Source organism: Strongylocentrotus purpuratus, unplaced genomic scaffold, assembly GCF_000002235.5.
Source record: "Strongylocentrotus purpuratus isolate Spur 01 unplaced genomic scaffold, Spur_5.0 spur5_scaffold_14, whole genome shotgun sequence".
Lineage (NCBI taxonomy): Eukaryota > Metazoa > Echinodermata > Echinoidea > Camarodonta > Strongylocentrotidae > Strongylocentrotus > Strongylocentrotus purpuratus.
Window position 1 is genome coordinate 9840392 of NW_022145599.1, and position 72089 is coordinate 9912480.

A 72089-nucleotide genomic window follows, 5' to 3' on the forward strand; every position below is an offset into this window, starting at 1 on the left:
AATCATCCAATCGCTGCTACTGAAAACTTCCTTCCTTCTGACGATCAAAGAGGAAAAACGCTTATTAAAGACGTAAATCGTAGAAGGATCTTTTAATTAGTCTAGTGTACTTTTAATTATGCTCACTAGTTATAAATGGTTCATTAGTGCAAGGGCGGATCTAGCATTTTGCTAAGGGGGTGGGGGGTTTGACCCAGCAAAATTTAAAAATCGAGGCGACCAATATTTCGCTCAGAGGGGGGGGGGGGGGTAGACAGCACTACAAAAAATCAATTGGCCCCCGACACTTTTTTTACCAGCCTAAGGGGTGTGTTAAGCCCATAACCCCTCCCCTAGATCCGCTCCTGTAGTGAGTAATGAATGACTCATTAATCAGATGCTAATTAGGTGCTAATTAATTCTACCTGCCTGGATAGACTAGTATAACTACTAATATCAGATGCAGAATGATCTAAGTTGCATAGTCGATCCACCTCACCACTTCTCGGTGATATGTCATTTCCAAGAAACAATTCATTGTTAACTGCCCATTGTTATAATTTTGTGTTCTTCGTATTGTTATATTGCAAATTGCAATAGTAATTCTTTCTGCATTTTAGTAACGTGGTCATCAGTACATTTCTGTACTTGTGGTAATTATCAGCAAGATCCTGACAATGTGTGACGTGCCTGCGTGCGCTTGGAGACAAGACTAGTTAATAAAGGGTTCGTTATCGTAGACATCTTGACACTTAGACATTGGCCTCCTGACTGTTATGTTCTGGGAGTTATTGTGGCGGTTTCGGGATTTGTAATGCTTGTCTTTGGTGGCGAATCAGATTGTCGTGGTTTTGTGATGTTCATGATCCTTGACTAATTGGGGACTCGTTTTGTGATTCATTTTGGCACCTATGAGAAATAAAAATGGGCACTTATCTGAAAATCAAGGGGGCACTTTTCCTATGTAAAAAGGGGTACTTTGGGGGTAGTTCAAAAAGGGGCCCCCACCCCAGGAGCGCCCCCTCTGCTTACTATGTACATAGCATACACAATGGTGGGTTAGAAAAGCAAAACAAAGTTTGCAGCAGTGATTCATTTTGTCAATACTATATTCACAAAAATATGAAATTTCTGATTTAAAAAAAAAGAAGAAGAATTTCATCGCACTCAATCAATGCTCATTCCACTTATGCTTTCAACAACTGTATATCACCCTCATTATCCATATCTTCCTCATAATCACCATCGTCATCATCACCACCATCGTCATCATCACCGCCACCATCTGCATCATCGTCATCACCACCACCATCTTCCTCATAATCACCATCGTCATCATCGCACCACCACCATCATCATCATCATTATTATCAACATCATCAACTTTATAATTATTTAGTGTCATTCATTCGTTTTGTTTACGTCCTTTCTTCCTACGTTCCTTCAGCATGGGCTTTTCATTGTAAAGCTACACAAGATTTTTGATGAGTCCCCCCCCCCCTTTTTACCTTCACCAATCATACACAGTGAGCACCAAGATTTTAACAGCTGTTTTTTTTTTCTTATTCAAAAATTAGAAATTAAGAGACAATGAATTTGACAGGTCATTATCGTTCATATGTACAGAATACATTTATTCATCATCTATTCAAGAACTAATGATATGTATTGATACAAACAATGTTTGCAAGGTATACACGCTCCAATTGGGCACATACCTATGATATCCACAACAGTACTAATACTAAAAGACAAATCAAATATGTTTCGAAGGTTTTTACAGATTTTCTGATGGAAATGAAGGTTGAACATATTGAAAATTTGGGACAAGATATTAAACTTCTCGACAGTCTTCTTTGTAAATTCTATGCAGGAGCAAGAAATCGAAATGGAGATCTTTATTCAAAGAAGTCAATGCAAGCAATCAGATACGGCCTTCAGAGAAATTTCTTGTCATCACATGAACTCGACATTGTTAATCACAAAGCTTTCTCAAAGTCTGTAAGAGTATTCAAATCAGTTATTTCACAACTGAAATCTGAGGGTAAAGCAAATGTAAAACATCACACACCAGTTAGTACAGCTGACATGAAGTTGATCCAAGAAAGTCTCGACTCAGAAGCACCCAAATGACTGCAGCACAAAGTGTTTGTGGATATCATGGTATATTTTGCAAACCGGGGGATGTAGAATCTTCGTGATCTGACACCTAATGACTTTATTTCGAATGAAGTCGACGGCCTTCGTTATTTCAGCATTGTTGACAAACTCATAAAAAATCATCGCGATGATGACAGCACCAGCCAAGGTGGAAGGATGTTTGAAATACCTACGAATCCAAACTGTCCTGTGGAATCAATGCTGAAGTACAAAGCCAAGCTCAATCCCAAATGTAGCTGGTTCTGGCAGAAACCAAACAAAGCTCCAAAAACTAATGTTTGGTATGATAACTGTCCATTGGGCAAGAACACTTTGGGCAAAATGATGAAAATCATGAGCCAAAATGCCAACTGTTCAACACCCTACACCAACCACTGCTTGAGAGCAATGAGCGTCACTATCTTCTTAGATGAAGCTGGTTATCCCTCCCGGGACATAATGGCTGTGTCTGGACACAAGTCAGAGGGTAGCATTAAGCATAATGCTCGCACAAGTGTTGCACAAAAGTCCAGGATGTCGGATATTTTATCTTCTGCCTTGCTAGAAGTAGACCTAGATCTAGGCCTAGAAAATACCATGGTAAACAGGAGTCTAGATCCAGGCCCAGATCAGGAAGTTCAACAGCCAGTGCCAGTGGTGCCTGTTACTTGTGTTACTGCTAGTACTAGTACTACTAGTAGTAGAGGTGGTGACGTTGATCTACTTGAACTAGATGACAATATTCAAATTTTCTCCGCCGGATCCGAACCCAAGTCGAAAGGATACTGCACCAAATGTCTTCAACTATAAATGCCTAACCATCATCAACTTCAACTCAAACTCCCAGCAGTTTGCATCTAGGCCTACCGAGTTCTCTCTACACAAAATGTCAATATCAACCGAAACTTCAGCAGCCAAGCATCCTTCCAATTCCATGGATGTATTGTTAACATTTATAATTCAAATTAGCTCGTCATTCATCCATAGTGTACATAGACATGTTGTTATGTGTTGACAATTCAGTTCATCGTTCTCAGTTTCGGATTTTTACCAGTTTAATTTAGTTTTATTGACCAGACAGTATACAGACTAGGTGTCGACAAGTTCTACGTTCTCATCTTAGTTTCGGATTTTTACCAGTTTTGTTGGCCCATAGATGTAGACATTGGAACGATAACAAGTGAGGTAAGTTCATCTATAATATTAATTTCAATCAATTAATTGTAATACTATGCTGCTAAAGAGTCTAGACCTCTAGATCTAGACCTATTAATGCAGAGGGTCTAGATCTAGTCTAGACTACTACGATTACTAGTAGAAATACGCACCGCGAATAAAAACTAGGGGCGTAGACTACGATGGTACGAAAGCAATCGATAGAAACACTACCGATATCTGCTGAAGCTAAACTGTCTGCAGAATCAGTACACCGCGAACGAACACCTAGTTAAATGTTTTAATAATGTAAAATTCACTTTAAATAGACATTGCCGATGTGGGTTATAAAACAAATATTAACCTCCTTTACTCGGGCAATGGATACAAACTATCATCGCCTCGGTGATAATAGTTGTACCATTACCCCCGTAGTCTGTTAATATTTGCTTAATAGCACGTACTTCCTATCTGTGAATACCAGTGGCGGATCCAAGGGGGGGGGGGGGGGGAGGAAAAAACACGTTAATTTTACCTTTTTGGAGATGGGCCCCCACCCCTAGCTCAAGGGGGGGGGGAGGGGGGAGTTGCGATTTTTCGAATTTTCGAGAGCCAAAAAAAAAAATACCCCCCCCCCCCCCCTCCCTCGATGAAGATACTGTAAGGGGTTAGGAAATTACCCTGTCTTTAACCTGTAGAGGGCGGAGTGCGGAGACAAGCCGGCACGCACTCTTTGCTTGTACCTCTCACAGGAGAGTTGACTAAACTTGAAGTTTGAACCACTTTTATGTTTATTAAATATTAATATAATGTTATGCTAAATGTTTGTTATGTAAATTGAGTATTGTGTACGAACGATTTCAGTGATTATTTTGCTGTATCATGTGGGATTTAATGTTAAAATGTGCGATGCTTAACGTTACGATTTGTTATAGGGCCTACATTCATTTATATTGTAGTACATGGTCATGTACACTAATCAATTGAACGCGGTACCAAAATTGGGTGTAGTGCGTGCGCGCTTATGTTGTACCTGGCCCCAGGGCCAGGGCCAGGGCCAGGGCCAGGGTTACGCTCTAATTTATGAGATGAGTTAGTTCTTGGTTCAGGAACAAGGTCAGTGAGAAATATAGGGAACATAGAAAGAAATGCATGTTGTTTGCATTTTGGTTGCTAAGGGGATATTAATTATGGCACATCAGTGACGATTGAACTTTGTTTGACCATTTAGCCATTAATGGGTTTCTAGCGCCCTCTATCATTGTAAACCTTATTTCTCATTTTGCAGATCGCTTTAAAAGAATATTGTTACATGTAAAATTGATATGGAATAATAGGAGTAAGAGCAGTGGTGAAGGTAGGCCAGGAGATTGTCAGACTTTGTTTGGAAGTAAGAAAAGTATGGAAGATAAATATTTAGATTGGAGTGGTTGATGAAAGTTGTTTTTGATGCAGATATAAAGAGATTTATAGTTTCCAGGATTTATCAATATTTCTAGTCTTGGGATATTTTGACATTTAAAGCAGAGATATTTTGTCTTTGTTCCATTGTTATGATATTGTCAGTTTCATTATTCATTCTATAATATGTGCTTACTTGTGTGTTGGTTTATCCAAATTTGTGAATGTGTTGCTTTATATGAGTTTTATATTGACTGTTAAGTATTTTGGTCAGGTATTTACCTGTGTTAATGTTGACTGTTGAGAGTTTCAGCTTAATTGTACTGTACAGTGGCAGTTGGTCTTTAAGGGGCAAATTTACTCGTTTTATACTTGATAAAATGACGTTTTGGGGAATGCATGATAATGTGATATGTAATGTGTCAGTTACTGGTTACTACTAATAAAGTGACTCTTTGCTTGATCCTCTCACATGATCTGTATGTCTGTCATTGATCTCGAGATCTCGACCACCTCACAATACCGAAAGTTACTTTCCCCTGATCTACATGTATGTATTTCAATGTTGAATTCATCAAGTTAATAAATGACAATGTAGTACCATGTTTCTTCCGAAATCCATATTGATTGTAATATAATGTATCATTTGTTTATAAAAATGAACTAATCCGATATCTATCAATTTTTCTAAAACTTTTCCTATAACAGGTTGAACGTATAAAAAATTGGTCTATAGTTACCTGGATGTACTCTTGGCCCTTTTTTATGTAGGAAAGTAACGTTTGCAATTTTTATTTCATCTGGAACCTTGCCAGTTTCTTATGACAATTAATTTAAATATATATGCCAGTGGATGTGAAATTTAGGGAGCACTATCTTTCATCAATTGCTCTGGACTGTTATCGCGACGACATGTTTTTTTTGGTATCAAGTAGCAAAACTTGACTTCTAACTTCAACTGCAGTTATTGGTTTCGAATTCCAAAAATAAAGAAATTGCTCTATATATAGTCTGCCCCAAATAACCACCATATGCCATATTTTCATTCGGCAATTCATTTGCTAAATTTGGTCCAATATTTACCCCGAAAAAGTCATTAAATACATTATCAATATTAGACGAAGATATAATTTGCATATTTTCTCCATGAACCTATTTAATAAGTCTATCCACCTCATCACTTCTCGGTGATATTTATTTTCCAACTTACGATTCATTGATAATGGCCCATGTTTTATTTGTGTCGTGCATATTATTATGTACCAAATTGCAATAGTAATTCAATTTTCCCTTTTTGGGGAATATTTGTCAGTACATTTCCGTACTCTTTGTACTTATCAACAAGACCCTGACGATGATTTGAAATAATAACTTTTGAATACATCGTAGTTTTACATGAAAAGATGTTATGATCCCTCGAGAAATATCCATGTCATACAAAATTACTCGGTCTGTGCAAGTAGGCAAACAAAAAGAAAAGAAGGTCTACTCTTAAATATCAATTTCCACAGGCGCAATTGATTCTACGTCCATGTGCGCACGTGCGGGAGATCTGGGTATACCCACTTTTAAAGATGTAAACCAGCCTAACATCGAATTTATTTGAGCACATGCAGAAAAACACGGATTAGTAACTGAAATTAGAGAATATATTCATGAAAAGTGAAGTATACTAGCTCGTTTATTTTTAGAGATCCCTGCAAAAAAAATTCTTGGCCAACGGTTCTCTCAGTATTTTGTATGGATTTGTTTGTTATTTTTTCTTCTTCAAATTACTTCATCGAATTTTGATGAAGGTGTTTAAATCCAAATTAAAATAATATATTTTAAAAAGTCCTGAAATAAATGAATTATCATTAAAACATATGAAAACAAAAATAAAGAAAACAAAAATTGTTTAGCTTTATGAAAATACTGTACGTAAAATATGATTCAACAAAAAGCAGTAACAAAAGTATAAATATATATTTGGGTGATGATCGATGTAGCTACGTACTGAAAACTATCTGAGCATAGTTATTTGTTTTATACACCCCGGGCCAGGGGCGGCGCACAGTGGGCCAGGGTGGAACCAAAGTGCGCAAAAACTTATTTTTGGTGATTTGTGTTTTTCAATTTTTTTTTGCCCAGTTGATAGGTAATACATTTAGGAATACCTCAGAAAATGTTTAATTCCGGTATGCACAATAAGGGTATAAATTTACTCCTTCAAACAGCAAAATCCTACATATTCACAGCTTTAGTGCAAAAGTGACTTATTTTATAAATCTTTCAATTTAACATGAAGCTTTTAAGTTATTGATATGAAATTGCTCTCACATATTCCTGATAGTTCATTTCGTTGCATGATTAGGTTAAAATTAATAGAAACACAATCTTCAAGATGTATTATAGGGTAATTCACTGAAAAAAATTGACTAATTATCCATGTTTTTTTATAAATCCAGAGGAAATGTTTAGATTTCCGCAGAGTTCTGCTTAAAATTTAATACCACCATTTTCTCTGATGCCTAAGCGTTAGGTGATACCAAATTTGGCTGCCCGATCTTGCCCGTTGTTATGTTAGAGCCGATTTCCCCCTGCCACATTGCCCCGAGAAACGTGTTGTTTTTGGGGTCCGCGGCTGAATCATGAAGGATTTGCGGTACGTGGGGGCGCGTGACACTTGTTCTGACACCGCGGACCAAAATAAACACATTTTTCAGGGCAATGTTGCAAGGAAAACGGCTCTAACATAATAACGGGCAGAATCGGGCAGCCAAATCTGGTATCAACTTAAAGCTTAGACATCAGAGAAAATGTTAGTAATCAAATTTAAGCGGAAATCCCTGGAAATCCAAACATTTCCTCTGGGTTTATACAAAATAAATCCCCCAAAATGAGTTTTGGCGCACTTTGGTTCCTCCCTGGCCCACTGTGCGGCGGAGCGTCATCCAAAAATTGGGGGGGGGGGGTGCACCAACAAAATAGGGCACTTTCTGGAAAAGGGGGCACCTGCAATGAGAAACCTATAAGCGGAAATATACAACTTTTAGACATTGGAATATATTCCTACGTTGTGATTAAATTATGAGGGATTATTTCAACACTTTTTTCTCTCTTTACATAGTCCAAGATACTACTTCAGCATCATTCTTTGCAGGAGGGTGTGATGGTCTGAATATTCATTTGCGAGAAAGAGGTCGCATTGTGAACAATTACATCTTATTAAGAGGAAAAACAATAGTGGTGGGGCTTTTAGCACACTCTAATCATCAACGACTAAAATGAACATTTGATAAGAAACTTAATTATATAAACTCTAAATGCGGGAAAATAAAGAGAAACTTGCTCTAATAGTCGCTTTATGGACGAAAGCGTAGGCCTACTTCTTATAATCTCTCTCTCTCTCTCTCTTCCCTCCGATATCCCTATCCCATCTCTGTCGCTCTCGTTCTCTCTTTTTCTTTTCTCTCCTCCCCTTGCCCCTCTCTCTATTCATCTCTCTCTCTCTCTCTCTCAGCATAACTATATGTCCCTCATTGGTTCGCAAACACAGAAGACCGACCATAAGTGTACAATATCACCAGCAGCACTTTATCATTTAGCAAACTTTTATTCATCAAAATTGTTTTAAAACGACACTCAACGTTGACCTATGACTGCAAGTTTGAAAGCAGTGAATTTCTACTTTGACATTATGTATGACACTTTTAGTTTAATATGAAGGAAACATGTAAAACGACTGATAGAATTTATAAAGAGGACAACATAATTGCTTAAAAAATAAAAACACAGTTTCTTTTTGAAAGAAAAAGAAAGACAAAATACCGTATGGTAGGCAATTAACATTTCTAAAGTCACTAAAGTTTTCTTTGATTTAAATTTGTAACATAACACTATATTTCTTTCATTATCAGAATATCTATGAACTAAGAAAATAGTACAAAAATGACAGATCCTTGCCGTCACAAAATGTAGAATGTACACTGCCCTCATAATTAATTCATACATAATCATATTATCATCACGAAAATGATCGTTCGTAATCATTTCTCTCGCACATGATTACTAATCATAATTAATTGCAAGAAACTCTACAACACAACGTATCACCAATATACAAGCAGATAGTATCTCCGAAGTCGCTTACTAGCTGTAATACATAAACATGATACTCAAGAAAACGTATGTGTGAAAAATTCCAGACTGGATAGCATTGTACGGAAGCCTCAAGGAACGTCATACATACTTGAGACGAAGAACAAACTCTATAGAAAACTATATACAAAACTATATATAACACAATATAAAAAATCACTCTAAAAAATGTGAGGTTGCACAATTCTTGGATACAAACATCGAAATAGTATTATATGTATATATACGTAACATTTTCTTTCCATTTTAATTTTTAACTCGAAAATAAACAAACAAAACTCGTAAAAATTCGTCTTTTACATCACAAATTTCGACTAGGCTTATAAGTCTCAATATTTCCATACTCGTACAAAATATACATCAAAAATATCTGAATTCCAAAATAAGATGACAGTTATTTCACAATCTTTTTGTTGCTCAGTGTAGCGATATTTGACACATATTGTATGTGAAGCATTAGTGCCAGATGAATGCAATGAATATCATGTGAAACTCCTATTATTTACAAGTCTTGTAACATAATTATTACAACAAACTGCAACGTAACCTTGTTACAAACTGTCACTCATAGATTTGTTTTAAAACAACTACAACAGTTTCTGTTGGAATGATACTGTTTTAATCATTGACATACTATATTTAATGAACATTTCTACAAGTAAAAAGCAATGTCCGTGGTCGTTTCAAATATGAAACTTTGTTTTGACTTTTGTATGAAAATCTGGAAACATGTTTGCAAGGGTAACAACTAGTGTATTAATGGAACATTGAGAATTATAGTATATTCTCCAGGTAATTAGATTGATCAGTGTAGCGACAGTCAAGAAAACAAAGGAATCTTCAAAATATCACAAAGAATTCTCCATCATAATATATACATACTAATTAGTAGACGATACAGGTAAACATGTCAGTGTGACAACAATAACAACAACAACACTTTAAAAATCCATACATAAAGGCATACAAAACCATAAAATAAGGGGTTCTTCTGTGGAGAGGTTTGGCATGAATATTCTCAATAGTGTGTAAAAGCATTTTCAGTAGGCTATGTACAAAATAATTATTGTGATTTCTTAAAAGATAGCACTCATCTTCTGTACTAGCTCGAACTAGACCTTGAAATTTTAACTCTAAGATTTGATCCAACTCGACAACACGTTAAGCGACTTTCTTGACGTGGTAAATAACGTGAAAAAAAAAAGAAAAAAAGAAATTCTAAAAATAACTGTACAATATTTTGCACACAATCGTGCAAGTATCAACCCAATATAAATTTAAATATATACACAAATACAAACAATAAATAACGATCTTCTTAACAGTTACATCATGTTTGTAACATAATTCAATACAATTTCTTGAAAATCGTAAACGTCCTATACATTAGTATACTTAAAAAACAAAGGAGTCTTCGGAAAGTCTTGAATATCACAGGCTATTCTGTTCGAAACGGAACACAATTGCAATTTTTTTTTTAGATCGGGGCTCCATGCATTTATACTCTGTACAAACCAATATTTAAATATAATCAGTAGAAAAATTATCGTTATTTCTCCAATTATTATAATTTACACTCCATCATTTGCTGTACATCATAATCAATATATACATACACATTAAGATAATGAAGGAAACATACACCCCATAATAGCTCACAGGAGTGGTATGCTCTGTATAAAAATACTAACTGCGATATCATATTGTCAGTAAAATTACCAAAAGAGTCACTCAAGATTCTACAAAATCATGAAATACATTATTTGAGATAAAATGGAATGTGCCAATTTCATGAACGACACATAATTTTCGGTCATTAACTTGAGCACAAGTTCATGGGAAAATGCTCTTTTTGTATTAACAAGATAACACTGGTGCGAATGAATTTATAGAATGCTGTCTTTGAATCTCGTGTTGAACAAATTCAGTGAAATTCAATAACATTACATTATAGTTCCGTGTGCATAACTATATACATTGTACTTTGTATATAATTTCATTGTAATATCACAAAATGTTCTGTACATCCTAACTGTGAGCTAAAGACACATTATTTACAATCGATTTATTCCTCTCAGTACTGTTAAAGCAACAGTGTATGCGAATAGACGTTTGCAAAATATACAGAATAAAATCATACACTCTTTCATTCCGTAGCTGATTGGTATATTCTCTTTCCTACGTGTAATTAAATTACTGTAAATACTTCAAGTTCAAAAAGTGTCAGCAAACAATGTTATTTATGCAGTTGAGATTCAACTTCTGTACAAACGTGCGATATATATATATATGAATTTACCTTCTTAAATACATCCATAATTCAGTAGCTGAATTATATTCACTTTTCATTGTGCAATCAAAATAATGTAAATACTTCAAGTAAAAAAAGTGTCAGCAAACAATGTTATTTCTGCAGTTGATATTCAACTTCTGTACAAGCATATGATATATATGTATATATATGTATATATGAATTCACCTTCTAAATACATCGTTATAATTCAGTAGTTGATTTTCATTTAGTAGTTCATTGATAAATTAACTTTTCACAATGCAATACAAATAATGTAAATACTTCCAAGTTAAAAAAGTGGAAGCAAGCAATGTTATTTCTACACTTCTGTACAAACGTGCGATATATAAACGTGTATATATATATATATGAATTAACCTTCTAAAATGCATCATTATCAACGCGTCCATGAAATATCTTTGTCGGTATATTTTGAAGAATAAAACAACAACATCCCTAAGTCTTAAAAATAGTATTCAATATTATTTCAATGAGTTAAAGTCAAACATGAAGTTCATGTAACAGATATAATTCAGGAGAATAGAGTACATCCATTTATCTTGTTTAAACTCATCCAGATTACTAACATGATATGGTAAGTTCCGAAAGTGCGAATGGCCATGATAAAACTCTTGCATGAGTGAAGGCAAACAAACGACCTTTTTTCGCAATTCAGCTCAAATTCTTACAATTTAACAATTTAACGGGTGTATATTACAGATAGACTATTTACAGTTAATATTTTTGTCAATGTTGTTGTGTTGAAATAGTTCAACCTTTTATAAGTGTTTAATGAATAATGCAAAATTCTTCTATATAAAGATGCACGATGTGCTCTCTGTACATGAAAGAATCTGTGTCAACAAAGAATGATATATCAATAATATTACATTAGAGGCAATATTTACATACGTAAACAATAGCATGTAATATTTGTATGATATGAAATCTGGAAAATGCTACATTTAAATCAATACATTGTATTGCGGAGCCAATGGGTTCATTATATTATGTTGATAGAATATTTTGACGCAATCAGAACAGATATAAAATATTCCGGAGTCTCGCAGACTATTGATTATGTACAAAAGTAGGAAATTATTAAATGCTTATAGAATCATCCATCATATGATTCTTGAATCAAAAAGTCATTCATCATTACAACATTATAATATATCAATGCAACTTATGTATGTGAATAAGTCAGTGAGAATACAGTACATCAATTATGGTCTTCATATTAACCATATATTAGTATGTTCCTTAGTTGCTTTTAACATTATAAAACATATATTTACAAAGATTACGATGTATGCAAGTATCTGTAGATTATAACAGTAACAGTTGTGCAAACACACATCACAGAAAGTGTGTGCACAATAACTATTTCGGCAAAATATATTACAACACATCTATCAGTTTAATGATGAGTAATTCAGTATTGATTGTGTTTTCTGTTAATGCTGCAAATACATATATAAACATCTAAACTGAATAGCTATTTTTTAATGTATTCATTGTATCACAATTCAAGAAATGCCAAAATTTCCCATTACAACAGTAAAAGATGGACATTGAAAATGAATAACTATCATTGAATTTACTCAGTGCGGGCCTAATAGATACGGTGGTACTGATTTACGCATAAACTCAATAATGTATGGTACATATCAGTATATCTGACATAAAGGAAATAGTTTTTCTATCTTTTGCAACAAGTCGATTCTGTACGGATAACAGAAATATGGTATCCAAAATGCAATTTAATCAATTTACATAAAAATACTATTTTTAATGACATCCGCTGCGTCGATCAAAGCATCTAGCAGGTATCGGTAGTCTCTATTTGATGTAGTGCGGGATAACTTTCCAATTTGTTCCAACATACAAATTGACTAAAATTTCACCTTTTCAAAAAGGTATGGCTTAGATGGGTCTATTCTTGATAAGTTGCTATCCATAATATATTTTGAGTAGTGCCCCAAGGAAAAAGGCAATTAGGAGTTATCCGCAACTAGGTCACAATCACAATTATCACCGAGCAGTTTATTTGAGATCAGCATAGACTAAGTGATCTCATATTTCAAACATTCTTTACTTTCTTATTATTGGTCCTATAAATTTCAAACTTTAAATCAAATGTCAATGCACATGATTAAAAGTACTTCGTTCGAATGATACATAAGTTAAAGAAATATGATATCGACCAGTGTGAGAGGAAGAAAAGGGCCTAATGGCATCAGTAGTCAATTCATAAATCTACCAAATTTAAAATTATTCTATTGGTTTTTAGTCAAAAGTGATATTAATAAGTCGTTATATAGATAGATTCTGCGCATGTGCAGATAGAGATCAGACGAATATTGGATACGTACCTATGAAATTTATGTCATAATTATTCATGTATGCACCGCAGGTCTCAGGAACACAAGTGGAAGCATTCTTCTCAAGAAGGCTGAGAGATGTACATCCATGACTTTGGCAGGGACAATTCTAAAGTGCACAAAGTGGGAGAGCCCCATGTGTAAAAGATCTGTGGATATTGGGGGGTCAGGTGTATCATGGGCTAACTACAAACTGGTTTATTTAGCGCAATTACAAATACTGTTACCGCTTTCAAAAGTACATATCAACTCATTCAAATCTTCTCGCAAGAGTCACTAGAAGAATAGGTCACTCACGTCTTGCTTCAGTTCAACAATGCAGGTATGTCGTTTATGTGAAAGAAGTGGAAACGAAAGCGATATTTGTGTATACCTAGATACGTATCCTTCGAACCTAGCGTTCATGATCTGGACGGAAGCAATGATGTTTGAACCACTGCAAGAATTTTACTGGCGAGCTGGATCATTTCCTCACCTTTGGATTGGTCGCTAAAGAACTCGTGAGGAATCTGTGATAAGGCGCACCTATCCGGGTACCGAGCCTGTTGATCACCCACAAGAGAGCTGAGCTGGCATACGTCCTGAAGAAATTCTGAGGATTTTACGTGTTCACTGACGTCACAGGCTAGACCGTAAATGTTATGGGTACAACTGTAACATCCTCTGATAGCAAGTTGAGCAGCTTTGAGGGCCTTTTCTACACTCTGGTGGCACTTGTACGCCACCCACTCTAGTGACGGCTCATCATGTGGGTTAAGATCGTGTTGGGCAGCACGGAGATCTTCTTGTCCCTGGCGTAGCCAACGGCGTGCGTTGCGGATATCTGGTGATCTCAAAGCCTCAGTGAAGAAGATATTCCAGTCAGCTGATCCAGAACTCCCTCTAGCCCCTCCTCCTCCTCCTCCTCCAAAACCTGCTCCGGATTCAGTATACCGTCGTTGGTCGTCCCTTGCTCTCTGCTCTGTTGATTTGAAAAGGTCTTCATACGATGAACTTGTTTTTGAAAGACCCTTTCCTAGTCTTTGTAGCTCGCTCTGGAGATGTTGGGATGCTTTGACAAACATTTCCTTCGGACCTTCTGGATGCTTGTCTGGATGCCATTTTAGCATCAATCGGCGGAGAGCCTTCCTTTTCTGCTCCTCTGGAAGCTGCCAGATTTCCTCCGATTCCGCGGTCACCTGTCGCTTTGCTTCTTCAACACCAGTTGGAAGAGATGATTCCTGATGACCAGAAAGACACGGTCCACCATCATCTGAGTTTACTTTATCAGATGGAACAAGCGCTATACCTGATGTGGACTTCGGGATGTGAATCTTGTGCATGTCCAACACGTTGGCCTCTATGGGGCTGTCCTTTCCAATGTCGATGAGATAAACTGACTTGAGTGACTCGTTGCGTATCCTCTTGATCACTACTGCGTATATGTAGTAGTCACCGTCTTCATCGGCTTGTGCGTACCCTACGTAATCGCCTGTGCTGAAAGACATCCATGGATTCTGTTCTATGAGGTGGTAGAGTTGTTCTGAAATAGTAGTTCCAGGATTAGGCAACTTGAAACTTTCGTCTTCCATGTTTTCTACGGCAATGCCGAACTTCGCTAGTGCTTTCGGGATAGTAGTTGGAGATTCTTGAGATAGCAGGATAGAAATATATTGATCGTCAAACACATTTCCAAGGACTTGGTTGACATGGATTGCAACACTTAATAGTGTTTCCATTCTATTTTCTTCTTCACTATGTTGTACAAACAGCTCATTATCACTGTTGATGAAGGAAGGTACTTCGGTTTCACTACCTGCTATGTCTTGGCCATTGATTTGCAGAATCGAATGTAACTGCTGCATACATGTAATCTTAAGTCCAATAAGGCAATCTCTATACCGTTTCTCCTCGTCCACTTTTTGACTGTTGTGCTTCATGATGGACCAAACCGCCAAAAGAAACTCCTTGGACCGCAGGATTTGAAGTCTTCTTCCAAACTCACATGGTTCGTTTCCAGTCAAGAAACACTTTTGCGAATCGTTACCAGTCTTGCTCAATATTTCTTTCACTTCTGCGCTTACTGCTTTCGGTTTCATCCTTTCAGGAAGCCTGGCGATAGCTTCTCGCGCGATTCGTTCGTGACTTGGAAAGATCTTGACGAGTAGTAGATTAGATCTAAGAAGTCGGCTTGTGTAGTGTTCAATATCATTCACTAGAAGGCGATCTGATCGTTCCAAGCTTTGCTGACATGAAGGTAGATACAGGGAGTGTCCGGGAACAAATGCAGCAGCTATCTGTGAAGAATCGGTCTTCATTAACTCTTCATAAAGACCACACGTGGCCCTGTCTACCATTTTTGCTACATTCGGGTTTGATAATGCACTCTGTCCCCTTTCGTAGAGGCTTTCAAGAACAAAAGCATATTGGCGTATGGAAGGTTTCACTGTTCCACCAAGAATTTGAAATAACTTGAAGAAAGGAACCCACTTGTCTGGCAGCTGGTAGAGAAAAGGCTCTAGATTTCCTTCCACCGTACGTGATATCTGTTCTGCTTTGACTAAGCGATGCTCATCCTCGAGCTCCAAAAAGACGATAGGTACGTTTCGCAACTCATCTCTGATGATACGGCACCTTCCACAGGGGTGTTCCTGAGAGCAGTTTTGTCCTGCGCACTTGGAGGAAACGAATGTCAGTATTTCCTGTAGTACACTAGCTAGATATTTAGGGAAAGATATCTTCTTGTCATTCTTCTGTTGGAGTCTGTTACATATATTCCGTAAATGCTTGATGACGCTCATAAGTTCAGGGTCCTGTGCAACGCCTATTTTCTCATCAAACGTTTCTTTACAAGAGTAGCATTTCCCCGAGGCCGCATAATATGGCAGGATCCTGTTGGTGGACCATAACAGTCGTATGTGTTCGAAAGAACTTGATCCAGAATACCTTATGAGAGTTCCTTTATTCATGAAGGGTGGGTTGATAGATTTCATCTCTGTGTTGATCCCGTCACTCACAAGAAAGTCAACCATACCGACTCGCTGTAGGAAAGAAGAGTCTTTGTGAAGATCACATCTCCTTCTCAATTCCAACACAAGGGCAGTGGACTTCTTTTTCATCTCCTCGAGGTCAGAGTGTGATCCCTGCACCTGCTGGGCAAAGGAGAGGAATAAGTCTCTGGTAATAACAACTTGTAGTCCTATTTCTCGAAGGAAACGAAGGCCTAAAGAAACCATGACGCGCTTTGGTGGAAGCTGGACCTCGTTCCACATTAGAGAAAATATCTTGACTTCTGGGTCATAGAAGTCCTTGGCCTTCAGCAATTCCCCATTTGCACCGGTTATGAAACGCAGGTGACTTAATCTTAATCTCTGACTAGCTTCCTCCCTAGTTCCACTAAAGGACTTCTTTGGGTTATGAATGGGTAGCGGTTGTAGTAGTTGTTTGATCCGCACAAGATGTTCAAGACGACTGCCCTCGCTGAGTTGGTCAAAGACCGGCAGAATGTACTTTTCATATACGTCCATCTCCATTGTATCAGTCAATCCTAGCTTCTTGTATAGAGATTTAAGCGATATGTTGTACTGTAGGAATATAGTACGAGTGGTACTAACCCATTTATCTTGTTCCTGTTTCGGAATCATGCTTGGGAGGACAAGAACTGTGTCAAATTCTCTGATACTGACAAAGTCACCTGCAATCGATTTAAAGCAAGGCAGGCTCTTCAACCTCTTGAGATCAGCTTGGCTCTCACAGTTACTGAAGAATCTCAGGATTTCTTCATGCTGATCAGCTTTGAGGTTTCCAAATCTCTCGAGGTCTCTATCAGCCCAGTACATCAAAGCATCTAAGACCCTCGTGCTATCGCCCTTGTGCGTGACGAGATGATGTATCAATCTACAATTGTCTTTGTGAAGAATGGATATTTCGACCTTGTAGACGTTCAGTGATTTAAGTGCGGAGTAGATTAGCCAATATCTCTTTTCCGACTCTGTTGGTTGGACTATTATCGTAGAGGATAAACTGACAGGTGCCACAAGCTTAATTTCACGATGATATTGAGTTTTTGTTTCAGTGACAGGTAATATCGCCCAACGGCCAAGTTCAACTCTGATATCGTGAGCAAAATCAGTCCACTTGGTCGTCTCTGTGCAGAAGGATTCAAGAAGACTCCACAAACGTACAAACCATTTAGATGAAAGGTTGTTCTGGAGCGTTATTATTTCATCTGAAGCACACTCGAGATAAGGGTGGCAATCATCAAGAAGCGTAGATACTGCTCTCACACCAAGCTCACAAAAGACACTGGTATTTCGTGGTAGAGTGTCTAGAAAGTTTTTATGTAAAAACCTATGACTCTGAGGAATGAAAATATCGCAGAATTCTGATGCAAAGACTCGCTCATCACGTGATAACCTCCTCAAGTTTCCATCCTGAGTGAAGAGCAATGGTAGTCCGTGGAGACTGTCTTTGAACTTAGATTTTGTTCCCTTCTTGCAGTAATTAATGAGTCCCTTCAGTCTCTCCTCGTCCTGGATCCTTGACTTTGAAAGTGGCATTGGTAATTGCCTCTGAAGGGGATTGTCTCCGCCAAGGAACGACACCACATTTGAAGGTAAAACTTCAAGAACTTCATAGTTGCCTGATTCAGGGTTCATGGTTTCCTGATTGAGATGCTTGCATGCATTACGGAGACTGTGCATTACCCATATCGGAGACTCTAGTAATGGAAATGTGATTTCGATCAGTGTCTCCTTTAGTCTGTTCACATTTTCTGGCATCTCAGCCTTCAAGGAGCTACTTGTAGGGAATGCGTAGTGGTCACTCATTTGGCTTGGCAGTGTGTTGAAATATCCCACCTTTGATTCGTCTGGAGACTGCATGGGCATGACAGGGGTCTTCCATGTTAGGAAAAAGTCGTTGTTGCCATCATCTTTTCTGTATAGAGAAGGAAATAGCATCAGGGCTTTCGAGGCAACAATTTCGTAGACAGTGGCTTCAAGCTCTTTCCAGTACGACCCTTTCTCGCCGATGTTAGGAAAGAAAGTGTGGTATTTCTGAAGTACTTTCAAATTGTGAGCTTTCTGTTCACATGACATCGATCGTGACCATTCATATTTCTTGACAAAGAAATATTTTATCCACAACAGCAAATTCACATAAGCCGGTGCAATAACTTTCTGGGTGACATGAAAGTTCCACTTTGTTTGTTCATCTGTCTTGCTACCTTCCCACAAGTGTCTTCTACTCTCATGGTCTAAGGCGAAGTATCCGTGCACATGAACTGGTAGTCCCGTTGCAATGGGAAGGGGTAAGAAGCAGTAAGCCCTTCCTTTGAGTTCCCCTCTTTTATCTGTCAGACGGGCAGCAACAGCTCCCACTGGAAGTAGTTTACGTTTTCGCATTATGTTTTCTTCAACCGTGTCTGCACTTCCTACTTGCTGACATATCACCCAATCCTCATCTCTTCCTGTCTCTTTCAATTTCATCTGGTATATGACTCCTGCTGGTTCTGGTTGCCAGGTACTGTCATCCTTTGCTGCTCTACTGATATCTTGAACTTTGCGCAGGAAATCCATTTTCTTTTCACCTTCCACTTCGGTTATCTCTGCTGTGATAGTACGAGTAGAGCCAATAGCTCCTGATCTTGTTACCTCTGATATGCTGATTTTAGTGATGTTTTTCAGAAACAAAAGACTCTCTAATGCAGCATCCTCAAAATCTTGTAGTAGCTTCCGAATCTCTGTAGGTCGCCATACGTTTTTGTTGAGTGTCGAAGCTTCCTCCCGCAATGGAAAACGAAAAACAGTAAAGTCCTCTTCTCCATCTGCAAGTATGTCTTCCAAGTAACATTGAAAGATATCTGGGAACGAAGAACGCACACTACCATTAACTTTTATCTGAAGGCCCGGCTTAATCGGTGTTGCTCCCGGAATATATTTCAGCAGAGGGTCAAACATGCATAATCGTTCACCATTGGAGATGAAACTTGGGCAATCCGTGAGTTGATACACGGCATTAAAACCGACCCCATAACGGCCTATCTTTCCCATGTGATCAGCTTTGCTACCTTCTCCAAGATTCTGTATCCCACGAATATCGTCATCTGTAAAAGACTTGTTGTTGAAGACACAAAGAGCAGGACCCTGCAAAGCTTTCATGTTATCTCCTAGAAGTTTCTTTCCATTATGTAAGCGAGGATCGTAGACAAAGTGGATTTGAGTTGCCCCAGCATCATCTGCATTCTGAAGAAGTTCTTTTAGTATTGTTTCATCAGACGGGTATGAATCAAGAATTCTCTTGATACGGTTTGTAAGTTCCTCATGCTGGCCAAATTCTTCTGGGAAATCCATTTCATGTGGCCAGAGCATCTGTTGTCGAACATCCTTCACTTTAAGCTTTTTTGCAAGCATAAAACTGATTCTCATGTGACACTTATGGTGTTTGACTTCGTCGTGTTCTAACCAGTTAACGTCCCTATAGCAGAGATCTGATACAGGCCTCATGCACATGTGCTCATCTGGGAGAAATGTATCTTGAGTTGGTTTCCCATTATCATCATCTTTTAGGAAACTGGCAAGTCGATCGGCAGCTAGGATAGCAACCTCCAAGACCTCGTCGTCTAAAGGTTTCCCACTGCTATCATCGTGTATAGATTGGAGAACACCTCGATAGTCTCCGGCATCAAATTCCCTCTTCAATGATGCACGTTCCAGAAGAGTAGGATACTTTTTTAGGAACTGGGAAGCTTTATTTAGATACGGCGGAAGATCTCTACCTCCATCGGCAACCACAGAGGCCACTACAAACTTGCGATCTACAAGGAAGAATGATTGATTTTGAAGATCTACGTTGGAGATGTCTGGACTATTGTCTTTACATGCGATTTCAACACGCTCGTAGACCGCCTTGCATATCATTTGTAACTGATGACCAGAAATGCATCCAGTATTCATTTCGTAGTGACTACGAAAGTTCGAGAACTGCTCGAGTACATCTTGGACAGAGGGATATTTATCTGAAAGACCAAGAAAGTGCTCTACTTTCCAGGAGAGTTTCCACTGTTTTGATTCATCCACAACGTTTGATGTGCTGCTTACCAAATATGTTTTAGAATGAGAGTACACATCATTAGCAGGTGCATAAGCACAGTCCGTTTCCACCCATGGTAGAGCTGGATCTCTGTTTTCTTTACAGATGATAGGCAAGAATGGGATACTCGAAAGCCGTTCTTTGAGTGTTTTTTTCTCATTCCAATCACTCCCCAACATCTCCGACAGATACTTCAGTACAGCATGGCATCTCGTTTGAGCTCCTTCCATACAGCTTGAATGCAGAATGTGAACAGTCTCGCATCGCTCGACGAAAATATCCTCATCAAGATAGTCTTTCACCATGCCTAGCTCACTAAGTGACGCCAATGTGTCAGGGGCATTGAATTTTTCTCCCAGAGGGAAAACCTTTTCAGACTCCGAGTACAAAGGCGCAGCTTTGCCTTTGGGGTGAACTAGATCACAAGGTTTCCGCAGTTCAGTTCCCCTCTCTACTGGTATGCATTCCACATATTTTAGCATATGTTGTAGTGTGTCTTCGCTTTTATTGAGTGCAAACAAAACCAGTTGATTTCTGTTGTTGGCCGACACCTGACTGATTTGTGGTAGAAAAACTTCATTGAAGAACCTGTTGAAATCATAAGTTCTCTTGAGAACTTCATCTATCAGCTGTACTCTCTTTAGGGCTCTCCACGTTTTCTCGGTCAACGACATCACTTCCATTGAGGGGAGATGGTCGCGTAGTACCTTCGTTACCACATCACTGACTGATGTCTCTTTCTGAACTTCTTCACTAAGGAACACAACATTCGTGAACTGATGCGATTTGCCATCTTTCCAGAACAATGATGGTACACGGCCATCAAACCCATTTACCATTGCCTTGTAGAAAGCATCAAACAGTGCTGAACATTCAGAATTCTTTGGTACGTCATCAATATCCGGCCACAACTGTTCAGGAGACATATCTGATCCGTATGTGTCCTTCACTTGTTGAATAAACTCACTGTCAGACAAGAGAGAAACGTACGCTCTGCATATCACATCTGCCAAAAGTATGTGATTCCATTTCTCGGTAATCAACCTTCCATCGGGCACTGGCATGTGAAGACTCCGCCGATCCTCTTTTACAGCAAAAGATCCGTTGATATGTACTGGGAGCATACTGTTAATTGAGAGGGGAAGGAAGCAGTAGATCTTCTTCTCAAATCTAGACATTGGGAGTCTATGAAAAGGAAAGGCAACCGCACCTTCTGGTGAAAGTCCACACTCTTTGCCATCCGGAGATTTTGCAAGAGATGCTGCCTGTTCTGAAGTCTTGCATATCACTTTGACAATGTCCAGGTCTCCACTAACTTCTTGTTTCTGTGACATCACTTCATTTCCCTTTGCAGTCATTGTGCAGTGGAATGATTCAGTTGACACAACGATGCCGTCATCCTTCATCCTAGGAGATCGCATGTTTTTCTGTATGGTGAGTAACTCCTCAGCCCTGGTAGGATCGCTAGAATTCTCAGAAAGGTAGAACAGGGCAACCTTCTTTACCTTTTTGGTGAACATCAGGAGGTTTCGTGATGATTTCCACATTTTCTGCATCAGGTTGATCAGCTTCTCCCCATCGTAGCTCTCCTTGCAGATTTGGCTTTTCTGTGCAGCTTCTTTTGAACGGAGGGGCAGTCTAAAGAGTGTTCCGTTGTAGTTGAATGGCTCATTTCCTCCACCGAAATCGAGCCCAAACACTCCATTAAATGGCTTGAACTGATCTGGGAATCTCTGGAGTGCTTTGGTGCTACTCAATCTGAGACGTACACCCGGTTGACTCTTGTTCTGGAGAACGTTTCCAAGGTGTGTGGTATGAGGGTCGAAAAAGTGCATGTAGTTCCTACTAACTAAACTTGGAACATCAGTTAGGCGGTACACCGAGTTGAAACCAGTCCCAAACTTCCCAATCTTTTCAGCGTCCTTTTCTTTGGTACGCCCTCCAAGACGGAGAATATTTTCAAAGTCTTGGTCTGTGAATATGGCATCGTTGTATACCCAAAGGGCTGGTCCCTGACAAGACTTCATTTCAGGATCGAATAATTTCAGATTTGCATTTTCGTTTTTTCTCATATCAATGAGAAAGCGAACTTCCTGAGCTCCTGCATCTTCCGCATTCTGTATCATTTCACTAATGATAGCGGTGTCCACATAGTTGTTCTTGAGAATATTCCACAAGCGCATAGTCAAGGGTTCATGCTGCCCAGCTGGTGTGAAATCCAGCAATTCTTCTGTATCTAGGAGAAGTCGACTGACAGGTCGTACATGGAGGAATATTGCAAGGTCCATTGAGATATCTGAATGGATCAAAGTAAAGACCTCATTGTCGGTGCTTTGTCTCAACCAGTCTCTGTCCACGTATGCGCTCTCATCAACTGGAATGAGATGACATTTTCCTTTTTTCGATGGAACGAGTAAGCGCGCCCGAGGTTCTTCTGGGAGCTCTCCTGCGGCGTGTAGATGGTGAAGGATCTGCAGTACAAGTTGGCGCTGTCCTTGTTGGAAGGCATCAGTTTTTGAATCGTCACATCTCTTCTTGATCTCATGCAGTATGTCAACCAGAGCATTGGAATTTGCCGCCATGTTTTTTTCAACTCCGAGCGCTTCAAACAAGTCTACAAATGCAATAGTAGATTGCGGAATAGATGCCATGTAAGGAGCTAGATGAAATGGAAGTTTTACCGCACACATTTTGCTTGGTTCTGAAAAGCCACTTCCATTCCAGATACAAACTTTAGCTCGATTAAGGATGAGGTTCTTGGTGTTCTTGTCCTGGCGCCACGCTTCCATTAGAAATGAATAGATCTCCTTAAGCATTGGTACTATATCAGTAACATCTTCCCCAGTTCTGTCTTCTGCATACCTGACACAGTGATCTAACTGTGTCATGACATCCGAAAGTATTGGAGATGGGATATTCATTTCAATCTTTGTGTAGACTGTAGAGAAACGACTCTCGTCCTCCTGGGAAGTAAAGCATTTTGAGGCTCCACATATCAGTACAGCTAGGTTCTTTTCCCTCAGAATTTCATGGGGAGTTGACAGTCTCGTAGAACGTTTACCATACCACTCAATAGCTAAGGGGTAATACTCTGGAGGAGACTGTCTGCAAGGAATGCATTGCTTCTGTTTCATATGATCAATGACAGATTTTTCGAGAAGGCTTTGGTTACTTGTGAGGAGCTTTAGTAGCGTTCGAGCCTTTTCTGGGCTTTGAGATTCAGCAACCATCTCAACACATGTAATCAACTCGGATGAAGTAACTTCACTTGGTCCACGCATGCCAAGCTGTTGGAAAGCTTCTATGACCTGCGGTGAATCAAATGGTGCGCCTGGAAATACTCCTTGAGAGGCAAACAGTTCGTCAAGCAATGGATCCCTTGGATCAAGGAGTTCACAGGGAGACAATAAAGGATTAGCCTTGTTGGGGATGAATTTCATATGACGCAGAATGTCTACGCTGGACTTGCAGTTGGCTTTGATATCTTCCCAATGCTCCATTATCCACTGCAAGACAAGTTGTTTTTCTTGCTTGGAGTACAACTGCCCTTCATGAACTTCTTCCAAGACATTCATTATCACCGAATATTTTGATAATAGACAGACTTCTAACTTCTGTAGCAGACATTTAGATTTCGTTCTTCCATTGATCAAGAGCCTCTTGAGCTTCAATGGAGCAGGAATATCGTATTGGCAACATTCGATGTACCCTTCGCATTGTTCAATACTGACCAAAGGTTCGTTTGAATTTCCGGTTCCATCGACTCTTTCAAATAGTGGTAGGCAACTTAGAAGTTTCTTACCATCATGGGAGAGTTTTGCCTGTGCAAGATATTCCACAAGGACATCCCTATCACCGGTGGAGAAGGAATGTAATCTCTCGATCAGTAGTACATTATCTGAAAGCAGAAGGCATTTAACTACCCCTTCTGATGTTGGAATCTTGATATATTCGTCACGCATGACAGCTGGATGGCGGAGAACATAATCAGGACAGTTTGTGACTGTCACTCCAATCTGTTGTAGAATGTTTGCCAGATCATTTGTCAATGTGAGACTTTGGTGACTTCTCTGGATAATTCCCGACTTTGGGCACAGTGGTAGTAATCTTCTACCCTCACCATCGGCCTCAAACAACGGTACAAGATGGATACCTTCAAAGAGAAGTAACTTACTTGAACTCTCTCTGTACAGCATTGACCAGACCTTTTCAAGCCATGTATTTAGAGAAGGCCCTTGTGTGTCCAGTATCCAGGATCCTTGATCGTCTATCCGAGTCTTCATACTGATCTTCAAGAGCTCTGCTACTGCATCAAGGGTCAATGATTTCAGCTGATAACGCCCATCTGCATATGAAATAAAAAAAACAGTTACACTCATTAATTTATTTACACAAAATGTCAATATGCCTCTATTGTTGAAGAAACTCGATATAAAACTGTCACTAAAGGTAATGAAAACATTCCCATAAGGTCGTATTTTGCATCACTTTTAAATAGTATGAAAATATAAGAATCAAGTCATTTTCGACGATGCCCGGCTAAAGAATACAGGCTCTGCATAATCCGTTCAAATATTTTGCCCATTTTCAAAAGTTAATCTATCCAGTTCGCACCAATGAATGTACTTTTCTGATAAAAGCAACATAAATCTAGTGAATCAAACGAAAACAAATCAAAGAAATGTGCCTGCGGCAGTTCCTACAGGATACGTGGTTGACACTTCGCCCCCCCCCCCCCATATATCAGTGCACTAACTCATTCCATTTCAGGATTACAACCTGATTTTCAGATACCTAGCTGTATACTTTCTACTCGAAGGAAAGATGTTTACATAACATTGTGACGAAATTAATATAATTATTCCAGCTGTAATTAACAATCTCTAATTTTATCTCAACTGAATGAGTCCACTAGTTCAATCATATTCTATTTTGCTGTATTTCTCATCTTTACCTAAGGTAATTCGGTTGGTGGATAAAATAATGAAAACCAAAACACACCCATATTTGACAGGAGTTGATGAAGCGGGTTGTCCTCTGGTACCGTTCTGATGAATTGATGATTTCCTCCTGGTACAAGCTGTCGGTGGAACTTGGTGGTTGGTATGTACACTTTCTTGTCATCAGAACTCGAGAAGAAGTGGAAGCTTCCGTCATCGAGAGGAAGAAGACATAATCCTTCCAGATCTTGTCTGGCGTCCTCTCGCAAGATGAACTCAAGGATCAGAAGCTTCTCATCAGCATTGAGCTTGGTCAAAATTGCAGGATCTTCACGGAGGCAACGGCAAAGGCTGGAAGCAGAAACAGTGGATATCTGATCTTTGTAGAACTTCCTGATGGCCTGTCTGCACACACTGGGAACCCTTGCGTATGCAATGCCTTTGATGTTGAAGCACTTGAGGATGACCTTTTCCATATCTTTATCCACATTCAATTCGTTGAACTGGACGTCGGCGATGTTCATCCACCCATTGTTGTCGCTATGTATAATAGTTTCCTGGAAGAGAGCATTGTAGAATGGTTCCAAGAGAATGTCCCAGTTTCCACGAACCGCTTCATGATCTGGCCACGATCGATAGATGCAATCGACGGTCACGCTGTCGTGAGAGGTATGACTACTAATGGCGTATTTGATCGCGTCGACATATACAATGGGAATAAGTTCTCTCACAAGAAGTTGGTTCCAATGTGCTAGAGTGTCCGTTTGGTCAGGTCCGGGCCACTTGATCCCGCGGCGATCGCTATTGACAGCAAAGAATCCATGCACATGAACTGGTAAACCCGTCCGACTCTCCTCACCAGGTGGCAGGGGGAGAAAGCAGAACACTCTACCAATGTTGTTATTCTCTGCCTCACTTGCTACATTGCTTGGTTCTGAAGAACTCACGGGAATAGCAACAGCTGCCCAAGGGAGATGACTTTGTTTCTCGGCCAAATCTGAAAGCTCTTGAGACATGCTATCACCCGCGATATGATGACTAACAACCCAGCGTTGTGCATTGGATGCCTCCGGTGTTTCGGTAGTGAATGTCACACAATCAATCAGCTTGATTGGCCCTCGGCGCCCGCTCACATCAGAGCAGTAAGTTTCTAGACGTGAAGAAAATTCCTTTCCCGGTGGATGTGTTTCTGGATCGTGTTCCCTTCGAACTCGTACAACAAGTGATGGCTCTTGCAGATCGGATCGCCTCTTTAACACCTCGATGTTATTCAAAGAGCGCAAAAACAGCATAGCAACATCAGCATCGGCTCGAAAAGCCAGGAGGAGCTCGCTTAATGTGCCTTCATCGCTGTATATTTTGTCACTTAAACTATTTGCCGCATGCCGCAGAGGAAATCTAAACAACGTGCCGTCGAAATATCCCGTCGAAATCCCTCCTGTTACTCCGGGAAATATGTTGTGGTACGGTTGAAACTGGTCTTCGTTCTTCGAGAATATGTCGCTGTCGGATCCGAGACCAAATTGCCATCCAGTTTTGACTCTACCACGCTTGTCAAAAAAATGTTCCTCTAATGGATCAATGAATGCCAGCTTTTGGTCGCTCATGATGCTCGGTAAATCTGAAAAGTAATCGAAAGGGTGATAATTATTAAGTATAAAAGTAATAAAACAATAATGCTTGCAATGCTAAAAAAGTATATAAAAGTATATGAAACAATCCAGGTGCATACCCCCCCCTCAATTTTTTTTGTGTGTGTGTATGTTTTGGAGGAACCACCCCCGCCCCCTCACCCCTCATTTTTTTTTTTAATTAAAAAAAAGAAAGAAAACGAGAATTGTGCTAATGGGTGACCAAAAAAAGGTGACATTACCCACCCAGCCCCCCCCCCCCCAAAGGAACGAAATATCGATCGGCCAAATTTTCTAATTTCGGGACAATTTTTTTGCTGTTACCATCTTTTTTCAGCAGCTTTGTCTGAAAGGACCAAACTCTCCAGTAACTACTATTATCAACTACTACTATTTTGATTATGCTCTGACTTTTCAAACTCAGCAAATATTTACTTCACCCTACAAAGATAAACCACTTTCCATTTAAAAAACCCCGCACATTTCAATAGCCAATAGGCGCCGGAAAACAACTGCAGAGTATCAAGACATTTCCCTCAGGAGGGGCTAAACTACTCTGGTCTATAACGAAACGACTTTTAGGGGTCTTTATTTGCGGCACAGGCATGGGAAAGGGGTGGTATCACCAAAGTAAAACATTTTTAGAATATTAACAAGGTCATTATGGGAACGTGTCTATATGTTGTGTGCTTCCATTTTTTAATCTATGTATCTATTGTATCCAAGCGCTGGGATTTCATATTAGGGGGGGGCGGTAGTGAACACGCGAATAACTTAAAGAGCGCGCGTAGCGCGCTCCCTAGGGGGTGGGTGCAGAAGGTGCGGAAGCTTTGCAAGAAGACGATTCGTTGTACCTTTCTCGACTCATAATCCTTGTCTGAATTCAGTCCGCCCCTTCTGCGCATAGCGCGGAAGCTTTGACGTATTACTAGACAAAGAAAACGATTCGTTGTACCTTTCTCGACCCTTAATCTTTAACTGTATTCAGTCCTCCTCTTTCGAAGCGCGGAAGCTTTGACGTTTCATTAAATTATTATGGAAAAAGATGATTCTTTGTTCCGTTCTCGACTCTTAATCCTTAATTTGAACTCAATTTCCTCCCCTCCCGCGCAAAGCGCGGAAACTTTGAAGTTTCATCAAATTATTAGAGAAAGAAGACGACTTGAAGTACCGTTCTCGACTCTTAATCCTTGTCTGAATTCAGCCCCCCTCCTCCTGCGCATAGCGCGGAAGCTTTGACGTATTATTAGACAAAGAAGACGATTCGTTGTACCTTTCCCGACCCTTAATCCATATCTGTATTCAGTCCCCCTCTTTCGAAGCGCGGAATCTTTGACGTTTCATTAAATTATTAGAGAAAGAAGACGATTCTTTGTTCCGTTCTCGACTCTTAATCCTTCATTTGAACTCAATTTCCCCCGTTCCGCGCGAAACGCGGAAGCTTTTACGTTTCATTAAATTATTAGAGAAAGAAGACGATTCGTTGTACCGTTCTCGCCTCCTTTCCCTTTTTCTTCCTACGTCCTCTTACTTTTTTTCTTCTCTTTCTCTTTTTTTTTTTTTTTTTGCCCGGCATTTTGTTTTATGGGGGCGACCGCCCCCACCGCCCCACCTGGCTACGCGCCTGTTGGTATCGTTCTCACCTGTTATGTGGTACACGGAATTGAATCCAATGCCGAAACGTCCAACTTTCAGGCGATCCGTTTTCTTCTTGCTGCGGGCAGGTGTCTGAATCCCATTCCAGTCGGCTTTCTTGAACTTGGCGTTGTTGAAAGAGTAAAGAGCTGGTCCCTGGTAAGGTGCTAGAGAATCTAGGTACAGCGTCTCGGTCCCATGGTGCCGTACGTCATAAAGGAATTTGACAGTATTTGCGCCGGCATCCTCGGCGTTCTGGACAAGCTCCTGCAAAGGCAAAGTAGCGTCAATTTACCAGGGCATGACTTTGTGCTCTTACAAAAAAGAGTCTATGACAATGTACACTAAACTTGTTTTCTTCATGTATCGTACCTCAAATTAATTGTAATCCACCATTCCCAACCCCTCCCTCTCCGGGATCGGCCAATGTAAGAAGTTAAGAACATTACTGACTCGTAAATTTTTGTTATAATTTTTTTGTAGTAGGTCAAAGTCTATATAAAGCCGAGACAGTTGCACTTAGTACAGGGCCGATACATATTTGTCAATACACTTAACGAGGCTTAGATCTTGAAAAATATATTATTAATAACAAGCAGAAGCTCCCTACCTACATTATTCTCTACATCATGGGCGGCGCTCTGGGAAGGGGGGGGGGTGGGGGCGGGGCGGAACAAGGGGGTACAGTGCCCCTACACTTTTTAAAGTGCCCCAAAAGTGCACTTTTTTATTTTGGATACTTTTGCCCCTTCCCCATTTTCATAAGTGCTCCTTTTTAGCTCGGATAAATGCCCCTAATCGATTCTGACAGGTACTTTTCTCCTTCGTAATAAATGCCCCTTTCCCTTTCTTATAAGTGCTCCTTTTTACCTTTGATGAGTGCCCCTTTGCAGGTGCAAGATGTGCCTCTTTTTACCTCAAATAAGTGTCCCTTTTACGTTAAACATGCCCTTTCCCCTTTTTAATAGGTGCCCCTTTTACTCTCTGATGAGTGCCCCTTTTACTTTGACACGTGTCTCTGTCATTTCTTACAAGTGCCCTTTCACCTTTTGATAAGTGCCCCTTTTTACTTTCTAATAAGTGACCATTCCCCTTCTTCTAAAGGGGGTGGGTGCCCCAAATTTCATATCTGGAGTAATCTTGAGTAATTTAATGATCCTTCTGCGAATCACATTAACGTAGTGAATGGTTTACCTTTATGATCTGGCCGTCACTATATTCCCTTAAAATGGTCTTTAAGTAGTCTACTAAAGGTGGAACGGATATCCCGAAATCATCTGGAAAAAAAGAGAAGAGAAATTGTGTAATGTTTTGGAATATAATTTTCTAATATATCCAGTCACAAGTAAACAAAAGCAACAAAAAACACATAAGAAACACAAAAGTAAACTTTTTTGTATCCCTTATTCTAGAAAATAATGTTTCGTAGAATGTTTTCGAAATTTCGGCATATAACCTGAAGAAAAAGGAAAAATGCCTCACCACTTTTTACTTTTTTTTTTTGGGGGGGGGGGGGGCGATGGGGTACTAATTTTTGTTTTATGACAACAAACCGCAACCCCATCCCATATTCCTCATAAACCCTTTGTAGAAGAGCTGACTGGGATGAAGTTACATGTTTCTGAGTAACCTTATTCAATGCTTTTTTGGATACCTACTCGTAAGTAAAGAAAATGTATCTTTTGAATGCACTTACGCTTATTTAATTAAACCTTCCCAATATTCTTATCAAGTAATGGTCCGAAGTGCAGGTAAAATGGTCTATTGTGGTGCAATCGACGCCAATTTTTTCTGGGAATGATTTTATGCATGTGAACAGAATTCTACGTTGCAACTCTTATATTTTAATTGACATTAATAAATACATCTGTTATTATATATCATGATGACTCTCATTTGAATAATGCCCTAACAATAAAAGAAACAATAAAACAAAGTTCACCGAGATATTAGAGGTGATGTTTTGAATTCAAGAAAAACCTCTCCGCCTTTCGTTGACAATATGGACCTAACCAAGGTAGATATGTTTCATTTTACTAATCTAAAATTGATCATTTGATAAACATTTTGAAGGCGTAATTCTTGAATGTGTTGAAATAAATTGTACTCACGGTCATTGTCTTCTCTCTTTGCCTGTGCATGTGAATAAAACGAAAACAAAAAGGTGAAAAAAATACAGAATAAACCAAACCATTTTTTACAAAAAATAACATTTTCGAAACATATTTCAAAGAAGACTTGAACCACCGTTGTGTTATAGGAAAGAGAATTAAATCATTTACATTTTGATACTAATTTCAATAGAACATCGAAATTTGTTAGTGAAAAAGCATTTTGTTGATTTTTTTTCTCACAAAAAAGGAATTTTATCGACAAGATCCTTTTCCATATATCGAAATCAGATAAGTTTATTTTAATAACTTTCAAGGAATTCGCCCATCTATAAGGAAAGGTTCATCCCTCTTTTCAGTGAAAATTAGAGTCCCAAAGTTATTGACTGCTTTCTGTAGTACTGTATTGACTATTGAGAAAGCGTTTGGTGTGTTTAAATCTATTTTTAAAGATAAATTTCAATTCGATCACCATGGGTCTGTTGTCTTATGATGAAAATTTAATTACCTTTAAGTTGATATCAATTTCGTTGAGTTATGGAATGTATAAAATATAAAATAGCGGCCAAAATGTGTTGTTTGTGCTCAACTGACTTTTTATTTTTTTTTAAATCTGGGACTGTACAGTAGCTCAACGGTGACATATATTATTTACAAAGTAATGTACAGTGTTCCAATATGAGTGTTAAGTGTAATTGATAATTACTTCTTCTATACTTTGTGACGTGTCAGAAAATTTTGGGGTGATCAGTAGCCCCCCTCCTCCTCTTCATCGACTGTTCTTTGACCCCCTCCCTCCTATTGGTGGGGTTAAATAGAGTTTCAAAGGGGAAGTCCACCCTGATATCAAGCTGGCTTTTATAGCAAAAAAGTGAAAGGTACATGTCAGTGAAAGTTTGAGCAAAATCTGATTTAAAATAAGACAGTTATGAATTTTTGAAGTTGTGATCAATCAAACACAAATTGGCAACTCTGTGACGTATCTTTCGAGGTCCCCACCCATTTGCTCTGTACTGAAGAAAAAAATCATGAATTTCTATTTCTGCCCAACATAAAAATTTCCAGTCATACATGCACCATACATATAATTATTGCAACCCCTTTAACAACAAATATATTCCCTCATCAAGGCGGGATGGGAGGGGCACGACCGCCCATTTTCACATGAATACGATCGAAAGGGCCGCCGTTTCGGAAGCCCCTCCAACTTTTTTTCTCTTACCTCTAAAATATTGTGTACCATTATAAAAATCTATTGAATAAACAAGAAGTACTTACTTTGTAAAGTAGTGGAAATTAATACCAAAACTAGGCATGATATTTGACTTTGCCCCTACGCTTACTGTTATACATAAGGAAATTAATATCGATCCCGTGGGTTGTGACTTTTGTGGGTCTTCGGATCATGTGAATCCTCTGAAAAGTGGCTGGAAGGCTCACGAGATTATTATCATTATCATTATTATTATCATTACCGGTATTACTATTATTATTATTATTATGGGTATTATTATTATTATTATTATTAATTATAATTATATTTTACTTCATTATCATCATAGGTCTCGTGGGCTGTCGGTCTTATGTGCAAGAGCGGTTAGTGGAGCTGTCAAAACAACAGTGCCCCTTTCATCCTAACTTAATTATTGTCATTTGAACCTCGTGCAATCATATGAATCTTTTCGGGGTATTTTTTTGTTTATTTGTTTATTTCGTTTGGTTTTTAATTTTACTATTTCAGGAATAACCATGATTAGCAGGGGCAGATCCAGAATGTTGTGGGAGGGGGGGGGGGGGTGAGGGGTGCAATTCCCCAAATCTCTGACAAGCCAATTTAAAAAAAAAAGTTTTGACAAGTAAGCAACAAACAAAAAGATCATCTTTCAGGTGCCTTTGTCGCCGAACACTTCAACTAAGCACAGTTGGGGCAGAGACCGGTTGTGCTCCTACCCCCCCCCCCCAATCTGATAGTAGGGCGCTTTCGCAAGCTGTATCGCCGTTATTCTCCTGTTGTCTTTGCTTCCGTCGCGTTTGCGAAAGCGCCCTAGTGTAATAATGATACCGCATGTACACATGTGTTTACAATTTTCAATTTCCTGAATAACATGACGGCATGTGATTGCGCAACGGTTCACATTGTCATCGCGTGATAATATGTTATTGCGAAATACATGCCCGTGTATTAGAATGAGTCACTTGCGATTATACAGGGCGTTTCAATACAAATTTAAAGTAATCTTTCCATTTGATAGCTTGAGTTCCTGTTTACAAGACTTTTTATCCACATTATTCTCTGTGCCTCTACAAACAGTCGGAAATTCATCATTTCGAGCCCATCCTGCTGATAGTTTAAAAACATGATGCTCTTTTTAATTTTGCCCTTACTTCTGCACAAAAAAACAAAACATATTTCTTCAATTACGCTATACACCCATTCTGGAACTGGCATCAATGATGATAAATATATAATTTGAGAATAGCCATATACTTTCAATAATTGAATTTTCCCCATTAATGTTAAATCGCGCTGCTTCCACCACGTAAAAAGTTTTTTAATCTTGCTCAATATTTCTTTATGATTCATTTGTTCTTTGATATCTTCGTGTATTGAAAAATAAATTCCTAGTATTTTAACAATGTCAACTTGCTTCCCAAACGGAAATGTATGAGTGGATATTTGTGGACCTAAGGGCAAAATGAATGTCTTGTCCTTGTTTAACTTTAAGCCTGATATTTTTATAAAAACATTCAAAAATATGTTTAATTTCCTTAAATGAATTCGAATCTTCAATGAAAAGCGTTATATCGTCTGCGTACAGAACTTGCTTTATTTCTGTATTTCCAAAACTGATTCCTTTCATCTCATATGAGCTAAAATTTCAATAGACATTGTGAAAGACTTGAACGTTGTGAAATCAATCAGAAAACGTTGATCATCTAGCATATAAGCATTGGTGTGTACTGCAAGGTTCTGGAATCATCAAAATGATAAGAAATTTGGCCCAGTCTTGGTAAAGTTACAAGCACTGTACACAGAAAGATGTATATGGGACTACCCTATATCTATCCAGTCCGGATAGATATTATAATTTGCCAAATATATCAATCAATAGGAGGTTTCCCGGCAAAATTTGTATCATCACGTATTAGTAAAAACATATTCTTTCACATGATTGGTAATAAGAGCTTCCATTTCACTTGTTGAGAGGGGGGCGTTTCAAAAAACTGGTCTATACCTTTAAATGCTTACGATTTGTTTCATGTTGTCGAAAATCATAATATTCAGTCAAAATTCCAATATGTCTTGATTCGTTTTCATTATAACGGCCCAGCGCTCACTTCCATCACCTACCTTGTCGCAACCAGACAGATTATCATACCCGAGGGTCCTAGAAAACAGAAAGTCACCATTTAAAATTATGCAAACTTTCATTTCACCATTTTTTCTTTAAGAAAAAAAATAAAAAATAAATAAGTTTTAGGTAATTTTTAATACCTTTTTTGTGCCTACTTTTTGGCGTATATTGACATATTTAAAATGTGTTTTAACTTGAATTAAAAAAATATATGACATTTTCTAAAATTCTAATGTTCTTGATCCGTCAACATGGTAATAGCCCTAGTGGTCACATGCACCACAAACGTTGTGGCCAACAAGCACATACTGATGGGTCCTAAAGAAGAGAACAAAAATGTGTGCCTTTTCAGTTTTTGGCCCATGGACTTATACTGCTAATATGTTGGAATTGCCATATACGGTACATGTACAGTGTGTTTCCACTCAAAATGCGCATCCTGCAAAAAGATATCAATTCATTTGGAATTACAAAATGACTTATCCATCACATTATTTGATAATTTTTTCTTTCTGTTTTGTGGCGTGACAACATATATTGTTTAATCAAGAAAAAGAGTTTCATTGAACAGATTAATGGTGTGTCAACAAATTTGAAATATAATTAGTTTTGATAGTCCACTATTCGGAGTAAATCACACTTTTATGTTTCATTGCACTATACATATGTAATATCCAACACTCAAATGTATATTTAACAAGTTTATTACTTCAAATTTTGTGCAAAAAATGACACTTTTAGTATTAAAAAAATGCGCGTGGCATCCACTAGTCCAAATTTTGTCCTTTTTTATGTATTTTTCTAATTCTTCAATCATCTATGTCCTCCTCTAATTACACACATCCCACACAGAGTGTGGTGTCTCCACTCATCTCCACTCATCGCTCGATCCCCCGAAACAATCGTCGAAACCCGAAACAATCGTCGAAAAGAACGTCTAGACTCGAGACGCTTTTGCCAGTGTGCGGGGTCAAAAGTTCGCGCTAATGTTTTCTGACGTAAGGCATTCGCTTTTGCCCTAATGAATATGCATCAGTAACATCGTCGAGCTGTGTGTTTACTTTGTGTGTGTACTTCAAATCGGCAACAATTAGGTATGCCCTGCCTGAAACAGGTTCTAGGACAACATTACTTTCCCCTGGGCAATCACCCTCCCCCCGGCCGATTACCAGCGGGACTATTACCCCCCGCAAGGACTATTACCCCTGAGGACAATTACCTCCCCCCCCCCATGCACAATTACCTCCCAAGGACAATTACCCCCTGAAAATAACCCCCTAAGACAACCCCCCCCCCTTTCCACGTGCCTCCTGAGGACAAGTACCCCCCGACAAAATTATGCTTTTATTAATACCAACGTATTATCAGGGTGGACTTCCTCCTTAATGAATAGGGGGTAAGTTTCAGGGGTGGGGGTAATTGTCTTGGGGTGGGGTAGTTATCATAGGGGGTAGTTACAGGGGGGTGGGGGGGGGGTAATTGTCCTGGGGTAATTTTCCGGGTGGTGCAAGACACATGTGGGCGATGAGAAGATGGCGCACTTTTAGATACATCACGCGTTTTTGCTAAGTGAGAAAACCCGAGGAAGAAAAGCAGAAATGTCTGCTAGGAAAAGGATCTAAGATAACCCAAATACCATCGCTAAATACTTTGAACAACCTGGAGACAAATCAGATAAAGAAGCAGAAATTATGGACAATAGCGGGGTCAAAATGGATGCTCAAAGTACGAGTGAAGTACGTGCCGGACACCTCGATAAATCTATCCCCGAAGCTCTGGGCGTGGAATCTGAGTTAACAGAATCAGAAAAGGCCTCATGTGAAGGTTTAATATCATGCAATGAGGCAAAAGAGGAACTCAAAATGACAAAAAATAAAACTCCAGGAAATGATGGCATCACAGTGAAGTTTTATGAGGCATTTTGGCCTTTGGTTTCAAAATATATAATTGATTCTTTTAATGCTTCATAAAATGACGAGTGTATGTCAGTTTTACAAAAGCAAGGGGGTAATACAAATAATTCCTAAGCCCAACAAAAACAAACTTGAACTTAGTAACTGGCGACCAATTACTCTGATAAACGTTGATGCAAAAATCCTTTCTAAATGTTTAGCCAATAGGATATCTAAAGTGATAGAAAATTTGATCAACAGTCAACAGACTGTTTTTGTTAAATGGAGATATATTTGTGAAGGGATTCGATTAATATCAGACCTCATGTTTTATGCAGAAAAAGAGGATTTACAAGGTATAATAATAGCATTGGATCTCACCAAGGCATTTGACTCATTGAGCCATTCATTTATTTTCCAATATTTGGAAGCCTATAACTTTGGGCCCTCACTAATTCAGTGGGTTAAAATTCTATATAAAGATATTAGTAGCTGTGTTCTGGTAAATGGGTGTTACTACAGGTTACTTCAGGGTTAGCAGAGGAGTAAGACAGGGTGATCCTCTTGCACCCCCTGTTATTCATGTTGAGATTGGAAGTATATTTGAATAGAGTAAGAAATAATGGCAATACCGTGTGAGTCAACAAAAAGTTTACGCCTTAAAAATTGCTGATTATTAAAAAATCATCTATGAACAGTAAATTATTATACATCTCATGAAAGAGTGTTTTATCCCAAATCATTTGGTATCATTTTTGTGTGGTATGTGTTCACGCTTGGATGAACAGGAGGCATTGTTTGCAAAAGTGCAAAAAATCGAGTTGCGCCAAAGTGATGCCTACAGCATGTATTATGTCGGGATAGCGGAGTGAACGAATGAATTGAATGTATCAAATGAAATGTATTGCATATGCATTTTGCAGAAGGAAATTAAAAAAACAAAAAAAACAGTTATGCAGATCACATAACATGTTTTTGCAAAAGTAATGAGTCCCTACAAAATGTATTTTCAGAGTTTGAGGAATTTTCAAAAATGTCTGGTCTTTGTATAAATAAATCTAAAACTGAAGGCATGTGGATTGGTAAAAATAGGCATCAAGGTGAAAAAGAAAGTGTTTATACATGGCCAGAGAAAGGAATAACAGTTTTTGGCATATATTTCTCATATGACTCTGAAGATCGAAGCGAGGAAAATAAACTTTGAAACTCGAATTAAACAAATGAAAAAATATACTTGCTAAATGGAAAAACAGAGGACTAACATTGATTGGCAAAACAAAGTAAACAATGTCCAAAGTAAATTATCTCTTGCCTAACATTTCATTGCCCACTGAATTCGTCAAAGATATTGAAAAGCTCATGTCTTCATTTATGTGGAGTGGCCCGGACAAAATATCAAGAGCAACTATGTTTGCTGATTACTCAGAAGGGGGACTGAAATTCCCCAAATATCCAATGTATGATAAATACTCAGCAGGTAAAATTGGTTTAACGATATTTTCACAAATCAGATCACAGCTGGACTATTCCCTTTGAGAATTTCTTCAGGTTATATGGTGGTAAATCTATTTTTGTCGGTAATTATGCAATTGAGAAACTACCAAAAATTGAGGATATCCCTCCATTTTATGTTGCTTTATTAAAAACATGGTTAAAAACAGATATTCATTGTGAATTGGCCACTAACAATAGAAGTCAGGTCAGTATGCTGAAGCAGTGTGTTTGGAATAATTAGTTCATTCTGGTTGATAAAAAGTCAGTATACTGCAAGGCTTTACATGAGGCAGGGCTTTGTAACATATACCAATTGTTTGATAACAATGGAGAAATTCTCCATTTTGATTTTTGGAATGAAAAAGGTGTTTCAAACAAATATTTTGTACAATACATGGCAATAGTGAACTTTGTGAAAAAAGAGTGGAAATGTGAATTTGATCCCTTAATATATCAAATGTTTTTGAATAGAGAAAGCGAAGAGTACTCACAATTAGAGTTCTCGATAACTGAACTATTATAAACTCAAGGCGAAAATAGTGTACAAGGGTTTTCTTTCTGAAGTAATAGCAAGACCAGTTTGTGAACAATTTTTTTTTCTTCTTGATATTCAAGAGAACGATACCTTTCAAGTGCACAATTGAAGTACAAATGAGAGTTTTCCCATTCAAACTGTCACATAACATACTTTATACTAATAACAGATTGTACAAGATGAAATTAGTTGAGTCAGTGAATTGTACCTTTTGTAATTCAACTTTAGAAACCCCTGTTCATATATTTTATGACTGTGATGTTGCTACTAAGCTTAGACAGGAATTTGTTGATAAGATTGGCAAGAAATTTAACGTTAAGTTTGAAGATCTCAGTAGGAAGAGAATGATGTTGGATTCATTAAAGATTGGAAAGGGCCCAATATTATCTTATTAAATCATTTGCTGCTGTTTACAAGATATATTTATATCCACAAATGTAAAAACGCAAAACCATGTTTAAGTGGGCTAATGTAAGGTAATTTTCCGGGGGTGATTGTCCAGAGGGTAATTGTCCTGATACGCCTGAAACACTTTCCCGCACTACCCCGATGGAAAACACTGAAAACACTGGTTGGTAGTTTGAACCTTTGACTGGTGTTTTATCAGTAATACCGATCTCATCACATGCCAACTTCTCGTCTAGATTCAATGATATTCTGACTTGCAATTCATACCATTGTCAATCGTTGTTTGAATAAATCAGCGGTAAACTCTCGTGCGCGAATTTACTAATCCTTGTTTTATAATATTGTTTTCAGTTGTGGCTCGTTCCGATCTGACGTCGAATTTAAAGATCTCCGGAATTATTGCTTTAAAATTATTGATCTAAATAAATTTGTGTAGAATATAAGAAAATTACTGTTAAAAATAATTACGTTCCTAAAATTCTTTAGAGGAGATACTATAGGTTACAAACTCCACACACTCTTGCAAGCACCAATGATTCTTCAAGCCCTTGTGAAAAGTGGAAGAGAGAAATACATTAGAACATTTCAAATGAGATCTCCTTCACAAATGCCTACGACAAGCTGCTAAATGACCAGACACCACAATGAAGTGAAGGTGGAAGAGACGTTGTAGACCCGTCTTATAAAGAGTTGCGAAGGATATTAACTCCTTATAAGACAGGACCCAAGTAGCAGTAGCAAATATGTTATTTCGTAATGAAAAATATGCTCATTTCTTTCTATATAATTATTTGTACAGGGCCCCTCCTAGTAAGTGTTGCTTTCTTAGTGGTCCTTCCAATGTATATTTTTGTTAGTATTCATTATGTAAATATTATGTTTTTATTGGAAAAAAATTAATTGAAAATGAAGAGAAAAAAGGAGAATTGAAGAAGGCACCGTTATTATTAGGGGCATAGACCGGTTGTGCTCCCCCAATCTGCCAGTGTGATAATGATACTGCATATGCACATGTTTTTATAATTGTCAATTTCCTGAATAACATGACGGCATGTGATTGCGCAACCGTTCACATTGTCATCGCGTGAGAATTATGGCATTGCGAAATACATGCCCATGTATCAGAATGAGTCACTTGCGATTATACAGGGCGTTTCAATAAAAAAGTTTACCCAAATTTGGTAGCTCCTAATTGAAAAGTCATAACCGATATGACTTTGAAATTGCTTTCTTGATGAAGAGTAACTAATTTTCTGTCCAATGATACCCTATTCATAATAATTTCTGCCACGGGTGAATGAGCACCAGGGTCTAGGCAATATTGGTCAGGCCATATGCATGCGCTTCTTTGGTCCTAAATCATTTTAAAAGTTAAATTGTGCTTTGTGCTTCATTGTTTAAAAATGAGGCAATGTAACTAGGTTTTCACAGAACCTTGTTGGAATCGACAGGAGAACCTTTAATTATTTTAAACAGCCTATATAATAATTTCTCGTCTCATGATATCTAAGTTCTCACTGATCACCTGTCCACTGCGGCATTTCACACGCGTAAGGAGCATAAGGTGTTTATCTCGAATAGCGTTCGAAAACTCAAAGGTTACTGAACCCAAATGCAAGAAAGATTTATGATGATAATATCAAAGAAATTGACAACAGACTTTTATTTTCAAAAAGGTAACATCCCTGATAAACTGATATCCATTTTGTATCACTCAATGAGAAGCTTACCTTAAACAAGGGATGCGAATGAAGGCAAGATTGTAATCATCATAACGAAGACAATTTTATAAATTTTGCTTGTAATAAGCATTTCGTTGAGTTTGAGTTGATGATAACACTTTTTTTTGCCACTGCGTAATAGTCAATGTAGATAAAGGAGCATTTGTTTTGGAATGAGATAACACACACACATAATGGATTTTGACCCACAATCATTGCTTCAGCCCAAATTTGGTACAAGAGGATTTTGACAATACTTTTGGAAAAGCCTGCTGTCCGGTCACTCTTGGCAGCCCAATTATGAAAATGGTATAATTAGACAAGGGATTAGTTCTTCTTTACAATAAATTTAAGGTGACACAGGTTATAACTTTTTAATTAGAAGCTACCAAAATTGGCAAACATTTTGTTGATACGCTCTGTATTGCTTCGTTTCTGATCAGGAAGTTCATTGTATTGCTAAATGTACATGGTTATATGTTCACGGTCACATTAAATAAAGTCGTCTGTTTAGAGCCAGAAGGGCATTAATTCTTTTTTTTCGGGGAGAGGGGATGGGTACAGAGATAGATACTGGTATCATCTCGTAGATCTCATTCTGCTCTTTCTAACGCATTTGATAAAACTCTATGTAGTTTTTTGATTAATTGCAATGTTTTCCAATCTACAATCAAATGTTAGGCTACCCGGTCCGACAAAACAAACCGAATCGAAATTAGTTGCCGAGTAGTGGAGCATTTTATATATTACTTCATTTCTTCATCGACAGTTGGAATATTTACACGAAACTTTTTTTTAAATTGTAATAAAGGCCTATGTGTGAGAAAAAAAAATTGAGACAGTAAGAACCCAGGAACTCTCCATAACGTACTTACGGTTAGTCCACATGTCATGTAGGAGTGCTTTTGAGAGTCAATTAGGTGTTAAGTCAATTAAGTGTTAATTGCAATTATTATTTACAAAAGTTAAAAACAGCACTTAGTTGTAGCACTGGCAGCAAGTGGCGCCCGGGACAATAGTCGCATGTACCTTACAATCAAAAAAGGATATTACAGTCTCATAAATTATTGAAAGTAAAATAAGGCTTACCATTTTGTTTGAAGAAATGAACGCTAGTGAAGAATATTGCACATTTATCGATCAAACTGGTTCATCTTTACCAACTTCACGGCCAAACACTCCAACAGGAAGCTTTGTTTTATTCTACGTTGGGCAAACATGAAGCGCGATGCAGGTGGCAATCATGACCATGAAATGAAAAGCATTACTTTGAAGACCCCATCGAGTCATTACAAGATACTAAATGACTACATAACGGTGATGCGCGGGCTGTGATATCGTCCCGTCTTTTCGTATTGGGGGTCTCGGGAATCTCTTAAAACGTCCACGTAAGACTAGATCACCGAATTGAATGTCAGAGTTCGCCGGATAAGGCATAGCACATGCGCAGATAAATGCAATAACATGTAGTGCATGCATGCATATATAGAGACAGCCCCGGTCCCATTTCATATTTAAAACTTCATTCGATTAAAATGTATATAATCGAAAGAAATCTGATCAAGGTCGCGTTAGCGTAAGACAGTTTGATTATTCTTGTGATGATAAATATTCAATATACTTTCCCGAACAGTATGACAAACATAATATACAATACCTAAAGCCTTGGGCAGAGCCTAGATCTGTCAGTTTGTGGCGGTGTCAGGAGCGGCTAAAGTCTTAGCGTACTTGTATTCTCATATTTCAGACTCCCTTACGCACAACGAGGGGGAGGGGGTGGTAAACAACTGTCGGCCTGTGTTTAAAGCGTGGGAAGTGAAGTGTGCTGGAGCAAGGTTGGAGGGTTGTGTAATTTCAGCCGTGCACCCTGCATTCCCCTTCACTTACCCCCCCCCCCCCCACCCCCCGGCTTTTCAAAGGCCTGTAGATCAACATGATTTATTTTGTGGTATTCATTTGTATTTTCTTCCTCACTTTTTTGTTTAGATTAAAGAATAGTCCAGCCAGCAAAACTCCTATATGTTATATCCTTGTTATAATATATTACTCGCTTCCCCCTCCCAATCACCCCTCCCCCCCCCCCCAAAGCCTTTCATCGCTAAAGCTCACACAAAACTGACAGATGTGGTTGACAAGCAAAGGGAGCCCTTTCTTGGGCTTGTGCCCCCTTCCCTAATCGACCAGATTTTCCGAGGACCTGTCTGGTATAGGGCAAATAGATGCGAATCAGGCCCGGATGGACTATACGGTGCATATAATTTCTAGATCATGCGATTGAGGTATAAGTTAATGGTAGTTGGTAGCGCGGGGAATGGGAAGCGTTTAACTTTTTGATGTAAAAAGTGCCTTTACCGAAATTCCCCAAAGTTTTTCAAAGAACAAGAAAACAACATGTTTGCAAAATTATTCGGCCTACCTACATAAGGACTTGGCACACCTACTACTGAAAGTACAGTGCGCATGTCTCTTCCTCTTCCTTTACTTTATATCAATTATCCTTGTTACTTTTATAACAAAAAGCATGATGCAAATCATTTCAGCATATCTCTGTCTTTTATAATAAAAGGTTAAATCGTTCATGTGCTGTGCTTCGCTATTTGTATTGTCATGATTGTTTTTTACTTTGACTTCAAAGCTGATTATATGGGGTCTACATGTATTTGATTGTGAGCATGGTTGAGTTCAATACTTTGATTATATCTACCTCCGTTCATTTTGATCTTTGTTAATATTTCATGTTAAAGTATGTTTCAATCTATTAAAATATATAAATAGTTCACCGAACTTGTTTGCTAGTGAGAGGATTGTTCGAGGATGGAAGATGGAGGTTGGTGGACTGGCTTTATGTATATAGCGAATGTGAATCACAATTTTGATCAAAAAACTGGATTCAGTCGTTCCAGGTAGCTGCATGGACGAACAAAATATGACTAATCCGTGACAATATTGGAAATAGTCTCAATAAAGATACAGTGTAATTGAAACTAGAGGCTGTGGCATGCCTACTGTCGTGAGGAGAGGTTAAAGGGGGGAGGGGGGGGGCCTTTCGTACGTGGCTCACTTAAGCCTATTTCTAAGCTGACATGCAAGGAATTATAGTAAAGAAGGTTATCAAATTAAACCTAGGGCTTACATGTACAAATTTGTGAGGTTACATATTTTTTTTGTATTGGGAGTATGCCAGCTTTGGTTAAGCAGGGGCGATTTTTTGAATTTTCGAGGGCCAACAAAAAAAAATACTCCCCCCCCCCCTCTATTAAAATATGAGGCAAATTGTTATTAACTAGATCAAACATGAAGGTAGAAATTAATAAACCATGAAAATTATACACATTTGGGAATAGCAATCTTTTAAATTCCATTCACTAAATGTTATAGCACGAACTCCCCCCTCCCCCCCCCCCCCCCCCCCCCACTGAGCGAATTATCGGCCGGCGCGATTTCAAACTTTCGGGAGCAAAAAATATATATATATATCTCACTACCCACCCCCCCCCCCCGCCCCCCCCCCCTCCCTCTGCTGCCGGCTTGATCCGCCCCTGGTGAATACAATATGCTTCTTAAGTTCTTAGACTAGTCTTAGAAGTGCATCCCCACACCTCTATTCCGTAAGAAATGTGTGGTTGCATAAATGTTTTATATCATATATCAAAGTACTCAATATATCAAAGTAATCTAAATAACACTCCAACTAATACTTTCTATTTCATTGATTTACAAAAAAGAATATGACTAGTCCAAGGCAGATTTTTATCAATGTTAACCAACAAAAGAGGCAACATCAACCTCTTTAATTTCCTTGCCAGCAATCTTTTAGTTTACCATTGATACCTATTTTTTTTTAAATTTCTACATGTACTTCTTATCAAAATGAAGTCTGTTTTTAATGAATTACTTGTAGGTTTGTTTAATAATGCATTCAGGGACGGAGGGGGGGACACAGGGGCAGGGGCACGTGCCTCCCCGGCCCCCCCCCCAAAAAAGTTAAAATCAGCCCTAAATTCGCCAAAAATGTACTGAAAAAAAGGGACGTGCCCCCCGGCCCAAAAAATTAAATAAAAATTGTTATTTTTAAAAAAATATATAAAAAGTTATTTAACAAAAAGATATATATATACCAATGGCTGACCTAAAAAGGTGACCTTACCCCCGCCAAACGGAACAAAATGTCAAATTTACAAATTCGTGACCAAGTGTCCTCTTACCCCCCCCCCCCCCCCCCCCCCCCCCCCGTTTATTCAGCGGCTGGCTGAGTCGTTGCGATTTTGGGGGACTAAAACAAAAAAATATGTATGTTCTCTTACCCCCCTCGTGTGCCCCCCCCCCCCCCCCCCCCACCGGTAAGAAATTCCTGGATCCGCCCCTGGCATTAAAGTTGTATCTCCTGCTGTTTTTTCACTTCATTTACATCAATTTCGCCCTGGTCAGCTGGGAAAGAATGAAAAGAATGAAAGAATGAAAAACAGCCGAAAGTTGAAATAAACAGTAACTGATAGAGGATCATTTTTATAGATCTAAAACAGAGTTGGCCCTAATACTGATCCTTTGAAATAATGTTTGACCACATTGAATAAACTGAAATCGGTTACTAAGTCTGTTAACCATTCAAGAGGTTACCCTCGAATGCCATAGTTCGATAGTTTACCTAGTGATATATTATGATTAGTTGTATCAAATGCTTTCTTAAAATCGATGAAGATACTGTAAGGGGTGAGGAAATTACCCTGTCTTTAACCTGTAGAGGGCGGAGTGCGGAGACAAGCCGGCACGCACTCTTTGCTTGTACTGTACCTCTCACAGGTGAGTTGACTAAACTTGAAGTTTAAACCACTTTTATGTTTATTAAATATTAATATAATGTTATGCTAAATGTTTGTTATGTAAATTAAGTATTGTGTCAGAACGATTTCAGTGATTATTTTGCTGTATCATGTGGGTTGATATGATTGTAGTGGAAGCGGGGATTTAATGTTAAAATGTGCGATGCTTAACGTTTTGATTTGTTATAGGGCCTACATTCATTTATATTGTAGTACATGGTCATGTACACTAATCAATTGAACGCGGTAGCAAAATTGGGTGTAGTGCGTGCGCGCTAATGTTGTACCTGGCCCCAGGGCCAGGGCCAGAGTTACGCTCTAATTTATGTGATGAGTTAGTTCTTGGTTCAGAAACAAGGTCAGTGAGAAATATAGGGAACATAGAAAGAAACGCATGTTGTTTGCATTTTGGTTGCTAAGGGGATATTAATTATGGCACATCAAACAGTGATGATTGAACTTTGTTTGACTATTTAGCCATTAATGGGTTTCTAGCGCCCTCTGTCATTGTAAACCTTATTTCTCATTTTGCAGATCGCTTTAAAAGAATATTGTTACATGTAAAATTGATATGGAATAATAGGAGTAAGAGCAGTGGTGAAGGTAGGCCAGGAGATTGTCAGACTTTTGTTTGAAAGTAAGAAAAGTATGGAAGATAAATATTTAGATTGGAGTGGTTGATGAAAGTTGTATTTGATGCAGATATAAAGAGATTTATAGTTTCCAGGATTTATCAATATTTCTAGTCTTGGGATATTTTGATATTTAAAGCAGAGATATTTTGTCTTTGTTCCATTGTTATGATATTGTAAGTTTCATTATTCATTCTATAATATGTGCCTACTTGTGTGTTGGTTTATCCAAATGTGTGAATGTGTTGCTTTATATGAGTTTTATATTGACTGTTACTTTTTTGTTTAAGTATTTTGGTCAGGTATTTACCTGTGTTAATGTTGAGAGTTTCAGCTAAATTGTACTGTACAGTGGCAATTGGTTTTTAAAGGGCAAATTTACTCGTTTTATATTTGATAAAATGACGTTTTGGGGAATGTATGATTGATCTCCATGATAATGTGATATGTAATGTGTCAGTTACTGGTTACTAAGTGACTCTTTGCTTGTTCCTCTCACAGGATCTGTATGTCTAGCATTGATCTCGAGATCTCGACCACCTCACAATACCGAAAGTTACTTTCCCCTGATCTATGTATTTCAATGTTGAATTGATCAAGTTAATAAATGACAGTGTAGTACCATGTTTCTTCCGAAATCCATATTGATTGTAATGTAATGTATCATTTGTTTCTAAAAATGAACTAATCCGATATCTATCAATTTTTCTAAAACTTTTCCTATAACAGGTTGAACGTATGAAATTGGTCTATAGTTACCTGGATGTACTCTTGGCCCTTTTTTATGTAGGAAAGTAACGTTTGCAATTTTTATTTCATCTGGAACCTTGCCAGTTTCTTTTGACAATTAATTTAAATATATATGCCAGTGGATGTGAAATTTAGGAGCACTATCTTTCATCAATTGCTCTGGACTGTTATCGTGACGACATGTCTTTTTTGGTATCAAGTAGCAAAACTTGACTTCTAACTTCAACTGCAGTTATTGTTGCGAATTCCAAAAATAAAGAAATTGCTCTATATATATTCTCCCCCAATAACCACCATATGCCATATTTTCATTCGGCAATTCATTTGCTAAATTCGGTCCAATATTTACCCCGAAAAAGTCGTTAAATACATTATCAATATTAGATGCAGATATAATTTGCATATCTTCTCCATGAACCTACTTAATAAGTCTATCCACCTGATCACTTCTCGGTGATATTTACTTTCCAACTTACGATTCATTGATAATGTAATTCAATTGACCCTTTTTTAGGGAATATTTGTCAGTACATTTCCGTACTCTTTGTACTTATCAACAAGACCCTGACGATGATTTGAAATAATAACTTTTGAATACATCGTAGTTTTACATGAAGAGATGTTATGATCCCTCGAGAAATATCCATGTCATGCAAAATTACTCGGTCTGTGCAAGTGGGCAAACAAAAAGAAAAGAAGGTCTTCTCTTAAATATCAATTTTCACAGGCGCGATTGACTCTATGTCCATGTGCGCACGTGCGGGAGATCTGAGTATACCCACTTTTAAAGATGTAGACCAGCCCAACATCGAATTAATTTGAGCAAATGCAGAAAAACACGGATTAGTAACTGAACTTAGAGAATATATTCATGAAAAATGAAGTATACCAGCTCATTTACTTTTAGAGATCCCTGCAAAAATGTTAATATTTTTCAGTATTGTGTATGGATTTGTTTGTTATCTTTTTCTTCTTCAAATTACTTCATTGAATTTTGAGAAGGTGTATAAATCCAAATTAAAATAATATATTTTTAAAAAGTCCTGAAATAAATGAATTATCATTAAAACATATGAAAACAAAAATAAACAAAACAAAAATTGTTTAGCTATATAAAAATACTGTACATAAAATATGATTCAACAAAAAGCTGTAACAAAAGTAGGAATATCCATTTGGGTGATGATCGATGTAGCTATGTACTGCAGACTATCTGAGCATAGTTATTTGTTTTATACACCCCGGGCCGCGAAATTTTTATTCCCAAACAGATTTGCAATTTCTTATATTTCCGTTCTTCTCAATGACTGATATGTTCTACGTCATTAGCAGCTTGGAAAGAGTTCACAAACAATGAGACTTTGATTTGTTATTGCTTTGCCTCACTATTTATAAAGGCAAAAAAAACTGAATAAACTGCGACTTCAACCCACAACTCTATGATTGTATTACGCTGACCTTACCGATTGAGCCAACGATGGGTTGATAAAAAGTGATTGTGCATGATTTCTATAACCGTATCACTCACCCTAACGGTTACGTCATTGCTAATGACGTAACATATCAGCCAATCAGATGACCGGAAATATTAGCATTGGCAAACCTGTTTGGGGAAAAAAATTAGCCCCCGGGCCAGGGGCGGCGCTCAGTGGGCCAGGGAGTAACCAAAGTGCGCCAAAACTCATTTTTGGTGATTTATTTTCTTCAATTTTTTTTTGGCCCAGTTGATAGGTAATACATTTAGGAATACCTCAGAAAATTTTTAATTCCGGTATGCACAATAAGGGTATAAATTTACTCCTTCAAACAGCAAAATCCTACATATTCACAGCTTTAGTGCAAAAGTGACTTATTTTATAAATCTTTCAATTTAACATGAAGCTTTTAAGTTATTGATATGAAATTGCTCTCACATATTCCTGATAGTTCATTTCGTTGCATGAATAGGTTAAGATTAATAGAAACACAATCTTCATGATGTATTATAGGGTAATTCAATGAAAAAAAAATTAACTAATTATCCATGTTTTTTATAAATCCAGAGGAAATGTTTAGATTTCTGCAGAGTTCTGCTTAAAATGTAATACCACCATTTTCTCTGATGCCTAAGCTTTAAGTTGATACCAAATTTGGCTGCCCGATCCTGCCCGTTGTTATGTTAGAGCCGATTTCCCTTGCCACATTGCCCCGAAAAACGTGTTTTTTTTTTTTGGGGGGGGGGGGGGGTCCGCGACTGAATCATGAAGGATTTGCGGTCATAAATCACGGCGCGTGGGGGCGCGTGACACTTGTTCTGACAGCGCGGACCAAAATAAATACATTTTTCGGGGCAATGTTGCAAGGAGAACGGCTCTAACAAAATAACGGGCAAAATCGGGCAGCCAAATCTGGTATCAACTTAAAGCTTATACATCAGAGAAAATGTTATTATTATTATAATTTAAGCGGAAATCCCTGGAAATCCAAACATTTCCTCTGGGTTTATACAAAATAAATCCCCCAAAATGAGTTTTGGCGCACTTTGGTTCCTCCCTGGCCCACTGTGCGGCGGAGCGTCTTCCAAACATTGGGAGGGGGGGGCACCAAAAAAATAGGGCACATTCTGGAAAAGGGGGCACCTGCGATGAGAAACTTATAAGCGGAAATATACAAATTTTTAGACATTGGAATATTTTCCTACGTTGTGATTAGTTATGAGGGATTATTTCAACACTTTTTTCTCTCTTTACGTAGTCCAAGATACTACTTCATCATCATACTTTGCAGTATGGTGTGATGGTCTGAATATTCATTTGCGAGAAAGAGGTCGCATTGTGAACAATTACATCTTATTAAGAGGAAAAACAAAAGTGGTGGGGCTTTAAGCACACTCTGATCATCAACGATTAAATGAACATTTGATAAGAAACTTAATTATATAAACTCTAAATGCGGGAAAATAAAGAGAAACTTGCTCTAATAGTCGCTTTATGGACGACAGCGTAGGCCTACTTCTTATAATCTCCCTCTCTCTCTCTTCCCTCCGATATCCCCATCCCATCTCTGTCGCTCTCGTTCTCTCTTTTTCTTTTCTCTCCTCCCCTTGCCCCTCTTTCTATTCATCCCTCTCTCTCTCTCTCTCTCTCTCTCTCAACATAACTATATGTCCCTCATCGTTTCGCAAACACAGAAGACCGACCATAAGTGTACAATGTCACCAGCAGCACTTTATCATTTAGCAAACTTTTATTCATCAAAATTGGTTTCAAAACGACACTCAACGTTGACCTATGACTGCAGGTTTGAAAGCAGTGAATTTCTACTTTGACATTATGTATGACACTTTTAGTTCAATATGAAGGAAACATGTAAAACGACTGATAGAATTTATAAAAAGGACAACATAATTGCTTAAAACATAAAAACACAGTTTCTTTTTGAAAGAAAAAGAAAGACAAAATACCGTATGGTAGGCAATTAACATTTTTAAGGTCACTAAAGTTTTCTTTGATTCAAACTTGTAACATAACACTATATTTCTTTCATTATCGGAGTATCACTTATGAACTAAGAAAAATAGTACAAAAATGACAGATCCTTGCCGTCACAAAATGTAGAATGTACACTGCCCTCATTATTAATTCATACATAATCATGTTATCATTACGAAAATGATCGTTCGTAATAATTTCTCTCTCACGTGCTTGAAAGAGCATTACCGTGATTACTAATCATATTTAATTGCAAGAAACTCTACAAAACCACGTAGCAGATAGTATCTCCGAAGTCGCTTACTAGCTGTAATACATAAACATGATACTCAAGAAAACGTATGTGTGAACAATTCCAGACTGGATAGCATTGTACGGAAGCCTCAAGGAACGTCATACATACTTGAGGCGAAGAACAAACTCTATAGAAAACTATATACAAAACTATATATAACACAATATACAAAATCACTCTCAAAACTATGAGGTTGCACAATTCTTGGATACAAACATCGATATAGTATTACATGTATATATATGTACATGACTTTTTCTTTCCATTTTAATTTTTAACTCGAAAATAAACAAACAAAACTCGTAAAAATTCGTCTTTTACATCACAAATTTCGACTAGGCTTATAGTCTCAATATTTCCATACTCGTTCAAAATATACATCAAAAATATCTGAATCCCAGAATAAGATTACAGTTATTTCACAATCTGTTTGTTGCTCATGTTGGCGATATTTGACACATATTGTACGTGAAGCATTGGTGTCACATGAATTAAATGAATATCATGTGAAATTCCAATTATTTACAAGTCTTGTAACATAATTATTACAACAAACTGCAACGTAACCTTGTTACAAACTGTCACTCATAGATTTGTTTTAAAACAACTACAACAGTTTCTGTTGGAATGATATAATTGTTTTCATCATTGACATACTATATTTAATAAACATTTTTACAAGTAAAAAGCAAATGTCCGTGGTCGTTTCAAATATGAAACTTTGTTTTGTATGAAAATCTGGAAACATGTATGCAAGGGTAACAACTAGTGTATAAATGGAAAATTGAGAATTATAGTATATTCTCCAGGTAATTAGATTGATCAGTGTAGCGACAGTCAAGAAAACAACGGAATCTTCAAAATCTCACAAAAATCATAATATCATAATATTTACATACTAGTCAGTAAACGATACAGGCCAACATGTCAGTGTGACAACAGCAGCAATTAAACAATCCATACATAGAGGCAAACAAAACCATTGAAAGGGGTTCTTCTTCGGAGAGGTTTGGCATAAATACTCTCAGTATTCTGTAAATGCATTTTCAGTAACATTATACAGGCTATGTACAAAAGAATACTGTTAATTTCTTAAAGATAACACTCATCTTCTGTACTAACTTGAACTAGACCTTGAACTTTGAACTTTAAGATTTGATCCAACTGAACAACAGGTTAAGTGACTTTCTTGACGTGGTAAATAAAGTGAAAAAAGAAAAGAAAAAACATCCTCAAATAAACTGTAAAATATTTATACACAATCGTGTAATATCAAACCAACATTGTATTTTTTATCATATTTTGGTTTTTCCTATTTCTTCTACTTACTCATCTGCACATACAGGCTATAAAATCAAGTATATAAACAAATGCACAAATACAAACTATGAATAACAATCTTCTTAACAGTTAAATCATATTTGTAACAGAATGCATACAATTTCTTGACAATCATAAATGTCCTATATAATAAAACTGTACGTGGAAAACAAAGGAGTCTTCGGAAACTATTAAAGATCATAAGTTATTATGTTCGAAACGGAACCAAATTGCAATTTCTTTTAGATCGGGGCTCCATACACCTATGCTCAGTACAAACCAATATTTAAATATAATCAGTAGAGAAATTATCGTTTCCCTTCAATTCTTAAAGGTTACACTACATTATGTAATGTAAATCATAATCAATATATACATACACATGATAATAAATAAAAAAACATACACCCCATAATAGCTCACAGGAGTGGTATACTCTGTATACAAATACTAACTGCGATATCATATTGTCAGTAAAATTACCAAAAGAGTCACTCAAGATTCTACAAAATCATGAAATACATTATTTGAGATAAAATGGAATGTGCCAATTTCATGAACGACACATAATTTTCGGTCATCAACTTGAGCACAAGTTCATGGGAAAAATGCTCTTTTTGTATTAACAAGAAAACACTGGTGTGAATGAATATATAGAATGCTGTCTTTAAATGTCGTGTTGAACAAATTCAGTGAAATTCAATAACATTACATTATAGTTCCGGTTGCATAACTATATACATTGTACTTTGTATATAATTAAGTTGTAATATCACAAAATGTTCTGTACATCCTAACTGTGATCTAAAAATGTGGCAGCAAGCAATGTTATTTCTGCAGTTGATATTACACTTCTGTACAAACCGTGTAATATTTATATATAACGAAATATATTTATATGAATTCACCTTCTAACATACATCATTATCAACGCGTCCATAAAATCTCTTTGTCTATTTTGACGCAATAAACAACAGCAACATAGTTTGTAATACTATGATATGATATGAAATCTTGAAGATAATACAGTTAAGTCAATCCATTGTATTGTGGCGCCAATGGCTTCATTATATTCTGTTGATAGAATATTTTGACGCAATCATAACAGGTATATAATATGGAAAAGTCTCGCAAACGATTATGTACAAAAGTAAAACATTATTTACACAAATTTCTCCATCGTATGACACTTGAATAAAAAAGTCATTCGTCGTTAGAACATTATCATATATCAATGCAACTTATGTATGTGAATAAGTCAGTGAGAATACAGTACAGTCATAACTACCATACATTGTTATATTCTACAATTGCTTTTAACATTACAAAACATATATTCACAAAGATTAGGATGTATACAACAAATCTGTAAAATATAACACTTCTTCTACAGTAGAGCAACAACTAAGAAAATGTGTATCACAGAAAGGGTGTACACTTAATAACAGTTTTGGCAAAACATATTGTAATCTATCATTCATTTTAATGATGCGGTATTCAGTATTGATTATTTTTAAAAAAATGCTGAAAATACATAATATTTACATTTTAGTTTGTTTGTTGTTTTGTTTGATATCATGAATATTATGAATATATTCCTTTTAATCATAGATACAATTGTATTCGCAATTCAAAGCAAGAGAAACCACAATTTCCATTACACCAGTAGAAGATAGACGTTTAAACTGAATAGCTATCATTGAATTTTCTCAGTGAGGGCCTAATAGATACGATTGTGCTGACATCACACATAAACTCAATAATATGGTATATTTTAAAATGGTAAACAATTTCCGAAATATTCGATATTACGATCATTGATATCAAATGACACTATACTTAATTACACCTGTATAAACATTTCACATAACATCAGTTAAATACCCATCTAAAAAAGAGTGCCATCTGACTGTCGGAAAATAGAATACAAAATTTATTTTGAGGGAAATAGTATTTCCATCTTTTCCAACAAGTCGATTCTGTACGGATGACAAGACTATTTACGTTGCACGTTCAATGTTTATTTTTAATGACATTATAATACGCATCCGCTGCGTCAATCAAATTGTCTAGCAGGTAAAGGTATCGGTAATGTCTTTGTGATGTAGTGTGGGATAAATTTCCCATTTGTTCCAACACAAAATGATCAAAATTTCAATTAAAAAAATGTGTGACTCAGATGGGTCTATTCTTGATTAGATGTTATCCATAATATTTTTGAGTAGTGCCCCAAGGGAGAAGGCAATAAGGAGGAAAACAGGAATTAATGGTATTTTTGTACGCGACAAACGGGAGAGTCATCCGCAACTACGTCATTATCACAATTGTCACCAAACTGCTAATCATTTATTTCAAACTTTCGCCTTTCTGTTTCTCTTATTTTTCTTTTATACAAATGAAGTTATCACAAGGGTTGAATCGCCCTGTAAATCAAACTTCAATGCATACGAATTAAAGTACTTCGTTTGAATGATACATTAGTAAACGAAATATGGCGACCAGAGTGAGAGGAACAAAAGGGCATGATAGCATCAGTAATCAATTCATAAATCAACCGAATTTACTATTTGTATGGTTTTGAGTCAAAGTGATAATAATAAGCAAATTCATGAATATAATCTGCGCAAAGGCAGATGAAGGTCAGACGAATATTGGATACGTGCTCATGAAATTTATGTCATCATTATCAATGTATGCACCGACAGTTCTAAGGAACACATGAGGAAGCATTCTTCTCAAGAGGGCTGAGAGATGTACATCCATGACTTTGGCAGGGATAATTCTAAAGTGCACAAAGTGGGAGAGCCCCATGTGTAAAAGATCTGTGGATATTTGGGGTCAGGTGTATCATGGGCTACGTACAAACTGGTTATTTTAGCGCGATTACAAATACTGTTACCGCTTTCATAAGTACAAATCTTCTCGCAAGAGTCACTAGAAGAATATGGTCACTCACGTTTTGCTTCAGTTTCACAATGCAGGTATGTCGTTTATGTAAAAGAAGTGGAAACGAAAGCAATATTTGTGTATACCTAGATACGTATACTTCGAACCTTGTGTTCATGATCTGGACGGAACCAATGATGTTTGAACCACTGCAATAATTTTACGGGCGAGCTGGATCATTTCCTCACCTTTGGATTTGTCGTTAAAGACCTCGTGAGGAATCTGTGAGGAGGCGCATCTATCCGGGTACCGAGGCCGTTGATCACCCACGAGAGAACTGAGCTGGCGTACGTTATGGAGAAATTCTGATGATATTACGTGTTCACGCACGTGTTCACTCGTGTGTTCACTGACGTCACAGGCTAAACCGTAAATGTTATGGGTACAACTGTAACATCCTCTGATAGCAAGTTGAGCAGCTTTGAGGGCCTTTTCTACACTCTGGTGGCACTTGTACGCCACCCACTCTAGTGACGGCTCATCATGTGGGTTAAGATCGTGTTGGGCAGCACGGAGATCTTCTTGTCCCTGGCGTAGCCAACGGCGTGCATTGCGGATATCTGGTGATCTCGAAGCCTCAGTGAAGAAGCTATTCCAGTTAGCTGATCCAGAACCCCCTCTACCCCCTCCTCCTCCAAAACCAAAACCAGCTCCTGCCCAAAATCCTGATTCAAATCCTCCGAAGTCAGTATACCGTTGTCGATCTTCCTTTGCTCTCTGTTCAGCCGATTTGAAAAGGTCTTCATACGATGAACTTGTTTTTGAAAGACCCGTTCCTAGTCTTTGTAGCTCGCTCTGGAGATGTTTAAATGCTTCGTCAAACAGTTCCTTCGAACCTTCTGGATGCTTGTCTGGATGCCATTTTAACATCAATCGGCGAAGAGCCTTCCTTTTCTGCTCCTCTGGAAGCTGCCAGATCTCCTCCAATTCTGCAGTCACCTGTTGCTTTGCTTCTTCAATATCAGTCGGAAGAGATGATTCCCGATGACCAGAAAGACATGGTCCAGCATCATCTGAGTTTACTTTGTCAGATGGAACAAGCTCCATACCTGATGTGGACTTCGGGATGTGAAGCTTGTGCATGTCCACCACATTGGCTTCTATTGGGCTGTCCTGTCCAATGCCGATGAGATAAACTGACTTGAGCGACTCATTGCATATCCTCTCATCCACTACTGCGTATATGTAGTAGTCACCGTCTTCATCGGTTTGTGCGTAGCCTATATATTCGCCTGTGCTAAAAGACGTCCAGGGGTCGTGTTCTATGAGGTGGTAGAGTTGTTCTGGAATAGTACTTCCAGGATTAGGCAACTTGAAACTTGTGTCATCTTCCATGTTTTCTACGGCAATGCCGAACTTCGCTAGTGCTTTCGGGATTTTAGCTGGGGATTCTGGAGATAGCAGGATAGACATATAATTTGTATCCTCAAACACATTTCCAAGGACTTGGTTGACATGGATTGCAACACTTAATAGTGTTTCCATTCTATTTTCTTCTTCACTATGTTGTACAAACAGCTCATTATCACTGTTGATGAAGGAAGGTACTTCGGTTTCACTACCTTCTATGTCTTGGCCATTGATTTGCAGAATCGAATGTAACTGCTGCATACATGTAATCTTCAGTCCAGTAAGGCAATCTCTATACCGTTTCCTGGTCTCCTCGTCCACTTTTTGACTGTTGTGCTTCATGATGGAGCAAACCGCCTTAAGAAACTCCTGAGACTGCAGGATTTGAAGTCTTCTTCCAAACTCACATGGTTCGTTTCCAGTCAAGAAACACTTTTGCGAATCGTTACCAGTCTTGCTCAACATTTCTTTCACTTCTGCGCTTACTGCTTTCGGTTTCATCCTGTCAGGAAGCCTGGCGAAAGCTTCTCGCGCGATTCGTTCGTGACTTTGAAAGATCTTGACGAGTGGTAGATTAGATCTAAGTCGGTTTGTGTAGTGTTCCACATCATTCACTAGAAGGCGATCTGATCGTTCCAAACTTCGCTGACATGAAGGTAGATACAGGGAGTGTCCGGGAACAAAAGCAGCAGCTATCTGTGCAGGATTGGTCTTCATTAACTCTTCATAAAGGCCACATGTGGCCTTGTCTACCATGTTGACTACATTCGGGTTTGACCATGCACACTGTCCCCTTTCGTAGAGGCTTTCAAGAACAAAAGCATATTGGCGTATGGAAGGTTTCACCGTTCCACCAAGAATTTGAAATAACTTGAAGAAAGGAACCCACTTGTCTGGCAGCTGGTATAGAAAAGGCTCTAGATTTCCTTCCATCGTACGTGATATCTGTTCTGCTTTGACTAAGCGATGCTCATCCTCGAGCTCCAAAAAGACAATAGGTACGTTTCGCAACTCATCTCTGATGATACAGCACCTTCCACAGGGGTGTTCCTGAGAGCAGTTTTGTCCGGCGCACTTGGAGGAAACGAATGTCAATATTTCCTGTAGTACACTAGCTAGATTTTCAGGGAAAGATATCTTCTTGTCATTCTTCTGTTGGAGTCTGTTACATATATTCCGTAAATGCTGGATAACACTCATAAATGCAGGGTCCTGTGCAACGCCCATTTTCTCATGGATACTTATACCACAAGAGAAGCATTTCCCAGAAGCCGTATAATGTGGCAGGACGCTGTTGGTGGACCATAACAGTCGTATGTGTTCGAAAGAACTGGATCCAGAATACCTCATGAGAGTTCCTTTATTCATGAAGGGTGGGTGGATAGATTTCATCTCTGTGCTGATCCCGTCACTCACAAGAAAGTCAACCATACCGACTCGCTGTAGGAAAGAAGAGTCTTTGTGAAGATCACATCTCCTTCTCAATTCAAACACAAGGGCAGTGGACTTCTCTTTCATCTCCTTAAGGTCAGAGTGTGATAGCTGCACCTGCTGGGCAAAGGAGAGGAATAAGTCTCTGGTAATAACAACTTGTAGTCCTATTTCTCGAAGGAAACGAAGGCCTAAAGAAACCATGACGCGCTTTGGTGGAAGCTGGACCTCCTTCCACATTAGAGAAAATATCTTGACTTCTGGGTCATAGAAGTCCTTGGCCTTCAGCAATTCCCCATTTGCACCGGTTATGAAACGCAGGTCACTTAATCTTAATCTCTGACTAGCTTCCTCCCTAGTTCCACTAAAGGACTTATTTGGGTTATGAATGGGTAGCGGTTGTAGTAGTTGTTTGATCCGCACAAGATGTTCAAGACGACTGCCCTCGCTGAGTTGGTCAAAGACCGGCAGAATGTACTTTTCATATACGTCCATCTCCGTTGTATCAGTCAATCCTAGCTTCTTGTATAGAGATTTAAGCGATATGTTGTACTGTAGGAATATAGCACGAGAGGTACTAACCCATTTATCTTGTTCCTGTTTCGGAATCATGCTTGGGAGGACAAGAACTGTGTCGAATTCTCTGATACTGACAAAGTCACCTGCAATCGATTTGAAGCAAGGCAGGCTCTTCAGCCTCTTGAGATCAGCTTGGCTCTCACAGTTACTGAAGAATCTCAGGATTTCTTCATGCTGATCAGCTTTGAGGTTTCCAAATCTCTCGAGGTCTCTATCAGCCCAGTACATCAAAGCATCTAAGACCCTCGTGCTATCGCCCTTGTGGGTGACGAGATGATGTATCAATCTAGAATTGTCTTCGTGAAGAATGGAATTTTCGACCATGTAGACGTTCAGTGATTTAAGTGCGGAGTAGATTGGCCAATACGACTCGGTTGGTTGGACTATTATCGTAGAGGATAAACTGACAGGTGCCACAAGCTTAATTTCACGATGATACTGAGTTTTTGTTTCAGTGACAGGTAATATCGCCCAACGGCCAAGTTCAACTCTGATATCGTGAGCAAAATCAGTCCACTTGGTCGTCTCTGTGCAGAAGGATTCAAGAAGACTCCACAAACGTACAAACCATTCAGATGAAAGGTTGTTCTGGAGCGTTATTATTTCATCTGAAGCACACTCGAGATAAGGGTGGCAATCATCAAGAAGTGTAGATACTGCTCTCACACCAAGCTCACAAAAGACACTGGTATTTCGTGGTAGAGTGTCTAGAAAGTTTTTATGTAAAAACCTATGACTCTGAGGAATGAAAATATCGCAGAATTCTGATGCAAAGACTCGCTCATCACGTGATAACCTCCTCAAGTTTCCATCCTGAGTGAAGAGCAATGGTAGTCCGTGGAGACTGTCCTTGAAGTTAGATTTTGTTCCCTTCTTGCAGTAATTAATGAGTCCCTTCAGTCTCTTCTCGTCTTGGATCCTTGACTTTGAAAGTGGCATTGGTAATTGCCTCTGAAGGGGATTGTCTCCGCCAAGGAACGACACCACATTTGAAGGTAAAACTTCAAGAACTTCATAGTTGCCTGATTCACGGTTCATGGTTTCCTGATTGAGATGCTTGCATGCATTACGGAGACTGTGCATTACCCATGTCGGAGACTCTAGTAATGGAAATGTGATTTCGATCAGTGTCTCCTTTAGTCTTTTCACATTTTCTTGCATCTCAGCCTTCGAGGAGCTACTTGTAGGGAATGTGAAGTGATCACTCATTTGGTTTGGCAGTGTGTTGAAATAGCCCACCTTTGATTCGTCTGGAGACTGCATGTGCACGACAGGGGTCTTCCATGTTAGGAAAAAGTCCCAGTTGCCATCATCTTTTCTGTATAGAGAAGGAAATAGCATCAGGGCTTTCGAGGCAACAATTTCGTATACAGTGGCTTCAAGCTCTTTCCAGTACGACCCTTTCTCGCCGATGTTAGGAAAGAAAGTGTGGTATTTCTGAAGTAGTTTCAAAGTGTGAGCTTTCTGTTCACATGACATCGATCGTGACCATTCATATTTCTTGACAAAGAATTCTTTTATCCACAACAGCAAATTCACATAAGCCGGTGCAATAACTTTCTGGGTGACATGAAAGTTCCACTTTGTTTGTTCATCTGTCTTGCTACCGTCCCACAAGTGTCTTCTACTCTCATGGTCTAAGGCGAAGTATCCGTGCACATGAACTGGTAGTCCCGTTGCAATGGGAAGGGGTAAGAAGCAGTAAGCCCTTCCTTTGAGTTCCCCTCTTTTATCTGTCAGACGGGCAGCAACAGCTCCCACTGGAAGTAGTTTATGTTTTCGCATTATGTTTTCTTCAACCGTGTTTGCACTTCCTACTTGCTGACATATCACCCAATCCTCATCTCTTCCTGTCCCTTTCAATTTCATCTGGTATATGACTCCTGCTGGTTCTGGTTGCCAGGTACTGTCATCCTTTGCTGCTCTACTGATATCTTGAACTTTGCGCAGGAAATCCATTTTCTTTTCACCTTCCACTTCGGTTATCTCTGCTGTGATAGTACGAGTAGAGCCAATAGCTCCTGATCTTGTTACCTCTGATATGCTGATTTTAGTGATGTTTTTCAGAAACAAAAGACTCTCTAATGCAGCATCCTCAAAATCTTGTAGTAGCTTCCGAATCTTTGTAGCTTGCCATACGTTTTTGCTGAGTGTCGAAGCTTTCTCCCGCAGTGGAAAACGAAATACAGTAAAGTCCTCTTCTCCATCTGCAAGTACGTCTTCCAAGTAACATTGAAAGATATCTGGGAACGAAGAACGCACACTGCCATTAACTTTTATCTGAAGGCCCGGCTTAATCGGTGTTGCTCCCGGAATATATTTCAGCAGAGGGTCAAACATGCATAATCGGTCACCATTGGAGATGAAACTTGGGCAATCCGTGAGTTGATACACCGCATTGAAACCGACCCCATAACGGCCTATCTTTCCTATGTGATCAGCTTTGCTACCTTCTCCAAGATTCTGTATCCCACGAATATCGTCATCTGTAAAAGACTTGTTGTTGAAGACACAAAGAGCAGGTCCCTGCAAAGCTTTCATGTCATCTCCTAGAAGCTTATTTCCACTATGTAAGCGATTATCGTAGACAAAGTGGATTTCAGTTGCCCCAGCATCATCTGCATTCTGAAGAAGTTCTTTTAGTATTGTTTCATCAGACGGGTATGAATCAAGAATTCTCTTGATACGGTTTGTAAGTTCCTCATGCTGGCCAAATTCTTCTCCAGGGAAATCCATATCTAATGGCCGGAGCACCTGTTGTCGAACACCCTTCACTTTCAACTTCTTTGCAAGCAAAAGACTGATTCTCATGTGACACTTATGGAGTTTGACTTCGTCGTATTCAAACCAGTCAACGTCACTGTAGCAGAGATCTAATACAGGCCTCATGCACTTGTGCTCATCTGGGAGAAATCTATCTGGAGTTGGTTTCCCATCATCATCATCTTTTAGGAAACTGGCTAGTCGCTCGGCAGCTAGGATGGCAACCTCCAAGACCCCATCATCTAAAGGTTCCCCACTGCTATCCTCGTGTATAGATTGGAGAACACCTTGATAGTCTCCGGCATCAAATTCCCTCTTTAATGCTGCACGTTCCAGAAGACTTGGATATTGTTTCAGGAACTGAGAAGCTTTAAATAGATACGGTGGAAGATCTCTACCTCCATAGGCAACCATAGAGGCCACTACAAACTTGCGATCTACAAGGAAGAATGATTGATTCTGAAGATCTTCGTTGGAGATGTCTGGACTATTGTCTTTACATGCGATTTCAACACGCTCATAGACCGCCTCGCATATCATTTGTAACTGATGATCAGAAATGCATTCAGTATTCATTTCGTAGTGAATACGAAAGTTCGAGAACTGCTTGAGTACGTCTTGGACAGAGGGATATTTATCTGAAAGACCAAGAAAGTGCTCTACTTTCCAGGAAAGCTTCCACTGTTTTGATTCATCTACAACGTGTGTTGTGCTGCTTACCAAATATGTTTTAGAATGAGAGTACACATCGTTAGCAGATGCATAAGCACAGTCCCTTTCCACCCATGGTAGAGCTGGATCTCTGTTTTCTTCACACAAGATAGGCAAGAATGGGATACTCGCAAGCCTTTCTCTGAGGTTTTTCTTCCCATTCCATTCACTCCTCAACATCTCCGAAAGATACTTCAGTACAGCATGGCATCTCGTTTGAGCTCCTTCCATACAGCTTGAATGCAGAATGTGAACAGTCTCGCATCGCTCGACGAAAATATCTTCATGAAGATAGTCTTTCACCATTCCTAGCTTAGATAGTGACGCTAATGTGTTGGTGCCATTGAATTTTTCTCTTAGAGGGAAAACCTTTTTAGACTCCGAGTACAAAGGTGCAGCTTTGCCTTTCGGGTGTACTAGATCACAAGGTTTCCGCAGTTCAGATCCTCTCTCTACTGGTATGCATTCCACATCTTTTAGTTTCTGCTGTAGTGTGTCTTCACTTTTATTGAGTGCAAACAAAACCAGTTGATTTCTGATGTTGTCCGGCATCTGAATGATGTGTGGTAGAAAGACTTCATCGAAGAACCTGTTGAAATCATAAGTTCTCTTGAGAACTTCATCTATCAGCTCTACTCTTCTTATGGCTCTCCAAGTTTTCTCGGTCAATGACATCACTTCCATTGAGGGGAGATGGTCGCGTAGTACCTTGGTTACCACATCACTGACTGATGTCTCTTTCTGAACTTCTTCACTAAGGAACACAACATTCGTGAACTGATGCGATTTGCCATCTTTCCAGAACAATGATGATTCACGGCCATCAAACCCATATACCATTGCTTTGTAGAAAGCGTCAAACAGAGCCGAACATTCTGAATTATTTGGTATGTCATCAATATCTGGCCACAACTCCTCAGGAGAAATATCTGAGCCATATGTGTCATTCACTTGTTGAATAAACTCACTGTCAGACAAGAGTGCAACGTACGCTCTGCATATCACATCTGTAAGAAGTATGTGATTCCATTTCTCAGATAGCAACCTTCCATCGGGCACTGGCATGTGAAGACTCCGCCGATCCTCTTTTACAGCGAAAGATCCGTTGATATGTACCGGGAACAAGCTGGGAATTGAGAGGGGAAGAAAGCAGTAGATCTGCTTCTCAGATTCAGACATTGGTGGTCTATGAAAAGGAAAGGCAACCGCACCTTCAGGTGAAAGTCCACACTCTTTGCCTTCTGGAGATTTTGCGAGAGATGCTGCCTGTTCTGAAGTCTTGCATATCACTTTGACTATGTCCAGGTCTCCACTAACTTCATGTTTCTGTGACATCATTTCATTTCCCTTTGCAGTCATTGTGCAGTGGATTGATTCAGTTGAAATGACGGTACTATCGTCCTTCATCCTCGGAGATCGCACGGTCTTCTGTATGGTGAGTAACTCGTCAGCCCTCGAAGGATCGCTAGAATTCTCAGAAAGGTAGAACAGGGCAACCTTCTTTACCTTTTTGGTGAACACCAGGAGGTTTTGTGATGATTCCCACATTTTCTGCATCAGGTTGATCAGTTTCTCCCCATCGTAGCTTTCCTTACATATTTGGCTTTTCTGTGCAGCTTCTTTAGAACGGAGGGGCAGTCTAAAGAGTGTTCCGTTGTAGTTGAATGGCTCATTTCCTCCACTGAAATCGAGCCCGAACACTCCCTTGAATGGCTTGAACTGATCTGAGAATCTCCGGAGTGGTTTGGAGCTATTCAATCTGAGACGAACCCCAGGTTGACTCTTGTTCGGGAGAACGTTTCCAAGGTGTGTGGTATGAGGGTCGAAACACTGCATGTAGTTCCTACTAACCAAACTTGGAACATCAGTTAGGCGGTACACCGAGTTGAAACCGGTCCCAAACTTCCCAATCTTTTCAGCGTCCTTTTCCTTGGTACGCCCTCCAAGACGAAGAATATTTTCAAAGTCTTGGTCTGTGAATACGGCATCGTTGTATACCCAAAGGGCTGGTCCATGACAAGACTTCATTTCAGGATCGAATAGTTTCAGGTTTGCATTTTCGTTTTTTCTCATATCAATGAGAAAGCGAACTTCCTGAGCTCCTGCATCTTCCGCATTTTGTATCATTTCACTAACGATGGCGGTGTCCACATAGTTGTTTTTGAGAATATTCCACAAGCGCATAGTCAGGGGTTCATGCTGCCCAGCTGGTGTGAAACCCTTCAATTCTTCTGTATCTAGGAGAAGTCGACTGACGGTCGTACGTGGAGGAATATTGCAAGTTTCATTGAGATATCTGAATGAATCAAAGTAAAGTCGTCATCGTCATCCATCTCCTCATTGTCGGTGCTTTGTCTCAACCACTCTCTGTCCACGTATGCGCTCTCATCAACTGGAATGAGATGACATTCTCCTCTTTGCGATGGAACAAGTAAGCGTACCCGAGCTTCTTTTGAAAGCTCTCCTGTGGCATGAAGATGGTGAAGGATCTGCAGTACAAGTTGGCGCTGTCTTTGTTGGAAGGTTACATTTGCTCCTAGGACGTCACATTTGCTCTTGATTTCATGTTGTATTTCAACCAGAGCTTCCGAATTAGTGTCGATGTTCCTTTTGACCCCAAGCGCCTCAAACAAATCTTTAAACGCACAAGTAGCCTGGGGAATAGATGCCATGTAAGGAGCTAGATCGAACGGGAGATTACCTGTACACATTTTGCTTGGTTCTGAAAAGCCGTTGCCATTCCACACACAACACTTTACTCGATCCAATATATAGTTTCTGACGTTGGAATCACGTTGCCATTCTTTCCTCAGAAATGCATAGATCTCCTTGAGCATCGGTATTATGTCTGTTACATCTTGTTCTGTTCTGTATGTGGCATACTTCACACAATGTTCTATTTGTGCTATGACGTCCGAGATTACTGGAGTGTGGCATGTTATTCCAAGCAGAGTGAATGCTGTGGAAAACAGAACATCTTGTTGAGAAATAAAAGACTTGGAAGCTCCAGACATTAGCACTGCTTGTTTCGTTTCTATCAAAATCTCTTGGGGAGTTGTGAGACAGGATGGAGTGTTCCCACGCCATTCGAAATCTGGGGGGTAATATTCTGGCGGAGACTGTTTACAAGGGATACATCGTTTGTTCATCATGAAATCTCTTACAGTGCTGCCGTCGGCCAGTGAACGGTCAAAATGACCAGGGTTCTTCCCGAGGAGATCGAATAAAGCTCTGGCCTTCTTGGGGCACTGTGTTTTCTCAACTAGATCAACACATTCTACCATCTCAACTGGAGTAACTTCATTCGGTCCTCGCATACCAAGGCGGTTGAATACCGGCATCAGATGAGCTGAATCAAATGGTGCACCTGGAAATACTCCCTGAAGCTCAAACAATTCACGGAGTGTAGGGTCATCATGATGCATGAGGGCGCAGGGTGTCTTTAGTTCGGCTCCTCCTGAGACGGTGATGCATTTCACATCTCGAAGTTTCTGATGCAGGTTACCGTCCATTTCAAGCGCAAAGAGAATGAGGCGGTCTCTCAGATCCTGTGGCACTTTATCTAAATATGGCAGGAACGCTTCATCAAACAACCTGTTCAGATTGTATGTTCTCGTCTCTACCATATCACGTACTCCTGCCCTCTCGAGTGCTTGCCACGTCTTCTTTGATAGCTCTATCACTTCCACCATACGGCCACTGTGACAGTACTCCTTCAGGTACGTTGTCAAAATCTGTACAAAGTCGTCCTTGATTCCTTTCATCGTTTGCAGTTCCTCGCCGAGAAATACTACATTGTGAAACTGACGAGGTTCGTCATTTGTCCAGAAGACTGCTGGTTGTTTGCCATCCAATCCGCAAATTATCGTTTTGTAGAAAGCATTAAAAAGCCCTGAACACACTGAATTCTCAGGTACTTTATCAACATCAGGCCAGAACAACTCCGGTGACACATCTGTCCCGTATGTATTCTTGATTTGTTGAATGAACTCTTTGTCTGATAGAAGAGAGACATATGCTCGGCAAATCACGTCAGAGAGCAATATATGATTCCATCTTTCAAAGACAGTCACCCCATGTGTTGTCGGTGATTGTAGACTTCTTCGATCTTCGTTAATGGCGAACCTACCATCAATGTGAAATGGAAGCAGGCTTGGAACTGACAAAGGTAGACCGCAGTAGATCTCCCCCTCGATTTTCTGCAAATCTCTTACATTCAATGGGATAGCTACGGCAGCCTCTGGAGATAGCCCATGTGACTTTCCTTCCTGAGACTGTGCAACAACTGATGCTTGTTTCGAAGTCTTGCATACAACTTTAAAGGTGTTGAAAGAACTCGTATGCTCCTGATTGCCTATTTCATTGATGTGTGGCAATAATTCTGCTCCCCTTGAGGTCAGTTGGCAGCGGAATGATTCAGTTGACACGACGGTGCCGTCATCCTTCACCCTAGGATAATGCATGGTCTTCTGTATGGTGAGTAACTCCTCAGCCCTGGTAGGATCGCTAGAATTCTCAGAAAGGTAGAATAGGGAAACCTTCTTCACCTGTTTGGTGAACACCAGGAGGTTTTGTGATGATTCCCACATTTTCTGCATCAGGTTGATCAGTTTCTCCCCATCGTAGCTCTCCTTGCATATTTGGCTTTTCTGTGCAGCTTCTTTAGAACGGAGGGGCAGTCTAAAGAGTGTTCCGTTGTAGTTGAATGGCTCATTTCCTCTACTGAAATCGAGCCCAAACACTCCCTTGAATGGCTTGAACTGATCTGGGAATCTCCGGAGTGCTTTGGTGCTATTCAATCTGAGACGTACACCAGGTTGACTCTTGTCCCGGAGAACGTTTCCAAGGTGTGTGGTATGAGGGTCGAAACACTGCATGTAGTTCCTACTAACCAAACTTGGAACATCAGTTAGGAGGTACACCGAGTTGAAACCGGTCCCAAACTTCCCAATCTTTTCAGCGTCCTTTTCTTTGGTACGCCCTCCAAGACGGAGAATGTTTTCAAAGTCTTGGTCTGTGAATACGGCATCGTTGTATACCCAAAGGGCTGGTCCCTGACAAGACCTCATTTCAGGATCGAATAATTTCAGATTTGCATTTTCGTTTTTTCTCATATCAATGAGAAAGCGAACTTCCTGAGCTCCTGCATCTTCCGCATTCTGTATCATTTCACTAATGATGGCGGTGTCCACATAGTTGTTCTTGAGAATATTCCACAAGCGCATAGTTAAGGGTTCATGCTGCCCAGCTGGTGTAAAACCCTGCGATTCTTCTGTATCTAGAAGAAGTCGACTGACAGGTCGTACTTGGAGGAATATTGCAAGGTCCATTGAGATATCTAAATGAATCAAAGTAAAATCTTCTCCGTCATCCATCTCCTCATTGTCAGTGCTTTGTCTCAACCACTCTCTGTCCACGTATGCGCTCTCATCAACTGGAATAAGATGACATTCTCCTTTTTGCGATGGAACGAGTAAGCGTGCCCGAGCTTCTTCTGGGAGCTCTCCGGCGTGTAGATGGTGCAGGATCTGCAGTACAAGTTGGCGCTGTCCTTGTTGGAAGGCTACATCAGTTTTTGAATCGTCACATCTCTTCTTGATCTCATGCAGTATGTCAACCAGAGCATTGGAATTTGCCGCCATGTTTTTTTCAACTCCGAGCGCTTCAAACAAGTCTGCAAATGCAATAGTAGATTGCGGAATAGATGCCATGTAAGGAGCTAGATGAAATGGAAGTTTTACCGCACACATTTTGCTTGGTTCTGAAAAGCCACTTCCATTCCAGATACAAACTTTAGCTCGATTGAGGATGAGGTTCTTGGTGTTCTTGTCCTGGCGCCACGCTTCCATTAGACATGAATAGATCTCCTTAAGCATTGGTACTATATCAGTAACATCTTCCCCAGTTCTGTCTTCTGCATACCTGACACAGTCTTCGAACTGTGTCATGACATCCGAAATTATTGGAGATGGGATATTCATTCCAATCTTTGTGTAGACTGTAGAGAAACGACTCTCGTCCTCCTGGGAAGTAAAGCATTTTGAGGCTCCACATGTCAGTACAGCTAGCTTCTTTTCCCTCAGAATTTCGTGGGGAGTTAACAGTCTCGTAGAACGTTTACCATACCACTCAATAGCTAAGGGGTAATACTCTGGAGGAGACTGTCTGCAAGGAATGCATTGCTTCTGTTTCATATGATCAATGACAGATTTTTCGAGAAGGCTTTGGTTACTTGTGAGGAGCTCTAGTAGCGTTCGAGCCTTTTCTGGGCTTTGAGATTCAGCAACCATCTCAACACATGTAATCAACTCGGATGAAGTAACTTCACGTGGTCCACGCATGCCAAGCTGTTGGAAAGCTTCTATAACCTGCGGTGAATCAAATGGTGCGCCTGGAAATACTCCTTGAGAGGCAAACAGTTCGTCAAGCAATGGATCCCTTGGATCAAGGAGTTCGCAGGGAGACAATAAAGAATTAGCCTTGTTGGGGATGAATTTCATATGACGCAGAATGTCTACGCTGGACTTGCAGTTGACTTTGATATCTTCCCAGTGCTCCATTATCCACTGCAAGACGAGCTGTTTTTCTTGCTTGGAGTACAACTGCCTTTCATGAACTTCTTCCAAGACATTCATTATCACCTGATATTTTGATAATAGACAGACTTCTAACTTCTGTAGCAGACATTTAGATTTTATTCTTCCATTGATCAAGAGCCCCTTGAGCTTCAATGGAGCAGGAATATCGTCTTGGCAACATTCGATGTACCCTTCGCATTGTTCAATACTGACCAAAGGTTTGTTTGAATTTCCGGTTCCATCGACTCTTTCAAATAGTGGTAGGCAACTTAGAAGTTTCTTACCATCATGGGAGAGTTTTGCCTGTGCAAGATATTCTACGAGAACATCTCTATCAATGGGGGAGAAGGAATGGAATATTTGGACCAGTAGTTCAACATCTGAAAGCAGAAGGCATTTAACTATCCCTTCTGATGTTGGCATCTTGATATATTCGTCACGCATGATAGCTGGATGGCGGAGAACATAATCAGGACAGTTTGTGACTGTCACTCCAATCTGTTGTAGAATGTTTGCCAGATCATTTGTCAATGTGAGACTTTGGTGACTTCTCTGGATAATTCCCGACTTTGGGCACAGTGGTAGTAATCTTCTTCCCTCACCATCGGCCTCAAACAACGGTACAAGATGGATACCTTCAAAGAGAAGTAACTTACTTGAACTCTCTCTGTACAGCATTGACCAGACCTTTTCAAGCCATGTATTTAGAGAAGGCCCGTCTGTGTCTTGTACCCAGGTCCCTTGATCGTCTATCCGAGTTTTCATACTGGTCTTCAAGAGCTCAGCTACTGCATCAAGGGTTAATGCTTTTAGCTGATAACGCCCATCTGCACATGAAATAAAGAATAATTACAATTGTTAATTTATTTACACAAAAGTTAATCGTTTCTGTATTTGCTATGCCTCTATTGTTGAAGTTATTTGATAAAGTGTCAATAAAGGTTATGAAAACGATCCCATGAGGTCGTATTTGGCATCACTTTTAAATAGTAGGAAAATATAAGAATTAAGTTTCGACGATGCCCGACTAAAGAATTCAGGCTATGCACAATCCGCTCAAATATTTTGCCCATTTTTAAAAGTTAATCTATCCAGTTTGCACCAATGAATGTACTTTTGTGATACAATCTAGTAAATTGAACAAAAACAAATCAAAGAAATGTGCCTGCGGCAGTTTCTACAGGAAAGTGGTTGACACTTCGCCTCCCCCCCCCCCCCCCATATATCAGTGGACTAACTCATTCCATTGTAAGGATTAAAACCTGATTTTCAGATACCTAGCTGTATACTTTCTATTCGAAGGAAAAATTTCCACATAAAATTGTGACGAAATTAGTTTAATAATTCCAGCTGTAATTAACAATCTCTAAGTTTATCTCAAATGAGGCCACTTTCAATCATAATCTATGTTGCTGAATTTCTCAACTTTACCCAAGGTAATTCGGTTAGAGGATAAAATAATGAAAACCAAAACACACCCATATTGGACAGGAGTTGATGAAGCGGCTTGTCCTCTGGTACCGTTCTGATGAATCGATGATTTCCTCCTGGTACAAGCTGTCGGTGGAACTTGGTGGTTGGTATGTACACTTTCTTTTCATCAGAACTCGAGAAGAAGTGGACGCTTCCGTCATCGAGAGGAAGAAGACATAATCCTTCCAGATCCTGTCTGGCGTCCTCTCGCAAGATGAACTCAAGGATCAGAAGCTTCTCATCAGCATTGAGCTTGGTCAAAATCGCAGGATCTTCACGAAGGCAACGGCAAAGGCTGGAAGCAGAAACAGTGGATATCTGATCTTTATAGAACTTCTTGATGGCCTGTCTGCACACATTGGGAACCCTTGTGTATGCAATGCCTTTGATGTTGAAACACTTGAGGATGGCCTTTTCCATATCTTCATCCACATTCAATTCGTTGAAGTGGACGTCGGCGATGTTCATCCACCCATTGTTGTCGCTATGTATGATAGTTTCCTGGAAGAGAGCATAGTAGAATGGTTCCAAGAGAATGTCCCAGTTTCCACGAACCTCTTCATGATCTGGCCACGATCGATAGATGCAATCGGCGGTCACTTTGTCCTGGGAGGTGTGACTACTAATGGCGTATTTGATCGCGTCGACATATACAATGGGAATAAGTTCTCTCACAAGAAGTTGGTTCCATTGTGCTGGAGTGTCCGTTTGGTCAGGTCCGGGCCACTTGATCCCGCGGCGATCGCTATTGACAGCAAAGAATCCATGCACATGAACTGGTAAACCCGTCCGACTCTCCTCACCAGGTGGCAGGGGAAGAAAGCAGAACACTCTACCAATGTTGTTATTCTCTGCTTCACCTGTTACACTTCTTGGCTCTGAAGAACTTACGGGAATAGCAACAGCTGCCCACGGGAGATAACTTTGCTTCTCGGCCAAATCGGAAAGCTCTCGAGACATGCTATCCCCTGCGATATGATGACTAACAACCCAGTGTTGTGCCTTGGATGCCTCCGGTGTTTCGGTAGTGAATGTCACACAATCAATCAACTTGATTGGCCCTCTGCGCCCACTGACATCAGAGCAGTAAGTTTCTAGACGTGAAGAAAATTCCTTTCCCGGTGGATGTGTTTCTGGATCGTGTTCCCTTCGAACTCGTACAACTAGTGATGGCTCTTGCAGATCGGATGGCCTCTCCAGCACCTCGATGTTATTCAAAGAGCGCAAAAACAGCATAGCAACATCAGCATCAGCTCGAAAAGCCAGGAGGAGCTCGCTTAATGTGCCTTCATCGCTGTAAATTTTGTCACTTAAACTATTTGCGGCATGCCGCAGAGGAAATCTGAACAACGTGCCGTCGAAATATCCTGCAGAAATCCCTCCTGTCACTCCGGGAAATATGTTGTGGTAGGGTTGAAACTGGTCTTCGTTCTTCGAGAATATGTCGCTGTCGGATCTGAGACCAAATTGCCATCCAGTTTTGACTCGACCACGCTTGTCAAAAAAATGTTCCTCTAATGGATCAATGAATGCCAGCTTTTGGTCGCTCATGATGCTCGGTAAATCTGAAAAGTAATCGAAAAGTATAAAGAATAATAAAACAATAATGCGCACAATGCAAAAAAGTATATGACACAATCAAATGATTGATGAGATTAATGTTTCCGTATGGAATAACTTAACATGACGCTTGTTTCTTTTAAATCGTTTTTTTTTTTACAGCTTTGTCTGAAGAGACCAAACTCGACAGTAACTACTATTATCAACTATTACTATGGTGATTATGCTCTGACTTTTCAAACTCATTTAGTTTCATCTTAGAATAGCAAGTAATTACTTCATCTTACACAGATAAACCACTTTCCATAAAAGCACATTTTAATAGCCAATAGGCGCTGGAAAACAACCCCAGAGTATCAAGACCTTTGCCTCAGGAGGGGCTAACTACTGTGATCTATAACGAAACGACTTTTAAGGGTCTTTATTTCAGCACAGGCAGGGGGTGGGGTGGTATCACCACAGTGAAATATTGTGAGAATATTAACTAGGTCATTATAGGAACATGTCGGGAAGCACACAACTATAATGTTGTGTGCTTTCATTTTTTCGTATAATGTATCTATTTGTACTTATCGTTCTCACCTGTTATGTGGTACACGGAGTTGAATCCAATGCCGAAACGTCCAACCTTCAAGCGATCCGTCTTCTTGTTGCTGCGGGCAGGTGTCTGAATCCCATCCCAGTCGGCTTTCTTGAACTTGGCGTTGTTGAAGGAGTAGAGGGATGGACCTTGGTAAGGTGCTAGGGAATCTAGGTACAGCGTCTCGGTCCCAAACTGCCTTACATCATACAGGAATTTGACAGTATCTGCGCCGGCATCTTCAGCGTTCTGAACAAGCTCCTGCAAAGGCAAAGCAGCGTCAATTTATTAGGACATGTGCTCTTTAAAAAAAGACCATGCATGTACACTGAACTTGTTCTCTTCACGTTTCGAAACCTCAAATTAATGGTAAACCACCATTCCCACCACCTCCCTCTCGGGGATCGGACTATGTGTAGTCAGTTAAGAACATAACTGACTCGTACCTTTTTTTTAATGATTTTTTTGTAATAGTTCAAAGTCTATATAAAGCCAAGACAGCTGTATTTAGTACGTGGTCAATGCATATTAGTCAATACACTGAAC

At 39.2% G+C, this 72089-nt stretch overlaps 2 protein-coding genes and 1 long non-coding RNA gene across 3 annotated transcripts in view; all 3 read right to left on the reverse strand.

Moving 5' to 3' along the window:
• Positions 1-29961: 29961 nt before the first annotated feature.
• Positions 29962-41566, reverse strand: LOC115923744. Its single transcript, XR_004064063.1, has 3 exons — positions 41375-41566; positions 30880-30901; positions 29962-30045 (listed from the first exon to the last, which is right to left on the reverse strand). It is a non-coding gene; the product is annotated as an uncharacterized LOC115923744 (long non-coding RNA).
• An 8127-nt stretch (positions 41567-49693) lies between these two features.
• LOC115923473 (sacsin-like) lies at positions 49694-63567 on the reverse strand. The gene has a single exon (XM_030984151.1). It carries the CDS (start codon positions 63534-63536, stop codon positions 54633-54635), a length of 8904 nt encoding a protein of 2967 aa, XP_030840011.1. The 5' UTR covers positions 63537-63567; the 3' UTR covers positions 49694-54632.
• A 22-nt stretch (positions 63568-63589) lies between these two features.
• Positions 63590-72089, reverse strand: part of LOC105447039 (sacsin-like) — a 9029-nt gene continuing 529 nt past the window's right edge. Inside the window, exons 2-4 of the mRNA XM_030984990.1 lie at positions 71546-71804; positions 69409-70968; positions 63590-68757 (exon numbers count right to left, since the gene is read on the reverse strand). Of these exons, the coding sequence (XP_030840850.1) occupies positions 63590-68757; positions 69409-70968; positions 71546-71804 (6987 nt within the window). The remainder of the gene's footprint in view (positions 68758-69408; positions 70969-71545; positions 71805-72089) is intronic.

Bases quoted from the DNA above. Each gene is read 5' to 3' on its own strand.
- LOC115923473 (XM_030984151.1), bottom strand. From the start codon at position 63,536: ATGCGCTTGTGGAATATTCTCAAAAACAACTATGTGGACACCGCCATC.